At 38.6% G+C, this 72089-nt stretch overlaps 1 protein-coding gene and 1 long non-coding RNA gene across 2 annotated transcripts; one reads left to right on the forward strand and one right to left on the reverse strand.

Moving 5' to 3' along the window:
- Positions 1–3197: 3197 nt before the first annotated feature.
- Positions 3198–4180, reverse strand: LOC144333431 (uncharacterized). Its single transcript, XR_013402070.1, has 2 exons — positions 4074–4180; positions 3198–3988 (listed from the first exon to the last, which is right to left on the reverse strand). It is a non-coding gene; the product is annotated as an uncharacterized LOC144333431 (long non-coding RNA).
- On the forward strand, positions 3712–39620 carry NUP35 (nucleoporin 35). Its single transcript, NM_001266251.1, has 9 exons — positions 3712–3779; positions 7569–7739; positions 9763–9890; positions 12914–12971; positions 29908–30049; positions 35839–35908; positions 36661–36789; positions 37864–38028; positions 39288–39620. The coding sequence occupies exons 1-9, from the start codon at positions 3740–3742 to the stop codon at positions 39363–39365; spliced, it is 981 nt and encodes a 326-aa protein (NP_001253180.1). The 5' UTR covers positions 3712–3739; the 3' UTR covers positions 39366–39620.
- The last annotated feature ends 32469 nt before the right edge of the window (positions 39621–72089 follow it).

Genomic DNA, 72089 nt, shown 5'->3' on the forward strand with positions numbered 1-72089 from the left:
TGTTTCTATTTTACAAACAACAAAATCTAGAAATCAAATACAAATCCAAGTATATAGGTTTTAGTGAGAGAGTTGGGCTCTGAATTGAGGTCCGTCTGACTCTAAATTCCGCTAACACACTATAAATTTAATTTTGAGTTTCTAAGAGATGAACAGAAAAAGGGACAAAAGATGAGCTTGCTTTTGAGGTTTGATGTATGGTAGGTTGTCCAGCAAGCATCTGGAAAAGTGGCATTTGACTTTAGAGATGTTGGGCATAGATTATTAACAATTATTTGAACAGGGTGACAATGATAAGGATTCCAAGGAAGACCACTAAGAGTTGAAAAAGAAAGGAGAGAGCAAAGGCTTGAACAACAATAATATTCCCAGGTTAGAAAAAAATGGGATCAATTATTGAAAAACAAGAAAAGGAGTAAAGTTATGAGAAATAGGAAGTGTAGCATCACCAAAAATAAAGAAAACACTTGTACTTAGGAAAAGATTGTCAAAGCTGTTGGATACTGCAGATGTCAAGGAGGCAGGTCTAATTTGCCAATTAGAAAAAAAAAAATAGTTGGGGTCAGTAGTTTTATTTCAGAAGAGCATTACACAGGAGCCAATCTGTAATTAATTAAAAATCAAAATAGTAAAGATAGGGAAACAGATAATTTACTAAAATCTATAGACATTTCTTTTGAGATCATGAAAAAATGAAATGAGAGCGAAATTAGCACATGGTAGGTAGGTGGAAGAGCAAGGCCTAGGGAGGGTTTCAATAGTGGGCTTCTTTATAGCTTGGTAAGGAAAAGAGCCCATCGAAAGGGTAAAATATTGAAATGCAGGTAAAGAAAGGAAAATAAATTTATTAATGGAAAAAAGTTTTTAATTAAAAAAATAAACAAAATAGGGCCGGGTACAGTGGCTCATGCCTGTAATCCCAGCTCTTTGGGAGAGTGAGGCGAGTGGATCATGAGGTCAGGAGATCGAGACCATCCTGGACAACATGGTGAAACCCTGTCTTTACCAAAAAAAAAAAAAAAAAAAAAAAAAAAAAAAATTAGTCGGGTGTGGTGGCAGGCGCCTGTAGTCCCAGCTACTCCGGAGGCTGAGGCAGGGGAATCGCTTGAACCCAGGAGGTGGAGGTTGCAGTGAGCTGAGATTGCAACACTGCACTACAGCCTGGTGACAGAGCAAGACTACATCTCAATAAATAAATAAATAAATAAACAAATAAACAAAATAGCAGTAACACCTGTAATCAACCACAAAAATTGTATAAAATAAGTTAAAGGCCATTCCTCCAATTTACAAACCTTTTACTACTTTATTTCTACTGTTAATAGTTTGGTGCAAATCTTTTTCTTTTTCTGAGACAGTGTCGCCATGCTGGAGTACAGTGGCACGGTCTTGGCTCACTGCAACCTCCACCTCCTGGGTTCAAGCGATTCTCCTGCTTCAGCCTCCCAAGCAGCTGGGATTACAGGCATGCATCACCATGCCTGGCTAATTTTTGTATTTTTAGTAGAGATGGGGTTTCACCATGTTGGCCAGGCTGGTCTTGAACTCCTGATCTTGTGATCTGCCCGTCTTGGCCTCCCAAAGTGCTAGGATTACAGGTGTGAGCCACAGAGCCTGGCCAGTGCAAATCTTTTTCAACATCTGCCTTTATTTAAAGAAGCATCACTCTTTTCTCTCTCTCTCTCTCTCTTTCTCTGTATCTGTTCCTAAATAAACCTGTTATTAAATAAAAATAAAATGGTGCCACATATGTATGCATATATATTTATGTTTTCAAATTACTTTTTTTCATTGTATCTATCACAGAGATCTTTCTAGGTTAATATTTACACTCATATCAAATCCATCTAATTTATTTTAGCCGGTGTATAGTGTTCTTTTGCTTGGCTAGATCATAATTTTTATAGAAATTTCTTTTTTAAAAATTTATTTTTTATTTTGTAGCGAAGTGGGTTCTTACTATGTCTCAAACTCCTGGGCTCAAGCGATCCACCCCTCAGCCTCCCAAAGTGCTGGGATTGCAGGTGTGAGCCACCACATCTAGCCTCAATGTGTGTAGAAATTTCTTCATTGATGAACTTTTCTTGGTAGCTTAATTCTAAAAAGTGGATTGCTCCGTGTAGTGGGCTAACTAGTCCCCAAAGATATCCATACACTAAGCTTTAGAACCTGTGAATGTTACCTTATATGGCAAAAGATATTTTGAAGATGTGATTATTAACTTAATCACCTCTACTGGATATTGAAATAGTAAGATTATCCTGGATCACCTGGGTGAGTCCTAAATGTAATCACAAGGCTATGTGATGGCAGAAGCTGAACAAAGCAGTGTCAGACAGACCAAAGATGCTTCATCTTTGGCTTTGAAAAGGCAGGAAGGTGACAAAAGCTAGGAAATATAAGTAGCTTCTAGAAGCTTGAAAAAGCAAGGTAATAGATTCTCCCCTGGAGCCTCCAGAAGAAAATAGTCCTTCTTATTGATTTTAGCCCCATAATACTCATTTTGGATTTCTGGCCTCCAGAATTATAAGAGATACATTTGTGCTGATTTAGGTTACCGAGCCTGTGGTACTCCAATATGACTTTATCTGAACTTTATTACATCTGCAAAGACCCAATTTCCAAATAAGGTCATATTCATAAGTATGAGGGTTAGGACATGAACATAAATTTTTGGGGGACACAATTAAATTCACACACCCATTTTCAAAAAGTCAATTCGATCTGTGAGTGGTTTTAAAATTTGATTTCTGGGAACCTACCATTTAATTCTGGAATTGTTACTGCCTCATTCCAAAGACAAAATTCTTACTGGATTTGAGATTTTGGAAGTCGTAGAAGAAATAGCTGAGCATGGGTGGATATTTTGGAAATAATCCTCATGGTATGGAGCTGAGAACACCCCAGTTATACATATGTAGCACATTATTGTATAAAGTTAGTAACTGAGCAAAACTAAACAACATATTTTTACACACACATATGCAGAATATGTATATGTGATCTACGTATGACTATGCCCTAAAGAAAAGCAGCAAAGTGAGGGGAGATGGATGGCAGGGATGGCACAGGCAGGAGCACGAAAGATTCCGCGGTGTGGAGGGTTCGTGGGTGCGTATAATTATCCTCCATTATCTACATGTGTACTTATGCGTTCGTTAGCTATATTTTTGTATGTATTAATATGCAACAAAACATCGTATGAGTTATGCTTTAATGTAAAATTGTCTACATAACACAAAATTTAAAAGAAATGGCATACAGATAGTAGAAAACATATTTTGAGAAAAAAGCGTCATGCACTAAGTCCAGAAATTTACATTGGAAAGAGGCACCAATTGTTTTCATCAAGCTGACTTTCCCAGGTGTTACTCGGAAAAGCTGACCGGTGATAGGGCACTGGGTCAACTCACGCTAATTATGAAACCGTGAGTAAAATAATCTGTGCTTCTATGTAACTCAAGTGCCAACAAATCAGGAAGCTCACAGAGGGACGAAAAGCATTCCCAGAACCACACGCTGGTTCGCCACCTTCCCGGTGGAAAAACCCTTTTTTCGGAAATTCTTAGCGCAAAAACTTTGCCCTATTCCAAAATGGCTCCGGCGCCCACAACTTAAGCACAGCGCAGGTCCGGAAGTTACGCAACCCCAAGAGCTAGCACGCCCTCACCCATAGGGAGCGTTTCCGCCATTTTTGAAAATTGGTAAGGTCCTGGTTTTAAGTGTAGTTGCCGACGCAATGGCAGCCTTTGCCGTGGAACCTCAGGGGCCCGCGTTAGGTGAGTGAAATACTGCTTTTCCTTGTTGGCACTGCCATCCCTGCTTTGGGCCTGGAGGCGGGCAAGACTGAAGGGCAGTCGTCAGGCTCTCGTCTGCTGGTTTCAGTCGCGGAGAGGGAACCATTGGGTGCCCCCAAGTTCCTAGTCAGTCCCCTACTCAACGCATCGCCTCCATACTGCTACAGAGGTGGCGCCGGGAAGCTGTGGGCCTGGGAGGGTGAAGGAAAGGCCGTCGGACGGTGACTGAGCTGTGTTTGTGCCCCCACACGCCAGCTACGCCAGACTGGCCCATACCTTAACCTCCTTCTGATACCCGAGACGCGCTGCTAGTTGCTGGATTCCCCGGTTCCCCGGAAGCCTCCCTGGAAGGAACTGACCGCGGTACACGTGGGTGGGCGGTGCCCTGAAGTGTGTGGGTGCAGTCCACTGCTGCTTGATCACCTGTGCTTCTAGTTCCTGTTTTGACTCCTCCTCTCTCCCGGGCTTTGCAAAAGGAATCTTGTTATTAATGGAAGCTTGAATCGTGCAACGTTTAATCAACCAGGTGGTTGGTAATCATTGAGATATTGGCCTTAATAGCAAGCTAGGAGTTCGCACGATATTTCCCGCCTTTATTTGGGGAAAGTGACTCTTAAGTATTGTAGGAGGTATTTTTCTCTAATAGGTCACGATCTGAATTTTTTAAAGATTCACTCCCATTATTTATTGCGGAGCCTCATTGAAATATGTCGTATTTGAAAAAAATCTACCAATGTAATAGCACGCGGATTCCTTTTTTTTTTCCTGCTGAGTTTTGCGACTTGTGAGAACCGTCGAAAATTTTAGAACGGAAAATAAACCGTCTTACTGTCATAGAGACTTACCTGAAAGTTAGGTTATAACTTTCTGAGCTTGGAAAAGAGAGCAAGTGATATATATATATATATATATATATATATAGTGTAGAAAGAGTCTTTTTAGATTTGAAGGGTATATAATGCTTGCCATGTTTGGTGTAAAATAAGTTCCTTTTGAGAATAGAGTAACTTGAACTGCTTTAGTATGTCATAAAAAAACTAAATGCATAATGTCAATCTGCATTAAAATTTATGTACAAATGTCGTCTTGGTATTTATTTTTAATATATTTTAGAGATCAGAAAGCTCTTCATTTCCAGTTCCAAATTTTTCTATTGAACAAAAACATTTTGGAGTGCATATTTATTGGGGTTACAAATGTGAGTAAACCAATCCCTGTATATTGCCTTGCCAGAAATCTGACATTAGCCAGTATTAATGTGCAAGTTCACATTTTGCAGATATTCCAGGTGCCCACTGGTGTAGTAAAACTAAGGGTTGACTTCAACAAACTGTACTAGCTGAGTACGAATCTTTTAGGAGCACAGAATATGAAATGGAATTGAGGACATGCAGCATTTTTTCCTTAAGTTTGCTTTAAGTGAAATTTAGTCTGAAGGGTGGTTAGTGACAGTCCTGATTAAGAGCCCCTTGTGCCCTCCTTGCTGTCTGGTGCTTTCTTTTTTCTTTTCGTTCCTTCTTCCCTCTCTCCCTCCTCCCTCCCTCTCTTCCTCTTTTTTGACACAGGGTCTCGCCCTGTCCCCCGGGCTGGGCTGGAGTGCAGTTGTGCAATCTCAGCCCACTGCAACTTCCGCCTCCGCCTCCGGGCTCAAACAATCCTCCCACCTCAGCCTCCCAGTGGCGTGTGCCGCCACTCCCAGCTACTTTTTGTATTTTTGGTGGAGGCAAGGTTTCGCCCTTTTGTCCAGACTGGTCTGGAACTGAGCTTAAGCGATCCGCCCCCCTCGGCCTCCCAAAATCCTGGGATTACAGGCTTGAGGCTTCTACTGTGTCTATATGTATCCAGATATATCACAACTTTTCTTAAGCCAATTCTTACTTTATTTTGCTATATATTTTTTTTTATTTTAGGGAGGGGAGTGAATGTAGTGGATGTTACCAAAAACTTTGCATTTAATATGGTATTCTAAATATCTGTTAGGAATATGCCTTTGTTTAGACTTTTGGTTTGAATTTAGTGGATATTCTTAGGAAATATTTCTGTAGTGCCATGTAACATAGTAACTAGCACTTTTTAAAGTAATTACAATGTAATTAGAGTTTTTTACACCTTGTTTTAGCATCTGCTTTATCCATTTATTGAATTTTTTTTTTTTTTGTCTTTTATACACTTGTATTGTTAATATCTAGGCCTAGTGTAATGGGAAATAAGAGGAAGAGTAAAGAGTTGGCAGCTTTTAGATATCAAGAAACAGATTTTTAAGGCTGTCTGGAAGTTAAGTAATAGTTAATAAAAAACATACAAATAACATAGCAAACATTTGACCCTTCTGGGTGCCATGAGTCACACTCAGGCTTGTCAGCTAGTTGAAAATTATTTTCATAAGCAGAGATTGCAAATTCTACATTTATACTTTCACTACTCAGTTTTTGCTATTATGAAATACTTGTAGAAAATAATAATTCGTATTTACTGAGCACTTAACTGTGTATCAGGTACCAGGTCAAGCTGTACTTGCTATAATTCTAACAAAAGCTCTGTTTCCGTTTTGCTGAAAGACCTTGAACGCACATCTTTGACTCCATAGCCCGTCGTTTTCCTTATTCTGCTATTTTGCTATGAAAATAGAATTATATAGCTCACTCATCTTCATAAGGGAAATAATATCTATAGATTGTGAGGATTTTGTATCAACAATTATGAGAGGTTTCAGTTCTCTAAGTTGGCTTTATATTAGGGGAATATTTAGAGATGATTCTTTAATTTTTTTTTTTTTTTTTTTTTTATAAAAAGGATGAGCTCTCACTGTGTTTCCCAGGCTGGTCTTGAATTCCTGAGCTCAAGTGATCCTCCTGCCTTGGCCTCCCAAAGTGCTAGGATTTCAGGCTTGAGTCAACACGCCCAGCTGTGATTATTCTTGACTTAAACTAATTATTAAGAAAAAAGTTACAAAAACAAGTTTTCAATTCTTTTCAACATGTTTCTGAGTTAGGGTGCTAGTTATCACTGTTATTTTGTAAGTGCTCTAATATATGCATGGTTACAGTTTTATCACAATAATGATGCACTTTTTATGGGGAAGAAAAAGAAACAATTTAGCAAGCTAAATGCGTTGTGTTTGATATTCTAAGACTTTGTATAAGTAGTGCAGCCTGTCCTTGTTTTCGGTTGTTACATAGTCCAAACTGATTCGGAAATGGAAAGAAGTTATTAGTGTGATTTTTAAATCCCTGAAATAATGTAAACAAAAATAGCTGTCACAGATTAATATTGTGCTGCCAGGCATGGTGGCTTCATGCTTTTAATCTCAGCACTTTGGGAGGCCAAGGCTGGTGGATCACCTGAGCTCAGGAGCTCCAGACCAGCCTGGGCAGCATGGTGAAACCCCATTTCTACAAAAAAAATACAAAAATTAGCTGGGCGTGGTAGTGCAGGCCTGTAGACTCAGCTACTGAGAGGCTGAGGAGGGAGGATCGCTTGAGTCTAGGAGGTAGAGGTTGCAGTGAACTGAGATTGCGCCACTGCAGTCCAGCCTGGTGACAGAGCGAGAGTCTGACTCTCAAAAAAAAAAAAAAAAAAAAAAAGTGAATACAAGATAACTTTACAAATTTCTAGAAATAATTTTTGTTGGCTTTTAAAATAATAACTTCAACTATAGTTCTATTATATCTAAAAGTTTTGATTAAACTTTCAAAATTATGGTAGATTCTTGCATGTATTTGTCAGATATTGTAACAGAAAAGTCTTTAATTTATGTTTTGATTCATGTAGGATCTGAACCAATGATGCTGGGTTCACCCACATCTCCAAAGCCAGGAGTTAATGCCCAGTTCTTACCTGGATTTTTAATGGGGGATTTGCCAGCTCCGGTGACTCCCCAACCTCGATCAATTAGTGGCCCTTCGGTAGGAGTAATGGAAATGAGATCACCTTTACTTGCAGGTAGGTGAATTGCTTAAAATAATTTTATAGACGTGCTGCATACAGGGATGTCCAATCTTTTGGCTTCCCTGGACCACATGGGAAGAAGAATTGACTTGGGCCACACATAAAATACAGTAACTCTAACAATAGCTGATGAGCTACAAAAAAAAAAAAAAAAAAAAATTGCAAAAAAAAAGTCATAATGTTTTAAGAAAGTTTAGCAATTTGTGTTGGGCCACATTCAAGGCCATCCTGGGCTTCATGTGGTATTCAAGCCACGGGTGGGACAAGCTTATGCTAGAATTTTAAAAAGTGTAATGGTGCAGCATTCACCCTCGTCAATACGTTCATTAATTTAAAAAAAATTAAGCAATGTGTCTATTATAAAGCAAAGCTTTTATTTTAAGGCTCTTGGAATAGAGATGTAAGCAGTATAAGCTATAATTTCTAGAGCCACTAAAATGTATTCTACGTTTAAAATTATTCATACGTCTAAAATTTATTCATTCTAAGATGCCATTGAATTGGCTTTTAAGTACCACTAGCAAAAATAACCCTAAATATGACATAATGCTAAGATGGCATTTTTTGTAAAATTTCTGTTTTGGAGATGTCAGAGTGTGGTGGGGGGAGAGTGCCTCATAGAGTTGATGAAATACCATCATTTAGCTTCAACTGAATTAATTTAAAGTAATTCATCTTAAGATACAAGCATAGGAAATGATTGGTCAAAAGAAATGTAACTTGAAGATGTAGATGTGAATTCTGCCTTTAGTCTTAGTGAATTGAGATTGTCACATATAGCATGTTTGAGGAAAGGACTGACTTTGCAAACTAGGGGGAGGTTTTATACACAGAATTTGTGATTGTCAGGGCAAAGTATTGTAAATGCAGCCTGTATTTATTGCAGAACTCCTTTAGCAAAGAAATATTTTAAAAAATGACTTCAAAGTTTTAACTGACTAGTGAGAATTAGCTACGGAAGTGGTTGAATTCTAATTGTGAGCTAATATCCTTTAGTAGTTGTTCAAATGAAAACTCTTTTTACCTTAATTGCCCTTTAAAGTATTTTTGCTTTAAAATGGTTTATTATTATTTAGGATTTATCCAGGAGAATTATAAATTATATTTGAAATAATTCATTTAACATTAAACATTAAATTTCAAATGTGTTTTATTATGGTAGCCAACATATATTGATTGCTTATGAGCCTGGCAGTATGCTAATCCTTATTTTGTCAATTTTAAAGGGTAGGTAACAGTATCCCCATTTTTAAAAAGAGGAAACTGAGGCTAAATGCAACACATAATTTGCTGAAGCTCACTTGCTAGTGAGAGAGCGCTATAAACCTCAGGTTAGTCTTATTCCATAGACTGTGCTCTAAATAGCTCAAGCTATACTGTCCAAGCTTAGACATTAGTCTTACCAATGGCCTGGGCTGCATCACTCTTTGGCATTGCATGTTCTCTGATCGAAAAAGACATCTTTATGTCACAGAAGTTGTTCCTTTTATTACGTCTTTATTATGTACTTAAATATATTTCTACTGTGAGAAACATGAATGGGATGTACTTAATCTAGATAGACTCTACATTAGGGAATTATATTTATTCAGGAATCTACAGACTGGAGTTGTTTAGTACCTACTTTTAAGTGAGAAATGGGATCAAGTTTTGTATTTAAATGTTAAGCATTTTGTAGAGAGAGCAAAAGTTACATGTGTTTTCTGAAAACTAAGATTTTCATTAACTACTTACTCTGAATCCTTTTGTTCAAAGTGCAGTCTGTGGATTAGCAGCATTGGCATCACCTGGGAGCTTGTTAGAACTGTATAATCTCAGGCATCACCCTACACCTTCTGAATCAGAGTCTGAATTTTAACAAGGTTCCCAAGTGACTCTTCAGCTTATTAAAGTTTGAAAAGAACTAGGAGACAAGATTTTAAGTCAATATTTCAAAAATATAAAATTTTAAAAATCTTACCAAAAAGATAGAAGAATCCTTTCTTTTCTCACCTTTTTTTTTTTTTGTACACTGTAGGTGGGTCACCACCACAACCAGTTTTACCAGCTCATAAAGATAAAAGTGGCGCTCCACCAGTTAGAAGTATATATGATGACATTTCTAGCCCAGGACTTGGATCAACACCTTTAACTTCAAGAAGACAGGTAATATAAATACCATTTTGATCCACAGTGAACAACATCATGGTTTTATGTGACTGTTCAGTGAGAGTCAATACTTTGAAATGTTTCCCTGAGGTCTATTTTAATGTAACTGTGTTGCACAGAATAAGCATTAAACACATTTATCGTACAATCTACTTAAATTGTTGATGATGAACTGTACTTAACAGCGTAGAACTCTAGATTTTCTCTCATAGATAATTCTCAGGTTTTTATAGGTATGCCTTATCCACCTGCTCATACCTCCAATCTACTTAATATACATGTAGAATGTGATTATGGTTTAAATCTTTCTGATTGTTTAAGAAGTTTAATATTTAAAAATTATGTGAAAGAATAAATGAAAATTTAGAGTTTCATCTAGATCTAGGGCACTTGTCAGCTGAGAAGTAGTATAGACTTCTCTTTATTTTCTTCTGTTTTTTAAGGTCCCAACAGGGTCCTGCTCTGTTGCCCAGGCTAGAGTGCAGTGATGCAGTCATAACTCTGCAGCCTTGAACTCCTGGGTTCAAACAATCCTTCTGCCTCAACTGTCCTATTGGGATATAGGCACGTGCTGCTATGCCTGGCTAATTGTGTTATTTTTTGTAGAGATGAGGTCTTGCTGGCTTCAAGTGATCCTTGCACCTTGACCTCTCAAAGCGCTAGATTATAAGTGTGAGCCACTGTGCCTGGCCAACTTTTCTTTTAAGTGGAAAATTTAGTAGCTTCATAGACACAAGTGTTGTTTCCTATTATTATTGTGCTTAGTAGGACAATCATAAACAAAGTTTATCAGTTAAGTTGATAAGTTCTTTATATAAACATATGTCTGCTGTTTGCTTTAGATATATGTTTTATGCTTTTCCCTGAATTGTATTTCGTGAAGTTAAGAGTTCAAGAATATTAGAAAGCTTTTTTCAGTAGATTTGTGCTATTTATAGGCTTGATATATCTGGCATACTAGGCTTACTTGTCAAGTAAAGCAAAATTCATTCACTGTGGTAAACAGATTACTGTTTCTTCCCAGCACTTCTAGACCTGCCTTCGTGTCTAACAGGAGCCACTAGCTAAGTGTGGCTATTGATACTAGAGATATAACTAGTCTCACTTGAGATATACTTTAAGTATAAAATACACACCAGAGTTTGAAGACTTAGAAAGAATGTAAGGTATCTTATTTTTTATGTTGATTACATATTGAAATGAGAATGTTTTGGATGTGTTGGGCTAAATAAACCATTACTAAATTTCACCTGTTTGTACTTTTTAAATGTACCTACTAGAAATGGTAAAATTACATGTATGGCATTTGTTGTTCCTAATGGACAGATATTCTGGTCTGGGATGGTTTTCTAAAGGTTGGTAAGTAAAGCTTATGTTTAGTTTGGTATGAAGGCTGGGCATGTTGGTGCACACCTGTAATCCCAGCACTTTGGGAGGCTGAGGTGGGCGGATTGCTTGATTTTTATGTATTTTTATCATTTTTATTATTATTATTTTTTGAGACAGGGTCTTGCTGTATCACCCAGACTAGATTGCAGTGGAATGCTCATGCCCCACTGTAGCCTTGACCTCCTGGGCTCAAGTGATCCTCCCACCTCTGCTCTTTACCTCTGTAAAGCAGGGACTACACACGTGCACCACCATGCCTGGCTAATTTTTGTATTTTTTGTAGAGATGGGATTTGTCCTGTTGCCCAGGCTGGTCTTGAACTCCTGAGCTCAAGTAATCCACCTTCCTTGGCCTCCCAAAGTGCTGGGATTACAAGTGTGAGCCCCTGTGCTGGGCTTTGGGCAGATCACTTGAGCCCATGAGTTTGAGATCAGCCTGGGCTACATGGCGAAACTCTGTGTCTACTAAACATACAAAAAAAAAAAAAAAAAAATTGACTGGGTGTGGTGGTGTGTACCTATAGTCCCAGCTACTCAGAAAGCTGAGGTGGGATGATTACTTGAGCCTGGGAAGCTCAGGCTACAATGGGCTGTGATTGTGTTACTGCACTCAACCTGCGTGACAGAGTGAGACCCTGTCTCAAAAATAAATAAAATAATAAAAATTTAAAAATTGTTTGTTACAAGAACCACTGGCTTCTAAATTTGTGCAAGTTTTCGTTACTTCTCTGATGATATAGGCAAAGGCTTGCAGATACTGCTGTATTCAAAATGCTTGAAAGACTCATGGGTCATAATTTATAGAGAATGTTTTTGATTTGAAAGTTGGTAAGAATATCATTGCTAGATTAGAGCCCAAATTAGTTATGCCCCCTGGAATTTGCTCAACCTTTTTCTAATCATGAAAGAATTGGCATTAATAATTGAAGAATACATTTTATATCTCTCCCAACATTCTCTCAGCATTTAGTTCTGGTTGCTAGATGAAGCTATTTGAGATTTCCTTAGTTTAATTAGAATCTGTTTTTAAAAATACTGAGTTCTAGGTAGAGTCTGTTCTCATTTATTGTTTGAATATCGTCTTTGTTTTAGAAGGATTTTTAACTGTTTTAATCCTTAATTATATTTAAAGGGACTAAAATGGATAATTTACCAGTTTTGGAACGTTCTACTGGTAGTGGTAGGGATATGCTGTCTATTATTGTTTAGACTGATTTGAATCTAGAGTATTTCATGGTTTCTAAGTATCTGTTGAAAATCATATTCTGTCATCCTTCTGTTTTTCTGTATGAACTTGGTCATTTTAAAAATTACCATTATCTCTGTTATTTCAAATATTGCACTTTAGAAACTAAAAACAGATAGTTACCATGTCACCTTTTATAGAAGATAATGTCTTTTTTTTTTTTAAACATGACTTTTCTTATTTTAACAAATACTAAGGGGTCTAGTATATTTTAGGTTAATACTGTTTAACTTACGGAAAAAAAGAGTGCCTTTGTACTTTGATCTAATTAGAGGCATCTCTAGCACCTGGTAAAAGTTCAGTTATCTGTTGAATGAAGCCTTTTAACGCTTACTGTATTTGTGTTTTGCATTTTTACCATAACACTTTCTTCTGTTTTTGCGTAGCCAAACATTTCAGTAATGCAGAGTCCTCTTGTTGGAGTTACATCTACCCCTGGAACAGGTAAGTGATTTTTTCTTTCTTTCTTTTTTTTTTTAAGACAGGGTCTGGCTCTGCTACCCATGCTGGAGTACAGTGGTGTAATCATGGAGTAAACAACTCTAACACCAAAGATTTCTCTGTTCGTCGAATGAAGATATGTTTGTTGGTAATTGCCAAAATTCTTTGTTTTATATTTCAAACCTGGGGATTTTCCGAAATCTCTATAACTTCTTTCAGGAAGGAAATACTTTGTATATTGATTATTTTCTGAATCAAATCACCCCAAAGGCATGATGGGTGAATATTCAGAATGTCTTTTTAAGAAATTGTATACTTAATAGATGTTTGAAGTGTCTCCTTAGTTATTAAAATTTGTCAACAAAAAAGCCGTTGCAATTGGGATGAAAAGGAATAGTTAAGACACTGAATAATAAAGGTGTTTTGAGAGATGTTAATGCATAGTTATAAATCTAAATGCTGTTGAATAGAAGCAACCACTGATTATATACCTAGTTTTTCTTTAAGATTAATGGCTTTTTAATCATCATCATTATCCTTAGCACAGTTCTTCATATATAGTCATATGTGTATAATCCCATCAAATGTTTATTCGGCAAATATTTGAGCACCTAACTGTACTCTGGGAAATAGTAGACGAAATAGATACTCCCGGCCTTTATGGAACTTACATTTCTTTGCAGAATTTACATTTATAAACAAAACAAGTAAATTATAAAATTTGTTAGAAGGTATTGCATTTTGTGGAGGAAAAAGATTAAGCAGCAAAGTGGGGAAAGGGGTGGAGACTTAGAGATTTAAATAGGGTAATGTATTAGTTTTCTATTGCTGCCATAACAAACTACTGCAAACATAAAAGTGGCTTAAACAATACAAATTCATTATCTTTCATTTCTGGAGGTCAGAAGTTTGAAATGGGTCTTGGTGGGCTAAAATCTAGACATTGGTAGGGCTGTGTTCATTTATGGAGGTTCTAGACAATAATCTTTTTTTTTTTTTTTTTTTTTTGAGATGGAGTCTTGCTCTGTCACCCAGGTTAGAGTGCAGTGGCACGATCTCGGCTCACTGCAACCTCTGCCTCCTGGGTTCAAGCGATTCTCCTGCCTCAGCTTCCTGAGTAGCTGGGATTATAGGCACCCACCACTGTTCCCGCTAATTTTTTTTTTTTTTTTTTTTTTTGTATTTTTAGTAGAGATGGGGTTTCACCATATTGGCTAGGCTGGTCTCGAACTCCTGACCTTGTGATCCACCTGCCTCGGCCTCCCAAAGTGCTGGGATGACAGGCCTGAGCCACCGCATCTGGCCAGCAATAATCTATTTTCTTGCCTTTTCCATTTCTGGAGGCTGCTTATGTTTCTTGTTTGTGGTTCCCTTCCTCCCTCTTCATAGTCAGCAACTTTGTAACTCTGACCGTTCTTCTGTAGTCACATCATCCTCTCTCTTTTAAAGACCCCTGTGAATACATTGGGCCCTTCTAGGTAATGTAGTATAATCTTCGTATTTTAAGGTCAGTTGATTAGCAGCCTTAATTTCACCTGCAACCTTAATTCCCCTTTGCCATGTAATGTAACATTCACAGGTTCCAGGGATTAGATCATGGACATCATTTGGGGACCTACCCAGATTATTCCACCTACCACTGATAGTTACAGGACAAGTAAACTTTACTCAAAAGTCTGTAAGTGAGGGAAGTAGGGAATAGTATTCTAGATGGAGGTAACAGCAGACACAAGGGTCCTGAGGTGGGAGTGTGTCTGGGGTGTTCAAGGAAGAATAAGGGGACAGTATGACTGAAATGGAGTAAGTGAGGGGGAGAATAGTAGAAAATGAGGTCAGAGAGGAGAGGTAATGGGGGCAGATGTATTACAGGGCCTTGTAGGTTATTGTCACAATTGGTCTTTACCCAGAAAAGGTGGAAGACAATAAGGATGAGACTGTTGCTGGATACAACTAGTTTGGGAGTAAAAATTAGCCTAGAAGCAAGGAGACAAGTTAGGAGGCTACTTGTAGCAATCTAGGTGAGAGATGATAGTGATAGAAAAAGAAGGCAGGCAAGAAGGAAAAGAATACAGTAACAGAAAGATGGAACATTAGAAACAATAGCAAGACAGTAGATTTTAAACTAGGAAATCAGGCATGTGCCTGTAGTTCCAGCTACTCAGAAGGTTGAGGCAGGAGGATTGCTGGAGCCCAGGAATTCGAGGTTGCAGTGAGCTGATTTTGTCACTGCACTCCAGCCTGGGTGACAGAGCAAGACCCTATCTAAAAAAAAAAGTAAATAAAATTAAAAAAAAAAAAAAAGCAAAACTAACCAAATTAACAATTATGTAAAATGTATTAAACACTCTGGTTAAGGCAGATGTTGTCAGAATAAATAACAAAGGAACACCCAATACGAATTGGATCCTTTGAATCCTGCAAGTCTGAATTTCTTCAGGCAGTCTGTGAGCACTCATTGGCCATGTCTTTAAAGTCTACATTTCTAGTAACAGGTTGTTCAAGGAAACTTAGTCATTTTCTATCACGATGCTCAGAATTCTTCCAGCCTCTACCGACTGCCTGATTTCTAAATCCGTTTCCACTTTTTTAGCTGTGTGTTAACAGCAGCACCTGACTTGTCCCAACAATCTGTACTAGTTTGCTGTAGTTGCCATAAGAAGTTACTACAAACTTAGTAGTTTAAAACAACACATGTATTATCTTCTAGTTTCTAGAGATCAGATATCTGGGTCGTTGCTTAGAGCTCAGGTGTCAACAGGGCTGTGTTTCTCTCTGGAGGCTTTGGGTGTGAATCTGTTTCCAGGCTCTTTCAGGTTGTTGGCAGAATTTAGTTCCGTGTGGTTATAGGAATGAATGAGGTCCCTCTCCTTGCTGACTGTTACCTTAAAGTTCTTAACTTCTAGAGGCTGCCCTCACTCCTTGGCTCATGGCTCTCCATCTTCCATCTTCAGATATCAAACATCTAGAATGTCACCCTAATCTTTTCAGCTACATAACTGAGGTTGAATGTCTAGGAAAATTAGTTCTGAACAGCCTTAAGCTGATCAAACTGTAACAAATAGGTGGATGATGATGCTTTGTTACACACAGAAATAGTGACTATTCAGTTATTTGAGTCATGCCACGTACCACTGGTTCACGTCTGTAATCCTGAGGCAAGCGGATCACTTGAGTCCAGGAGTTTTGAGACCAGCCCGGGCAACATAGTGAGATGCCTGTCTGTACAAAAAAATTAAAAAATAAGCCTGGCATGGTGGCACACACCTGTAGTCCCAACTACCTCGGAGGCTGGGGTTAAGAAGATCACTTGAGCCTGGGAAGTCGAGGCTGTAGTGAGCAGTGATCACACCGCTGCATTCCAACCAGGGTGATAAGAGTGAGACCTTGTTTCAAATAAATAAAATAATTGAGTCAGTAAGTGATCCCAGGGACATTGAAAATCCAAAAACAGGGCTGGGTGTGGCATGATGGCACATGCCTATAATTCCAGTACTATGGGAGGTCAAGGTGGGAAGACTGTTTGACCCTGGGAGTTTAAGGCTGCAGGCAGCTATGATTGCACCACTGCACTCCAGCCTGGGTGACAGTGAGACCTCAAAAAAAAAAAAAAGCAAAAACACATAATGTTAAGTAATGTTTTACATTTTAGCGTCTCTCTTAGTTGACTGAAAAGTGTACATTTTAATTTTCTTAACTGTTGTCAAGTGGAAAAGCACAGGATTAATGTTAATATCTTTTTGTTAACTTATTTTTTTTCTAATATAGTGACTTCTGTGAGGTTTTGTAACTGTGGAAACTATATGTGAAAATACAAGAGCTGTGATAGGAAAAATAGCTATCATGAATTGGCCACTGGGAGCCACTGCTGCTTCTACTTTGAGTTTAAGGAATTTGCATATAGAAAGTCTTAATAGGACATAAGTTAACAAGAATATTTTTGAAAAGATGACAAGGTGTGGAGACCTATCATCCATGGCCAATGATAGGCAAGAAATAGGAAAAGGGAATTGATAAGAAAATTGAGGGGAAAACCTAGAATTTTTCATTTAGAGCTTTTTTTTTTTTTTTTTTTTTTTTTTAGCTCCTGTATTTACTGTTAAGTGCAGTTTTTTTGGATGATTAGTAAATCTTAGCCTTCTGAGATTGGCAACTTTTATAAAGAGATGTCATGGGATGTAATGGCATGACTGCCATTTTATGCTTAGGGTTTTTTTGCATCCAATAAGGAGGTTGGTGGGTTTTTATTTTTTTTTGTTAAACATTCTGTAACTGATGTTAAGATCTTTTTTAGAATATTATTTCTGGTGCAGGAAAACATTGGTCATAAGTCAAAATAGGAAATCTGGATTAAAGAATATAAGAAACTCTTAGTCATGGTGTATTACTGCCCCGGTAAAGAACATTGAATGTGTTTGCTCTGCTTGCTCCATCCTCATCCCTCAATATTTTTTTCTGCCGCTGTTGAAGTTTTCTTCTGCTTTTCTTCTTTCTTTATATTTTTTATTTATTTTTTTCTTGAGAAGTTCTTTCACTTATATATTAGCTCTCTTCCAAAATGGTGGGTCACTAGTTAATTAACTAGAATCATTATTTGTGTTAGCATATTGTTAAGGGGTTAAGTGTGATATTAAGTGATAATAGCATTTTATGGCTGCTTTTGTTGATGGAAGGACCTCAGAGTTTTGATAGTGTTTCTGGAAGTGGGGGCCAAAAGTGACTCTTTGTTTTCTGGTTTGGGTTAGGTACTCCTAACATGTGCTCCTTTTAAAGTTCTCTCTGCTTGGCTCTCTTCTGTCTTTATTACTTGATTATGAACTCCTTCAGGACAGAGACTTCCTGTGTCTTCAGTGTTTACCCATCTCAGAGCTGGGTGCAAAGGGCCTAACATTAATCCTGTGCTTTTCCACTTGACATCATTAAGAAAATTAAAACGTATGCTTTTCAGTCAACTAATAGAGCTGCTAAAATGTAAAACATTACTTAACGTTATGTTTTTGCATTTCTTTATTTTTTTTGAGAAAAGATCTCGCTGTCACCCAGGCTGGAGTGCAGTGGTGCAATCATAGGTCCCTGCAGCCTTTAACTCCCAGGCTCAAGCAGTCCTCCCACCTTGACCTCCCATAGTACTGGAATTTTAGGCGTGTGCCACCATGCCATACCCAGCCCTTTGTACATGTTTGTTGACTGAATATATTGATGGATATAAGCTGTAGAGAGTCGAATGGTGGCCTCCATACAATATGTCCACATCCTAATCACTGGAACCTGTGACTGTTAACTTATATATGATTGCATTAAGGATTTTCAGAGGGGAGACTCTGAAGGAGAGTGTAAAGAGTTAGGGAGGGAAGGGGAGGGAATCCTGGATTGCCTGGATGGCTCCTAAACCCAGTCACAAGGGTCCTTGTAGGTACGAGGTGGAAAGAAATTTGAAACAGAAGAGGAAGAGAAACATAGAGGAGAGAGAAGGTGATGTTCATAAGGGGGCAGAGGTTAGAGTGTTGTTTCCAAAGCATGCCGTAAGTCACCAGAAGATGGAGGAAGCAAGCAGTGGATCCTTCCTTAGAGTCTCCAGCAGGCATGCCACCTTGCCAACAACATAATTTGGGACTTCGGGCCTCCAGAACTTGTGAGAGAATAAATTTCTGTTTTAATCTATCCAGTTTGTGGTAATTTGTTACAGCAGCCACAGGTAACTAATATATGTAAATATTGTTTCAAGACAATGACGTTCCAACACCAGTATCTACTACCAAATAAGAGGATTGGAGTATTTGCATCCAACTTGGCAAGGCATTTTTCTTTAATAATACCAAATAAACACTATCCTTATTCTAGACTATGTAGGTTCTTATTGCTGCTGAACCATATTATCACAAATTAATGGCTTAAAACAACACGAATGTATTGTGTTACAGTTGGGGAGATCAGAAGTCTGAAGTAGGCCTCAGTGGACTAAAATCAAGATGTTAGCAGGACTGCATTCCTTTCTGGAGGCTCTAGAGGATAATTTTTTTTTTCTTTTCCAACTTCTGGAGGCTGCCCACATTCTTTGACTTGTGTCCCCCTACCATCTTCAGAGCCAGCAGTGTTTCTACATCATTCTTTTCCTTTCCTCTTCCCTCTTTAAGACCTTGTTGGTTATATTGGGCCTTTTTGGATAATCTAGGATAATCTTATTTTTGATAGTCACCAAAATTTTATTTACTCTCATGTCAGATTAGGCTACCATTGAGTGGTTTCTAGTTACGGTGGTGGCAATATTTATGTTTTAGTCAAAATAATAAATTCAGATAGTTTTAGAAAATTAAATAGAGCTTACTGTAATCCCAGCACTTTGGGAGGCCAAGGTGGGTGGATCACCTGAGGTCAGGAGTTGAAGATCAGCTTGGCCAACATGGTGAAACCCCATCTCTACTAAAACTACAAAAAATTAGCCAGGCATGGTGGTGGGTGCCTGTAATCCCAGCCACTCAGGAGGCTGAGGCAGGAGAATCGCTTGAACTGGGGAGGTGGAAGTGGCAGTGAACCAAGATTGCACCACTGAACTCCAGCCTGGGCAACAAGAGCAAAACTCTATCTCAAAAAAAAGAAAAAAAAAAAAAAAGAAAATTAAATAGAACTTAAATACTTATAACAAAATGCAATAATCTTTAACCTTATTTTGAACTAGCCAGTCCAGATCTTAGAGCTGTTCTTTTTGGAATTTACTTTCATGTCCAAATGAGATGCTAGATTAGTTTACTCTTGCTGTTATAACAAATTACCACAAATGTAGTGACTTAAAACACTTTATGTTCATTCTCTTAGAGTTTTGGAAGTCAGAAATCCAAAATCAGTTTCACTGGGCTAAAGTCAAGGTGTTGATAGGATTACCTCTGGAGATTCTATGGACAATCAGCTTCCTTGTTTTTTTTAAGCATCTAGTTGGATTCTTGTTTATGCCTTTTTCCTCCATCTTCAAAGCATGTCATTCCAATCCCTGCTTCCATAATCACATAATCTTCTCCGAAGTAAAATCTCCTTCTACTTCCCTCTTGTAAGGATACTTGTGGTTACATATAGGGCCCACCTGGATAATCTCCCCATCTTGGGATCTGTAATCGCATCTGCAAGATCCCTTTTGCCACATAGATAGCATTCGCAGATTTCAGGGATTAGGATTTTGTTATCTTGGAGGGTTATTATTTAGCCAGCCACATATCATCATATTGCTAATTCTTAATTTTCAGTTTTTAATTTTGCTGTATTTCTCTTAAAGTAATTGAAGATACTGTATTTTCCCCTCATATTATCTGAATATAGTTATATCTAATTTTATTCCTTTGTCAGTGTTTGTATTGTGACTATGTAAATACTGCTCAGTGCTGAACCAATTAATATTGTTCTTTCTGTAAAACTCTTGATTCTCCAATAGCTAATAATTGTATTTTTTTTCTATGTGCCATTTGTTCCCTTTATTTTAAGCAAACATTCTGTTGCTATGGTATACACCTATTTTAGTACACTCATTTTTCAAGCACATTTTTCTTTGTTTTAAACTGAGAATTTCTCTCTCTTAGCCTCTGTCTTGATTTCTTGTTTTGGCATGGTGTATGACTGTCATCCTAGGACTTGCAAGTTTCTAGCATCGAGTTCTTTTTCCTAGAAAGCATCCCTTCCTCTTTATGTCCTGGTTTTGGTGAAGAATATATTTGAGTAGCTTTCTAAAAAAGCTTGCTTAGGAAGTAAAAATCTAAGACCTCATGTCAGAAATGCTTTATTTTCAGTCTTCACACTTGACTGATAGCGTAGGTTGGTAGGTTGGAATTTTGGAGGCATCATTCCATTGTCTTCTGCCTTCCAGTGTTCTGTGGAAGCCATTTGTGGTGATGATTCCTGAGTATTTCTGTGTGACCTGTTTTCCAAAATTTATGGTATCTCTATGGTTGGTATTCTCAGTTTCACAAATGTGACTAGGTGTAGAGCTTTTTAAATTGTTTTTCTGGGGAATTGATGGATCCTTGGCATCAAGAAGCTTATATTCTTCAGTTCTGAGAAACTTCCCTGTATTATTTGCTTGACAATTGCTTTCTCTCTGCTTTCTGTGTTCCCTTTTTTGGAATTATTTCTGTTTGTGTGTTGCATTACTGCAGAGATTTCTAATTATTTCTTCCCTTTTATGTTATCATTTATATCTGTATGCTACTTTCTGAGAGATTTTCTCAAATGGTGTGTGTGTGTGTGTGTGTGTGTGTTTTGGCTTTTTTTTTTTGTTTTGAGATGGAGTTGCCCAGGCTGGAGTGCAGTGATGCAATCTCTGCTCACTGCAACCTGCCTCCCAGGTTCAAGTGATTCTCCTCCTCAGCTTCCCAAGTAGCTGGGACTACAGATGGTGCGCCACCATTCCGGGCTGATTTTTTGTATTTTTAGTAGAGACAGGGTTTCACCATGTTGGCCAGGCTGGTCTCGAACTCCTGACCTCAAGTGATCCACCTTCATCAGCCTCCCAAAGTGCTGGGACTACAGGTGTGAGCCACTGTGCCCCACCATCTCAATCAGTTTTTTATTTTCTCTGTCATTTTAATTCCGGGAACATTTTTGTTGTTATTCTTTGAATATACTTAGAAATACAGCATTCTGTTCTTTCATAGGTAAAATGTCCTAGCAGTGAGGTTAATAGCAGTCTTTTTTATTCCTGCTCTTACTGTCTCGTCTCTTCTAGTTATTGGTTGTTTTTTTTTTTTTTTTTAACCCCTCTGTCATTGCTGGTGAGCAAATATTTATCAAATGAGGCACTAGAAAGCTACTTGGAATAACTGTGTGTATAGGGTTCAGTATTGGCAGCAGGGTAGAATTGATGGAGAGAAGCTGTTTTGTATCTTACTGGGCTTCACCTTTAAGTGTTCACAAAGAAGAATCTTTTAATAGCCTTATTGCCTAAGCTGGTGTTCTGAATCTAGGCAGGGGCAAGTCTCCTTTTCAGTGTGCAGATTTTCACTTAATCTCATTACAGTTGTCTTCTGCTGTCAGACTCATTGAGTTTTGAGCTGTTTAGGTTCCTTTTCTCCAGAGACAAACTCTTTGGTCTTTGAGGGTGGATTGGGAAAGTGACAGTTATCTGGCTGCCTGGGATAAGGAGAGGCCTGGCCTCTAAGCCCTTATTATATACTTTACACTAGTTTTCCTTAAGTTCAGCCAGGAGTTTTCCACAGTATCATTGTCCCCAAAACCTGATACGTTTTTAGAGTGTCTGTCATTAGGTGTTTGCAAGGGATTACAAGTGAATACAGGGTTCAGTTCACTATGCTTGATTGAACATTATACCCACTGTTCAGTACGCTTTTTGGGTACAATGTGTGTGCCATACTACAAAGTCTGATTAAATAGTCCTTATAAGATTATCCTTACTTCAGATACTAGCTGTTCAGTTTGAAACGATCACTTTAGACCAACTGTCTATAAAGTAAGAGATTCCCAAGGCTGCTTGTAATGTTTGGTAGTTTACTAGAAAGACTCACAGCCCCACTGAAAGTGCTGTACTCGTGGTTACAGTTTTATTACAGCAAAAAGAAACAAAGTAGAGCCAGCCAAAGGAAGAGACATAGGGCGAAGTTGGAAAGGGTTCCAAATGTGAAGGGAGATGTGTTATCCTCCCATTGTCAATGTATAGCAATATACATGGAGTACTACCAACGAGGGAAGCTCACTGGAGCGTCTATGTTCACAGTTTTTATTGGAGTTTCATTACGTGGGCATGATTGAATTATCAATCAAATGGTTGAGTTGAATCTCCAGTCTTCCTCCTCTCATTGAGCAGAGACCAAATCCCTTAGTACACTTTGTGCTACTTTGTTTCATGCTAAGAAGTTAACACTGCCAGAAACCTCTTTTTTTCTAAGTTTCATTTGGCTTATATCTGTTTAAAATTTACTTATCTTTTAATCTCTTTTGTTTTCATTTAGGTTAGTGGTCTATTTTGAAATAATTGAATCTTTCTTTAATTGAAGACATTGTCATAAAGGGTAATAAGGTCTTTTGCCCTCTGCTTTAATCCAGTTTTAGGAAGAATGTTTGGATAGTGATTTACTCAGGGAGACACATTACACTCTGATTTGATGTGGTTTGATAGGCATACTTTATTTTCATCTTATAAAGCATGGCGTGTGGGCACCAGAAGTCTGATTGAAAGGAAGTAAAATCAGTGGAGCAATTAAACATTAACTAGGTGGGGGGCAATTATGCTAAAGTTATGTAAATAGTTTTAGATTATGTATAAGTAATTATGTTACTCAGAGTAGTTGACAGGGCAAAAATTAGATTGCTTATTCGTTTGAGACTTATTTTTGATTTTATTTTTAAAGGTTGTAATGGTTGTCATAATTTGAACCTTCATTTAATTTCTTGCTTGAAGGTTATTACATGATGTAGCATAACTAAATTTTATCTTAATGGTAATACATATAGACCATAGAAAATTTGGATTGGCTTCAGATTAAATGCCTTTTACTGTCTTTGGTTTGTTAATGCAATCTTTGTAGTAACTAAAATTAGTTAAGAGTATCTTTTGTATAAATATATGCTTTTGCTTACTTAGTAAAGCAATAGTTGGTAACTTAGTTGATAAGCAGATTCTTAAAAATATATCTCTTGTCAAAGTGGGATGTTTCATTTTAAATTAGCCTTATTCTAGAAATATATTGAATAGGTTGAGTATCCCTTATCAGAACTGCTTTGGACCAGAAGAGTTTCAGATTTTGGAATATTTGCATTATACTTATCAGTTGAGCGTTGAAAATCTGAAATTTCCTTTGAGTGTTATGCTCGTGCTCCAAAAGTTACAGGTTTTGGAACATTTTGGATTTTGTATTTACAGATTTTGGATACTCAGCCTATACCTATTAAATGCTTCTGTGGCGATGAGGGAAATAAATTGTTAAATGTATTATAGGATGATGTACTTTAGTATTCCTGCACATCTACCCCGTACATTTGTACAAATAAAAAAAAAACTGTCCCGTATAGTTGAAGATTACCTGAAAGAAAATTTTTAAAAAGGTTTAACAAATATTACTTAGTTATTATGTTTATAATGAACCTGTAACACAAGACTTAGGTGTTACTCCAAAAATAAAATGCGACAATAGACAAGAACTTAAAAATGTTAACTGTTGTTAGTAATATATAACTTCAATTACAGCACAAATGTTAATTTATAAAGTCAAATCTAAAAGACTTCTAGGAATGATGTCCATGTCTTGCCTCCAAATGATATCAAAACAAAACTACAGCCTGGACAGGATCAAAAGAGTTGTCAAGTAAAAGCTATAATGCAATAATATCATTCTAACTGAAGAGAAAAAAATATAATCACTTAAGAATTTCAAAAGTCTGCTGGGCATGGTAGCTCACGCTTGTAATTCCAGCACTTTGGGAGACCAAGGCGGGCAGATCACCTGACGTGAGGAGTTTGAGACCAGCCTGGCCAACCTGGTGAAACCTCGTCTCTACTAAAAATACAAAAATTAACTGGCTGTGGTGGCGCACACCTGTAATCCCAGCTACTCCAGAAGCAGAGACAGGAGAAACCCTTGAACCCAGGAGGCGGAGGTTGCAGTGGGCTATGATTGCACCACTACACTCCAGCCTGGGCAACAGAGCAAGACTCTGTCGCAAAAAAAAAAGTGTTTCAAAAATCTTACCTCTTTAGGGTTGCTAAACAATTTGAGTTCCTAGACTGCTTTGAATTCAAAGTTAGAAACTAGAACTAATCTAATTTAACCTATTAATGTAAACTTTCCTGTAGGAAAAATATGTTTCAGATCACCTCACATCTATTAAGCTTATTAAATAATCTATTTTATCCAGAACGCTATTCTATACCTTACTAGACAACAAGATGTTCAAATAGTAGTGCTATTTTGAGTTCTACAAATCTCCAAACCGCTTTCTGCTGGGGCTGCACTAATTTACACTCCCACCAACAGCATATAAGGGTTCCCTCTGCAGCCTCACCAACATTCTTACATTCTTTTTTTTTTTTTTTTTTTTTTTTTGAGACGGAGTCTCGCTTTGTCGCCCAAACTGGCGTGCGGTGGCCGGATCTCAGCTCACTGCAAGCTCCGCCTTTCAGGTTCACGCCATTCTCCTGCCTCAGCCTCCTGAGTAGCTGGGACTACAGGCACCCGCCACCTCGCCCGGCTAGTTTTTTTTTTTTGTATTTTTTAGTAGAGACGGGGTTTCACCGTGTTAGCCAGGATGGTCTCGGTCTCCTGACCTTGTGATCCGCCCGTCTCAGCCTCCCAAAGTGCTGGGATTACAGGCTTGAGCCACCACGCCCGGCCTACGTTCTTATTTTTTGATTTTTTTTTTTTTTTTTTTTTGAGATGGAATCTCACTGTCACCCAGGCTGGAGTGAAGTGGCACGATCTCGGCTCACTGCAACCTCTGCTCCCTGGGTTCGAGTGATTTTCTTGTCTCAGTTTCCCAAGTAGCTGGGACTACAGGCGCCCGCCACCATGCCCAGCTAGTTTTTGTGTTTTTAGTAGAGATGGGGTTTCGCCATGTTGGCCAGGCTTGTCTCGAACTCTTGACCTCAGGCAATCCAAATGACTTGGCCTCCCAAAGTGCTAGGATTACAGGTGTGAGCCACTGGGCTTGGCCTATTTTTTGACTTTTTAATAGTAACCATTTTGATTGGTGTGAGATAGTATCACATTGTGGTTTTGATTTGCAGTCTCTCTGATTAGTGACATTGAACATTTTTTTATGTTTGTTGGTCACCTGCATATCTTCTTCTGAGAAATGCCTGCTCATGTCCTTTGCCCATTTTTTAATGTGTTTTTTTCTTGTTAATTTAAGTTCCTTACAGATTCCTTTGTTGGATGCATACTTTGAACATATTTTCTCCTATTCTGTAGGTTGTTTATTCTTTTGATAGTTTCTTTTGTGTGCAGAAAGTCATTAGTTTAATGAGGTCCAACTTGTCAATCTTTGTTTTTGTCGTATTTGCTTTTGCAATATTAGTTATAAAGTCTTTGCCTAGGCCAATGATGCTGCTGGCTTTGTTCTTTTTGCTTAGGATTGCTTTGGCTATTTGGGCTCTTCTTGCTTCTCTGTGAATTTTAGAGTAGTTTTTTATAATTCTGTGAAAAATGATGTTGGTTATTTGATTGAAAATGTGTTGAATTCCTTTGGGCAATATGGTCATTTTAATGATATTGATTCTTCTAATCTATGAGCATGGAATGTTGTTCCATTTGTGTCATCTGTGATTTCTTTCATCAGTGCTTTGGAGTTCTCCTTGTAGAGATTTTTCACCTCCTGGGGTAGATGTATTCCTAAGTATTTTAATTTTTTTTTTTGTATGTGGCTATTGTAAATGGGATTACATTTTTGATTTAGTTCGCAGCTTGAATGTTATTGCCATATATAAATGCTACTGATTTTTGTGAATACTTTTTAAAGCACTTGCTTATGAGTGAGCATATGTGATGTTTGTCTTTCTGTGCCTGTGTTGTTTCACTTAAGATACTGACTTCCAATTCCATCCATGTTGCTACAAAATTGATTCCTTTCTTTTTAATGGCTGAATAATATTCCATTGTGTATGTATACCACATTTTCTTTATTCACTCACCCATTGATGGACCCTTAGTTGATTCCATATCTTTGCTATTGTGAATAGTGCTGTGATAAACTTACAAGTCCAGCGGTCTTTTTGGTATATTATTTCTTTTCCTTTGGTTAGATACCCAATAAGAGAGATTGTTGGATTGAATGGTAGTTCTATTTTTAGTTCTTTGAGAAATCTCCATATGGCTTTCTATAGAGGTTGTACTAATTTCTGTTCTCACTATCAGTGTATGAGTTTTTTCTCTGCATCCTTGCCAGCATCTCTTTGTTTTTTTTGTTTGACAATAGCCATTCTGACTAGGGTAAGATGATAATGTAGTTTTGAATTGCATTTCTCTGATGATTAGTGATGTTGAGCATTTTTTCATATACCTCTTAGCCATTTGTATTTTTGAAAAATGTCTATTCATGTTCTTTACCCACTTCTTTAATAAGTTATTTTTATCAAATATACATATACATTTTTTTTGAGATGGGGGGTCTTACTCTGTCATTTAGGTTGGAGTGCAGTGGCGCAATTTTGGCTCACTGCAACCTCCATGTCCCAGGCTCAAGTGATCCTTCCATCTCAGCGTCTCAAATAGCTGGGACCACAGGCGCACACCACTACGCCCAGCTAATTTTTTGTATTTTTAGTAGAGATAGGATTTCACCATGTTGCCCAAGCTGATCTCGAGCTCCTAAGCTCAAGCAATCCTCCTGCCTTGGCCTCCCAAAGCGCTGGGATTACAGCCATGAGCCATGGTGCAAAGTCAAGCTTTTTATCACAGTAGCTTTTCCCCCCACTTTCTATAGATAGTCTTTTTGGTTTCTTGAGAACATTGAGAAATCCAGGTGACTGTAAACACTTTGGAATGAGTTAGGATGGTTTTCAGCTCATTTGGGAATTAAGGATAAATGACAAGCCAGGAGATATATACAATAGTTAGAATGTGTTAAGTAGCCTCCATGTGTTAAGGAGCGTGACTCATGTGCATTGACCTGTAGAACAGTGGTTCTCAAACGTCTTAGTTTTATAGTTTTTACCTTGTTTATACTCTTAACAGTTAAAGAGCTTTCGTTTATATAGCTTATAGCTATCAATATTTACTGCATTCAAAATTAAAACAGAAAATTTTAAAACTTAACTATTAACTGATTTAAAAATAATAAAGTTATTTCATATAAACAACCCTTTTTGAAGTGAACAGTAACTATTTTCTAAAGATAAAAAAAATTTTGTGGAAAGAGTGACATTGTTTTTGTTTTAAAAATCTTTTTAGTGTCTGGCTTAATAAAATACCTCTGAATTCTCATGAATCTGCTTCTCTGTTCAACCTGAGTCCGTTGAATCACATAATCACATGAAGTTGCCTCTGGAAAACTCCATTGTACACTCATAAGAGACTGAGAAAAAGACAAATGAAACTTCATGTTTTTGTGAAAATAATTTTGAGTTGGCTGATCTCATGAGAGGGTCTTGGGGGAGCCAAGGGTCTCCAGACCACGCTTGTAGTACCGCCATAAGAAATAAACATGTTAACTAGATTACTGCCTCAGAGCTCATGCTTTGGATTCCTATTGCCTGGATTGGAATTCCAACTTCCCTACTGTTATTTAATATTATCATTTTCCTAATTTGTTAAATGGACTAATTGGACCGATTTTATAGGATTGTTAGGATTAAATGTAATTACACTCGTAAAGTATAATAATCACTTAATAAAATGCTACCTATTTTTTTTTTTTTTTTGAGACAGAGTCTCTCTATCACCCAGGCTGGAACACAGTGACGCTATCTCAGCTCACTGCAGCCTCCGCCTCCTGGGTTCAAGCGATTCTCCTGCCTCAGCCTCGCGAGGAGCTGGGATTACAGGCATGTGCCACCACACCTGGCTAATTTTTGTATTTTTTAGTAGAGATGGGGTTTTACCATGTTAACCAAGCCAGTCACGAACTCCTGACGTCATGATCTGCTCGCCTAGGCCTCCCAAAGTGTTGGGATGACAGGCGTGAGCCACTGGCCTGGCCCTTAAAATGCTACCTTTTACTATCAAAGTTTTAGTCTCGTTATGTCATGCTTGCTCAGAATTTTCTGTTGGTTTCCTACCTCACTTAGAGCTTTGGCTTTTACAGTGGCTTTATAAGGTTTTTCTTCATGATCTGGCATATTGCTGCCTCTCTGCTTTCATATCCTTGTTCTCATCTCACATCCCCCCCACTCACTGTGCAAATAGTGGCCTTCTTGTGTTCATCTAAAACCAGTCATGTCTTTCCTCAGGGCCTTGGTTTTATTATTTTCTCCACAGAATGTTCACTTCTTCAAATATTGTTTTGCTTCCCTTGTCCTTCAGGTTTTTGCTTTAACGCACCTGAGTGAAATCCTTTTTCATTTAACCCATCCACACAAATTGGCCCTGTCTCCCTTCTCTGCTTTATTTTTTTTTTCCCTATAGTATTTTTAGTTTTGTAGCACACTAAGTATTTACTTATATGTCTCTCTTTCTCTAGAATGTAGGCTCCAGTAGGGATGGATTTTTTGTTTTTATTTGTCTAATGTGTTTACTGCTATACCTTCAATACCTAGGTTGATGCTTGGTGCATATTTAAGTGCTGACAAAATATTTTGTGAATGAATAAATCATGATTGCTACTGTGAAGATGAAAGGGAAATAGTCTCTGTTTCTCACAAATGTATAACCTTAATTGGACAGTGCTTCTGAGATAAAATGAAATTGTAAAGTGTTTGTTTAGCATGGCATGTTGGATACATGGAAGTACTCATTAATTGCTGGCTGTTACTGAAGAATAAGAAATAAAAGGATAAGACATTTTAAGTAGAAATGACCTGAATAAAAGGAAATTGCATTCACATTTTAAGGGGTAGGGTAGATATTGTTTAGTGCATACGGGCAAAGTAAGATTGCAACTGTATAGCCAAGGCTGAGGCATTCAGATTTTGTTCTGTGGGTAATACATTTTTACATGTTCTTAAGGCAGAGGTGCTGTGATAAAAGTGGTAGGTTTGGAAGATGAAACCAGCAGAAGTCTTTGAGATTGCCTGGGATATCCTTCTGGTGCCGGCTTAACCAGACATGCTTAATAAAGCATTTAGATAATTTATCATACATAATAAAACATTTGCAAAATTATAAACTATGCCCAATTATTACTTCCTCTAATTGTGTGGTAGTATGAAATTGCTATTTGACCACAGTTGTATGTTTTGAACTATTTATGTAATTGCCAACTTTATTAGACTTTATCATTTAAAACTAAGATTTTTGATTTAGAATCAATCAAGGTGTTTATACTGGTAACTAACTTGCTAAATATCTTAATACAGGCCAAAGTATGTTTAGTCCAGCAAGTATCGGTCAGCCACGAAAGACGACATTATCTCCTGCCCAGTTGGATCCTTTTTATACTCAAGGAGATTCTTTGACTTCAGAAGATCACCTCGATGACTCTTGGGTGACTGTGTTTGGGTAAGGTTTTTAGATCATTTGCCTTTTAAAAACCCCACCGAATATAATCAAACATACAGAAAAATGGAAAGAAGCGCATAGCAAACACCCATATTACTACTGCCTAGATTCTATGGTTAACAGTTTGCTACATTTGCTTTATCTATCATTCATCCATCTATCAATTCATTCTTTTTGTTGGTACATTTCATGATAAGTTGTAGACAACAATACATATTACCCTGACACTTGAGCATGCATGTCATTAACTAGAGTTTGATATTTGTTTGTAGTTTTTTTAATCATTTGTCTGTTTATTTCTTCCCAGCTTATTTTCTCTTAAGCATATTTGCTAGATGGAATACAGTTGTCCCTTTAGACTTAGGGACTTCCTCCCCTTTTTCTAGTGACTAGTTCTCTATATCTAGTGGAATTCACCAGTTTTGAACTAACAGAATGAACATTTACACACACACACACACACACACATCACAGGGTTGATACTTTCTAGTCACAAAGTATTGAATATTAATAGAAACAGAGTATGACGCTCCTCGTTACATTTTTGAATAGATTTTTAGGTCCAAAATATACTTTAAAATACCTTTCTTTAAAATTTTTATTTCCGTAGGTTTTTGGGGAACAGGTGGTATTTGGTTACATGAGTAAGTCCTTTACATGATTTGTGAGACTTTGGTGCACCCATCTCCTGAGCAGTATACACTGACCCCAGTTTATAGTCTTTTATCCCTCAGCCTCTTCCCGCCATTTTCCCGAGTCCCCAAAGTCCATTTCATCATTCTTATGCCTTTGCATCCTTATAGCTTAGCTCCCACTTATGAGTGAGAACGTACGATGTTTGCTTTTTCCATTCCCGAGTTACTTCACTTAGAATAAGTGAGTTACTTCACTTAGAATAATAGTCTCCAGTTCCATCCAGGTTGCTGCAAATGCCATTAATTAATTCCTTTTTATGGCTGAGTAGTATTCCATTGTGTGTGTGTGTGTGTGTGTGTGTGTGTGTGTGTATGTATATCACTGTAAAACACCTTAGAGATCATATTGTACAATGTTTTATTTTACAGGTGAGGAAACTGAGGTGTAGACAGCTTAAGTGATTTATTCAGCAGTTTATATCTAGTTATTATTAGCAAAGCTCCAGCAAAAACTTAGGTCTTTTGATATTCAAGCTAATATTTATACTGTACAATATAAGGTTTGTTTCTGAAAGTATGATTTGCCATACTGTATTAGTCCATTTTCATGCTGATAAAGACATACCCTAGACTGGAAAGAAAAAGAGGTTTAATTGGACTTATGTTTCCATGGCTGGAGAGTCCTCAGAATCATGGTGGGAGGTGAAGGACATTCTTACATGGCGGTGTCAAGAGAAAATGAGGAAGAAGCAAAAGTGGAAGCACCTGCTAAACCCATCAGATCTCGTGAGAATTATTCACTATCATGAGAATAGCACAGGAAAGATTGGCCCCCATGAATCAATTACCTCTCCCTGGATTCCTCCCACAATACATGGGAATTCTGGGAGATATAATTTGAGTTGAGATTTGGGTGGAGACACAGCCAAACCATTTCATTTCATCCCTGGCCCCTCTAAATCTCATGTCCTCACATTTCAAAACCAATCATGGCTTCCCGATACATCCCCCAAAGTCTTAACTCATTTCAGCATTAACCCAAAAGTCCACAGTCCCAAGTCTCATCTGAGCTAAGGCAAGTCCCTTCCACCTATGAGCCTGTAAAATCAAAAGCAAGCTGGTTACTTCCTGGATACAATGGGAGTTTAGGAATTGGGTAAATACAGCCATTCCAAATGGGAGAAATTGGCCAAAACAAAGGGGTTGTAGGCCCCATGCAAGTTAAAAATCCAGCGGGGCAGTCAAATTTTAAAGCTCCAAAATGATCTCCTTTGACTTCCTGGTCACGCTGATGCAAGAGGTGGGTTTCCATGGTCTTAGGCAGCTCCACCCCTATGACTTTGCAGGGTACAGGCTCCCTCCCGGCTGCTTTCCCATGCTGGCACTGAGTGTGTGGGTTTTCCAGGCACACAGTGCAAACTGTCAGTGGATCTACCATTCTGGGGTCTGGAGGATGGTGGCCCTTTTCTCACAGCCCCACTAGGCAGTGCCCCAGTAGGGACCTTGTGTGGGAGCTTTGACCCCACAATTCCCTTCCACACTGCCCTAGCAGAGGTTCTCCATGAGGGCCCCACCCCTGCAGCACAGTTTTGCCTGGGCATCCAGGTATTTCCATACATCTTCTGAAATCTAGGTGAAGGTTCCCAAACCTCAATTCTTGATTCTGTGCACCCACAGACTCAACACCATGTGGAAGCTGCCAAGGTTTAGGGCTTCCACCCTCTGAGCCACAGCCCAGGCTCTACATTGGCCCCTTTCAGCCATGGCTGGAGAGGCTGGGACACAGGGCACCAAGTCCCTAGGCTGCACACAGCACAGGGATCCTGGGCCCGGACCACGAAACCGCTTTTTCCTCCTGGGCCTCCAGGCCTGTGATGGGTTTAGCTGTCTTGAAGGGCTCTGACATGCCCTAGAGACATTTTCCCCATGCTCTTGGGCCTTAACATTAGGCTTCTTTATACTTATGTAGATTTCTACAGCTGGCTTGAATTTCTCCTCAGAAAATGAGTTTTCCTTTTCTCCTGCCTTGTTGGGCTGCAAATTTTCTGAACTTTTATGCTGTTTCCCTTTAAAATGGAATGCTTTTAAAAGCACCCAAATCACCTTTTGAATGCTTTGCTGCTTAGAAATTTCTTCCGCCAGATACCTTAAATCATCTCTCTCAAGTTCAAAGCTCCACAAATCTCTAGGGCAGGGGCAAAATGCCATCAGTCTCTTTGCTAAAACATAGCAAGAGTCACCTTTGCTCCAGTCCCCAACAAGTTCCTCATCTCCATCTGAGACCACCTCAGCATGGACCTTATTGTTCATATCAGTATCAGCATTTTTGTAAAAGCCGTTCAACAAGTCTCTAGGAGGTTCCAAACTTCCCACATTTTCCTGTCTTCTTCTGAGCTCTCCAGACTGTTCCAACCTCTGCCTATTACCCAGTGCCAACGTCGCTTCACATTTTTGGGTATCTTTTCAGCAATGCCCTACTCTACTGGTAGCAATTACTGTGTTAGTCCATTTTTATGCTGCTGATAAAGACATACTTGAGACAGGGAAGAAAAAGAGGTTTCATTGGACTTACGGTTCCACATGGCTGGGGAGGCCTCAGAATCATGGCGGGAGGCAACTTACATGGTGATGTCAAGAGGAAATGAAGAAGCAAAAACAGAAGCCCCAGATAAACCCATCAGATCTTGAGACTTACTTACTATCATGAGAACAGTATGGGAAAGACCGGCCCTCCCAATTCAGTTACCTCCCCCGGGTCCGTCCCACAGCACATGGGAATTCTGGGAGGTGCAATTCAAGTTGAGATTTGGGTGGAGACACAGCTGAACTGTATCACATGCTGATACTGGAATGTATCTATCTATTATATTTTTTTGGGGGATTAAAAAACATAAAAGTAACACTTGAGCTCCTTGAAGGAAGAAAGGTGCACAATAAATGTTTAGTGTATTCAATTTATTTAAAATTAAAAAGTTCAAAAGGTATGTGAAAATGAACAATGAAGTCTTCCCTTTTGCTTTTCTCCCCAGCTAGTTTTCCTCCTCTTTAAGGCAATGATTGCCACCTGTTTTTTGTGTATGTTTCCAGAGAGATTTTCTGTGTTATTGATTTCTATTTAGGTAAAAAGCAGGGTCATTGCATTTTGTTGTTCTCTAGAAAGCCCATACTCAGTCCTATATCCATAGCAATTGGGCTGGCGTGTTTTTTTTTTTCTTCTTCTTCTTTTACATTTTTATATTCTCTCATAAAATGGCTTTTTGCTTTGTTTTGTTTTTGTTTTTGATTTTTTTTTTTTTTGAGACAGTCTCTGTCATCTAGGCTGGAGTGCAGTGGCTTGATCATAGCTCACTGCAGTCTCCAATTCCTGGCCTCAAGCAATCCTTCTGCCTCAGCCTTATGAGTAGTTGGGATAACAGTAATGAGCCAGCTTGGCTGCATGTTTTTGAAAATAGATACGCACTCTTAAATCTGTTTTTCAGGCTCAATAGTAGTGGTTTAACTTTTAAGATTTCCAGTAATTAGATAAATTACTTGAAGCACTCCTAGTATGTTTTCAAATTTCAGATATTAACTTTCCCAGCTATTTATTTTTTTACTTTCAGGTTTTAACAACCCTCTGTGACTTTAATTTCAAGAACTGAAGCATTCTCCTTTAAGGGATAAAGTATTTTATTTTGATCATTTATGGGGAAGTACCTCTGAAAGATGCACTATATATGTTCTTTCTTTGGTAGTTTAACTTTTTCCTACTGACTTAGGGTTATGAAATATCATTCATTGTTTTGGGTGATTCTACTGTAGAGTATTAGAATGTAAGTTTCTACTCAAAGTGGTCCAAGAGTTTAGAATTATGTTTTATTTCTTAAGTACTTCCCTCACTTGCAGCCGTTCTTCCTTCTTTTCATTTTTGTTTTATCTCCGCCCTGTAGGCACCCAACCTATTTGTTGTTTTTCTTTGTGGTTAGAAATTTCATGTCCATATTTTATACAAATGAATTTTCAGTTCTGATTGCATGAATATGTTACTCATACAGATTTAATTAATTAATTAATTTATTTTGAGAAAAGGTCTTACTCTGTCACTCTGGCTGGAGTGCAGTGGCATGATCTCAGCTCACTGCCACCTTTCCCTCCCAGGTTCAAGCGATTCTTCCGCCTCAGCCTCCTGAGTAGCTGGGACTACAGGTGCCGCCACCATGCCCAGCTAATTTTTAGTAGAGGCGGGGTTTCATCAGGTTGGCCAGGCTGGTCTCGAACTCCTTACCTCAAGTGATCCACCTGCCTCGGCCTCCGAAAGTGCTGGTATTATAGGCGTGAGTCGTCGTGCCCGGCCTCACATAGATTTTTAATGTGTTTGGTTTCTGATTTATTTTTGAGACTCAGATTTTTTTTTTTTTTTGTCTTTAGGGTTCTAATTCAGTCTTCAGATAACTGAAGTTAGAGGTTAGAGAGCCTCCAGATAGCCATTTCTATTCTGTTGGTAGTGGTTATTGTTCTCAAATTGAAAATAGCTTTATTGTTAGGACTATAAAATAATAATGTGTCATTGTAAAATATTCAAACCATACAGAACTTTATAAAGAAGAAAGTAAAAATTACTTAGAATTTTCTCATGCAGAGATATGGCTAATCAAATTTTGGTAACTGTCCTTTTAAGTGATTCTATACCATAGATATTGATGCTGAATTTTATCTTTGTTATAAGACTTAATTTCAGAATTTTTAAGTGATGCTCAATGTATAATGATTTGCTTATAATTTAAAATTCTTTATCTTTTCGTAACTGTAGTATACTTAAATGTATTACATATTAACGTACATATATTGAAATAAATCATATATAGAACTGCAACTTTATAGTTTTTTTCTAAGACCTGGATAATGACAATGAGAGTAGCATTTTTAGAGATTTCAGAGGTAGAATTTGAGGGTGGAGAAGAATGGCAGAATAAGACTAACTTTAAGGTATTTGCTTTTGAGTGACTGGTCGTTGACAGAATTAGCCCATATCAAGGAAAACAGGATGATCAGCGCTCTCCTGTTAACGTTCTAGACAGCTGGGGGGAATGTATCTTGAAACATTATCTTGTAGTAATTTGCATTCACATTGATAGTAGAAGCTGACTGTTTTCTTTGGACAACTGTTTTTTTCAGGTTTCCTCAAGCATCTGCGTCCTACATATTATTACAATTTGCACAGTATGGGAATATCTTAAAACATGTGGTAAGGCTTACTTTTTTTTCAGTTCAGAGTTTTGACTAAAGAGGGGTAAATTGTGAATTGAGAGAAACTTTGCTTCTGAATTTTGTGGATTTTTTTTTTTAAACTTAATTTTTTTTTAAAGTTTTGATATCGTATATCCTTTGAAATCTGGAAGGCTGGAAGTTGCATAGTTTTTGATAAAAAGAGATAAAATGAGTTTGAAAATCCACCTCTTCTCACCCCCTTCCTTAAACAGTTTACAGTCTTAAAAAAGATAGATTATACCAAGTATTATATTACTGTTTTCCAATTTGAGCTTCTTTTATTGGGGATAAAGGAAGTAGGAGGTTCCTGAGCTTTTAGAGTTTTTAGAGCTTTATAGTTCTAAAATTTAAAAAATTATCTTACCTTGTGCTACAAGTTATAAGTAACAAATCTTTTTTTGTTACTAGAGATTGACTTAATTAACTCCTATACAAAATCAAATTGAGTAGTTTTAAATAATTTTATGGCAAGTGTTGCTATGATCTCTTTACAATAAACATATTTTGAGAAGTATTTTACTTTCAGAGAATATGTACATATTGATTGTAGAGAATTGAGAGATTGTTGAAGCTGTTTTAAATATGATTTTTGTTGAACTTCACAGCTTTTTACAAGGCATCAAATATGAAATGGAAGTAAATTTATCTTCACGTTTCTATTTTGTAGTAGAATTCATTAGATGTAGATTTTATATATTTTCTATTTTAAGAGAATTTCATTCTGTGCAGATGTCTAATACAGGAAATTGGATGCATATTCGTTACCAATCTAAACTGCAGGCTCGGAAAGCCTTAAGCAAAGATGGGAGGATTTTTGGAGAATCCATCATGATTGGTGTAAAACCATGTATTGACAAAGTAAGTTATTGGTGATGTAAGGAAAGTAGCTTAATCTGTATGAAGAACACAAGACCAAGGATTGAAATTGATGGTTGTGTCATTTGGTTTCACTGTGTCTCTTTTTCGTAGTTTGTAACATGTGATGATACTTACAGTACTCTTTGTGGTAAGCCGAAGGTATTTAATCATAGACTTTAGAATTTAGAGATAATCTGTCCTCACTTCTTCATTTTTCAGATAAAGAAACCGAGAGAACTTAAGTAACTTGTCCAGAGTTGTTACAGATGAGGCCTAGATTTTAGGTCTCTTGACTACTAATTCATTCTCTTTCTTGTGCAAAGCGATACCAGATTCTTTAAAGTACTTAAATGGAATGGTACTATTTCAGAATGAATTAGTTCGTATGAATGTTAACTGATAGTTAACTTTTAAATGCCAAAGGTTTTTGTTTCAAAATATTTCTATTTCAAACTATTTTAAAATTATTCTATATATACTCATTAAATAGTACAGAGTACAATTTAAACTGTTCTTTGTGGCTTGTTAAATCATTGTGAACATTCTTTAAGTATATGTAAACTTGTACTACATTCCAGGCATTGTGCTTGGTGCCAGTATACACACATTAATGAACAAAGCAAGACGTGGTTCCTATTCTTAGAATCTGTTATAGCAGTGTAGTTAGATAGTTATAATACTGTGTTGTAACAAATGTTTGCAGAGGCCAGAGAATATTTGGGGTTACTGAGCATTAAAAATCTTTGGATTTTGATTCTTTTCCAGGTTTCCCTAAGAACTTTTTTTGTCCTTGATGATTTTTCATAGTGTTTTAGGAAATTCTTATTTTTGTGGTCTATAGTTGTATTGAGATTGTTTGAGGTCACTGAAGTGAGATTTCTGGCTGAGCATTCAATCTCATGCTACCTAAGGAGCAAATGTTTTCTCAAGCTTAAAATTATTTGGAAGTTTAATTAGAGCAAATAAAGTATTTCATCCTTATCTTTTAATTAAATTTTCTTTCTAAGTAGACTGTAATACTGGATGATATGTATTACTTTTATAAACAAAGGAGTTGTTTCTTTGTTTCTCTAGAGTGTTATGGAAAGCAGTGACAGATGTGCTTTATCATCTCCATCTTTAGCCTTTACACCACCAATCAAAACTCTAGGTACACCAACACAACCTGGAAGTACTCCTAGGATTTCTACCATGAGACCTCTTGCTACAGCATACAAAGCCTCTACTAGTGATTATCAGGTATTTTAAGGATTAGATAAAAAAAAGATGTACCTTAGCGGCTGAGTGCATAGCATGCTTAACTTTTTCATTGTATTGATTTGTATGCTATTAAATGTTTCTTGATGAGGCTATTACCTTGATGAAACCTTTACACTTTAAAAATTTTCTTTTTTAAAGTTAGCATCTTGGCCAATTGGAAAGTTATCATGAATTAAAGAACAATTTATTTGCCATTCCTTAAAATTTTTTGAGAGTTGTTTTAGCTTTTTCTAAGTTATATTTGCATACATACAAAATGTATCCCATGTACATCTTTGACATGAGGGCGCATTAAAGCACTATTAAATTGGTGACTAAATTGATGGTATCCAAAGTGCAGAACCTTAGGTTGGAGTAGCTTTGGTTATTGAAATGAAGACATTGACCAACTCCCATTCAGACAGAAAAAAATTTCTCATTTCAAAAAAGCTTAAAGAAGTTAATTATGTTCTTCGAAGAATGGTAGAAGTATTATGACCTCATTCAGTATATTATTGTCTCCTACTGAGTAGCCAAGTGTTTGAACTTAACCAGCTGCAGAAACAGGTCCTGCAAACACAGTACATGAAACACTTGTGCTTTAGTAGGGCAGATAGTGGTAGTTCAGTTTTTTGACTTCCTCTGAAATTTGGAGATCATTCTAGAACTGTTTCTTTAGTTTCTGTTACTGTTATTTTAAATTTCCCATTTTTTGCAGCTTTTGTTTTATTTAGTTTTCTTTCTTTTGTTTTGAGATGGAATCTCACTCTGTTGCCCAGGCTGGAGTGCAGTGGTGTGATCCCAGCTCACTGCAACCTCTGCCTCCTGGGTTCAGTTGATTCTTCTACCTCAGCCTCCTGAGTAGATTACAGGCACGTGCCACTACGCCCAGCTAATTTTTTGTATTTTTAGTAGAGATGGGGCCATGTTGGCCATAGTGGTCTTGAACTCCTGACCTCGAGTGATCTGCCCACCTTGACCTCCCAAAGTGCTGGGATTACAGACATGAGCCACTGCACACAGCTATTAAATTTTCTAATTTAAGAAACAGATATTATTTGCTTTTCCAAAGAAATGAAATTTTGGCATTCTTAAAAGCATAAGGATATTCTAAGTCCATATATTAATTTTAAAAATATACAATTCAGTGCTATACATGCATTTTGGTGTTTCTCTTTTAAATGAGCAATTCTAGAATTGACTATGACACTGAAGTAACAATAACCTAACAGCTTTGTGTGTGTATGTGTTTTTAATAGGTTATTTCTGACAGACAAACGCCAAAAAAAGATGAAAGTCTTGTATCCAAAGCAATGGAGTACATGTTTGGCTGGTAGTAGAAGACCAAGGAGGAGGTTGCTACACTAAAACCGAGTTAGCAGAGTGCTGCTGGTTCCTTCGGTTAGTTATATAACCGTTCCTGCAATATTGGATAGCTGTCTCATACTTCTTTTAGAAAGAAGCCTTTTTCATTAAGGATACAGCCTTTTTGTAGCTCGCACTTTAAAAGATGCTTGAGATACATTTTAAAGAAAACTAAAAATCCCTGTGAATAGGATTTTGTGCTTTCTGTAACAGTGCATGCTTCAGCACCGAAAACTCAGCATTGATTATTGTAAATTAAATAACAAATTGTGGTGAGACTTCTTAGTCTTCATGAGAACGTGGGGGTGAATTTCATGAAGGGGAACTGTAGTTATTTCTACTGACACAAAGATTATAATTAGCAATTTGAATTATGGTCTTTTAATTTAGATAGTATTTAATATTTTAATTATCCTTGTTTGTATATGTCCTGTCACAGAATGTCCTCTTGATGTATTCTAAAACGAGCATTCTTTTTAAAAACTTACTACTAAAGTTTCTTGATAATAAACCTTGTCAATGATATGTGTATTAGTCTGTTTGCATTGCTATAAAGGAATACCTGAGGCTGGGTAATTTATTAAAAATAAAAGAGGTTTATTTGGCTCAGGGTTTATTTGACTTGTAGCTGTACAAGAAGCGTGATGCTTTACTCATGGAGGAAACTGAAGGACAGTGAGCATATCACATGGTGAAAGAGAGGAAGAGAGCAGGAAGAAGGAGGTTCTAGACACTTTTCAATAACCAGATCACACATGAACTCATTACTGCAGGGAGGGCAGCACGCCATTCATGAGGCATCTGCCCCCATGATCTAAACATCTCACTCTAGTCCCCACTTCCAACATCGGGGATCATATTTCAACATGAGATTTGGTGGGGACGGATATCCAAATGATATCAATATGTATTGAACATTTTTTGAAAGGGCAGTTTATTATAAAAAGCTTTAAGTATTTTTTGAAAGAGAAAATATGTTATGAACCACTATATACCAGCTTTAATTACCATTAAATTTTGCCATACTTGTTTCTTTTCTTCCCCTTTTATTTTGTTTAAAGCACATCTCAGATAAAATGTTATTTTACTCTAAATACTTGAGGATATATCAAAAAATATTTCTACATGGAATTACAATGTCAGTATCCCACTGGACATAATTAATCTCTTTTTTTTGAGATAGAGTCTTGCTCTATCACCCAGACTGGAGTGCAGTGGTGCAATCTTGGCTTACTGAAGCTTCTACCTCCTGGGCTCAAGTGATTTTTGTGCCTTAGCTTCCCAATTAGTTAGGACTACAGGCGTGCGCCACCATGCCTGGCTAATTTTTGTATTTTTAGTAGAGACGGGATTTCGCCATGTTGACCAGGTTGATATGGAACTCCTGAACTCAAGTGATCCGCCTGCCACGACCTCCCAAAGTACTGGGAAGTATTACTAAGTAATACTGAGGAATGTACTGGCATGAATGAAAATGCATTTATAAAGTATATTTTCATCTGAAAACTTTTACATTGAAGTCTTTTTCTTCCAATTTAGGATTATATTTATATCCTATTTCATTATGTGTAGAACTCAATTATTCAATTTAGAACTGGCTACTAAATTCCATTTTACACTGCATTTGTATTTGAATTAATACACATTTTATTAAAAGGGTTGTTGATTGAAGGGAGTGTTTTATTTATTTGCATAGGCCTTCATGGAGTGTGAAGTTTGCTTTTGGGCCAAAAATACTTGTTTGCTATATTTTGTTATTTCTCCCAGTATCATATCCTACCCATCTTTGTATCTATTATTTAGTTTAAAAGATCCAGGAAAATTTCAGAAAGCAAGCTGTCTTATTTTTGAACACTATATAAAAACAACAAAAGTGGAATATCTGTGATGTTAGGAAAGTTACCCTGAACTAAGCCTCCTTTTAAAACCTCAGAGAAGCTGACTTCAAACAAAAATAAATGATATGAAACTATAGTCAATGCAAGGTTGTTAAAGAGTATAAGGAAAAAAATAACATCCCTGTAGACATTGAAAGCACACCAGAAAGGCATGCCCATAAAATGAATAAAAGCTATAGAGTATACTTAAAATTGAGTTTTAAGATGTTTAGAAAATGATACAAGATATGAGAAAACAAAAATAAAATTGAAGAACTTGGGGAAATAGTAGTAATAGAGGAAAAAATCACCATAAATTAAGACTAGAATAAATGACAACTGATGAACAACAGATAATACCGTAAGAGAAATGAAAAATAAAAATGGAGGACTTTTAGAAATCAGAAAGAAAAGAGATAAAAAGGATTAGTAGGGATATGACAAACTTTAGAGACAGAAAAGAAAAAATGCAACATACAGAACAAAATCAAATGACTACTTTGAAAAAAACCCTGCCTACCTGAGATTATACCAGAACAACCAATGGCAATATACAAACTGGGTTTGACTAGACAAAAACAGCAACTGACTTACAAGAGCAAGAGTTAAAACAGCAGCACTATGTCAGGAGGAAAAAGAATAGCCCCTTTAAGATATCTGTAGAAAGAAAATGTGAGTGAAAGATTTTGTATCTACCAAAACTGATTAAGTATAAAAATAGCTCCTCAGACACTATCAACGTGCAAGAGTTCAGGGAACGTGTTTCCCTTGAGTGTGTCCTGAGGAATAGACTAGAAAATGCACCTTCAGCAAGCTAAATTCCTAGAAAGATGACAAAGTCTGGTGAGCATTTAATTTTATGTTACATCATGAGCAAAGTGCTGACCAGGTTTATTGCTTGAAGCTCAGGCCACTAGGGAGCTTTTCCCTTATCTGTGCCTTTCAAGTCTACTCAGGCTAATATGGCAGGAGTCAGTCTTTGGTTTACAGTAAAATACCAAGCTGATTTATCTGTGAATCAAGCCCGGGGTTTTTTCCTCCTCTGTCACCTGATAATGGTGAACCCCAACGAAGCCATGAGCTGAGGGAAAGGTGCTGGTGTCTTGGAGGTAAGTTACATGGGCCACCTTTTCATGAAAGTTGGAGCCTTGGGAACTGCTTGGGCACCATCCTGAATGTACCATGAGTTATTACTATGCTGGTCTATTCTTAGGGTTTGGTGGATCTGACAATACCCAGCTTGTGATGGATAGCTCTGGTCACATAGTTGATGTGCTCTGATGTGAGGAGCTACTCTTTAAATAGTGACTAGTTATCTGCTGCGGAAAGACTGACTCAACTCCAGAAACCTAAAGGTCTGTGTTACAACTTATGCAACCAGGGCTTGCCGGAGACTCTATGTAGCATCCTTGTCTACCAGGAATGTCTCTGGCATCATGGTATTTGCCAGGTCCTATGGCCTAAATGTCAAGTTATTTGTACTATAAGCCTGAACTTGCTCCCAAACGCCCTCACTCTGGGCCCCTTTAAAATCTAAGCCACATAAGAAATGGGTCAAAGGAGTTTTCCTGTCTACAATTTGTGTTGCTAAAATCCAGAAGCCTATAAAGTGCTGTATCTCTTTTTAATGGTAGGAGGATCAAGGTGAAATAATTTATCCATTAGTGAGGGGCAGTCCTAGCATGCTCCAGACCAGTGAACCCCTCATAACTTTACCAATGTGGTTGTCCTCTGAATTTTTGTGGTTTATCTCTAACCTTTTGGGATGCATGTGACTTAGGGCATCCAGAGTACTTCCAGTTATTAATTTTTTTTTAATGGAGTTTTGCTTTTGTTGTGTGGGCTGGAGTGCAATGGCAGGATCTTGGCTCACTGCAGCCTCTGCCTCCCAGGTTCAAGTGATTCTCTGAGTAGCTGGGATTACAGGCACCCACCACTATGCACAGCTAATTTTTGTATTTTTAGTAGAGACAGGGTTTCCCATGTTGGCCAGGCTGGTCTTCAATTCCTGACTTCAGATGATCCACCCGCCTCAGCCTCCTAAAGTGCTGGGATTATAGGCATGAGCCATTGGGCACGGCCAGTTATTTCTTTAAAAAAATACTTTTTCTTGTGGTACAATACATACTACATAAAAATTACCATCTTAACTTTTTTTTTTTTTTTTGGAGACAGGGTCTCTCACCTGGGCTGGAGTGCAGTGGTGGAAACACAGCTCACTGCAGCCTCAACCTCCTGGGCTAAAGTGATCCTCCTACCTCAGCCTCCTGAGTAGCTGGGACTACAGGCATATACCACCATTTCTGGCTAATTTGTATTTTTTAGTAGAGTTTGCCACGTTGCCCAGGCTGGTGTTGAACTCCTGGGCTCAAGCTATCTGCCTACCTCAGCCTCCCAAAGTGCTGGGTTGCCGGTGAGAGCTACCGTGCCCATCTCATCTTAAAACAGTTTTTAAGAGATGTTCAGTGATATTAAATACATTCATAAAATGCAACCATCATCACTATCCATTGCCATAATTCTTTTAATCTTGCAAAAATGAAAGTATCCATTAAATAATACCCCTCCCCTTCTCCCAGGTCCTAGCAACTGCTATTATTTCTAGCTCCAAAATTTTGACTATGCTTTCTCATATAAATGGCATCTTGCAGTATTTGTATTTTTGTGACTTGCTTATTTCATTTAGCATGATATCTTCAAGATTGATATATGTTGTAGCATATGTCAGAATTTCCTTTTTAAGGCTGAATAATATTCTCTCATGTATATTACCATATTTGATCATCCATTTTTTGATTTGTTGTAGGGTACACAACAACTAGAACAGAGGGTAAGAACACAGATACATTAATGTCTAAGATCACATAGATATGTAGTAACAGCAATAGGATAAAAACTTTTTTTTTTTTAGAATGCAGTTTTGTTCAACTGTAACATTTTAAGATTTAGGTATTTAGTTTCTATTTTGGGTCCAGGAGTACATATGCAGTATTGTTACATATGTTAATCGTGTGTTACAGGGATTATTTTGTCACTTACATAATAAGCATGGTACGTGATAGGTAGTTTTTCAGTCCTCTCCCTTCTCCCACCATCCAACTTCTGTTGTTCCCTTCTTTGTGTCCTTGTGTAGTCAATGTTTAGCTTCCACATTGAGTACACATGGAATGAGAACATGCAGTATTTGGTTTTCTGTTCCTGTGTTAGATTGCTTAGTATAATGACCTGCCTCTCCATCCATGTTGCTGCAAGGGACATGATTTTGTTCTTTTTTATGGCTGTGTAGTATTCCATGGAGTATATGTAGCATATTTTCTTTATCCAGTCTATTACTGTTGTTGGGTATTTACGTTGATTCCATGTCTTTGCTGTTGTGAATAGTGCTGTGATGAAGATACGTGTGCATGTATTTTTATAGTAGGATGATTTATGTTCCTCTGGGTATATACCCAACAATGAGGTTTCTGGGTTGAATGGTAATTCTGTTTTCAGTTCTCTGAGGAATTGCCACACTGCTTTCCACAATGGCTGAACCAATTTACCTTCCTCCCATCAGTGTATAAGTGTTCTCTCTTCTCTGCAACCTTGCCAACATTTTTCTTGACTTTTAATAGCCATTCTGACTGGTGTGAGATGATATCTCATTGTGGTTTTGATTTGAATTTCTGTGACTAGTGATGTTGAACATTTTTTCATATGCTTGTTGGCTATATATATGTCTTCTTTTGAAAGGTATCTGTTCATATCCTTTGCTGACTTTTTAATGGGGTTATTTTTGCTTGTTAATTTAAGTTCCATATAGATTCTGGATATTAGACATTTGTGGGATGTATAGTTGGCAAATATTTTCTTTAATTCCGTAGGTTGTCTGTTTAGTCTGTGTAATGGTTAATACTGAGGGTCAACTTGATTGAATTGAGGGATACAAAGTATTAATCCTGGGTGTGTCTGTGAGTGTGTTGCCAAAAGAGATTAACATTTGAGTCAGTTGACTGGGAAAGGTAGATCCACCTTAATCTGGTGGGCATAATCTAATCAGCTGCCAGCAAATACAAAGCAGGCAGAAAAACATGAAAAGAGAGAGATGGGCCTAGCCTCGCAGCCTACATCTTTCTCCCGTGCTGGATGCTTCCTGCCCTCGAACATCGGACTCCGTTTTTCAGTTTTGGGACTCACTGGCTCTCCTTGCTCCTCAGCTTGCAGACAGCCTATTGTGGGACCTTGTGATCTTGTAAGTTAATACTTAATATACTCATATATATATGTATATATATCTGTATATAGCTGTATTTCTAGGTATTTTATAACTTTTGTGGCTATTGTGAATGGTATTGCATTCTTTATTAGGCTTTTGGCTTGGACGGTCTTGGTGTTTAGAAATGCTACTGATTTTTATATCCTGAAACTTTGCTGAAGTTGTGTATCAGATTTAGGAGCTTGTGGGCAGAGCTTATGGAGTTTTTTAGGTATAGAGTCATATTGTCTGCAAACAGAGATAGACTGACTTTCTCTCTACTTGGATGCTTTTTATTTCTTTCCCTTGACTGAGTGCTCTAGCCAGGGCTTCCAGTACTACATTGAATAGGAGTGGTGAGAGTGGGCATCCTTATCATGATATGGTTCTGAAGGGAAATGCTTTCAGCTTTTGCCCATTGAGTATGATGTTGGCTGTAGGTTTGTCATAGATGGCTCTTATTATTTTGAGGTGCTTTCCTTCAATGACTAGTTTGTTGGGAGTTTTTGACGTGAAGGGATGTTGAATTTTATTGAAAGCCTTTTCTGCATCTATTGAAATGGTTTTTGTGCTTAGTTCTGGTTTATGTGGTGAATCATATTTACTGATTTGTATATGTTGAAGCAACCCTGTGTCCCAGGGATAAACCCTGCTTGATTTTTATAGATTACCTTTTTACTATGCTGCTGGTTTTAGTTTGATAGTATTTTGTTGAGGATTTTTGCATCTATGCTCATCAAGGATATTGACCTGAAGTTTAGTTTTATTTTCTTTCCTTTTCCCTTTCCTTTTCCCTTTTCCCTTTTTCCCCTTTCCCCTTTCTTTTCCCAGTCTCACTCTGTTGCCCAGGCTGGAGTGCAGTGTCACGATCTCAGCTCACTGCAACCTCCGCCTCCCGGGTTCATTCAATTCAAGCGATTCTTCTGCATCAGCTTCCAGAGTAGCTGGGATTACAGGCGCACACCACCACACCCGGCTAATTTTTGTATTTTTAGTAGAGACAGGGTTTCACCATGTGGCCAGGCTGGTCTCGAACTCCTGACCTCAGGTGATCTGCCCACCTCAGCCTCCCACAGTGCTAGGTTTACAGACTTGCGCCACTGGGCCCAGCCAACTTCTCCTTCTTAACACTTCTTTAGCTATGTGCTAGAGATTCTGATATGTTGTTTTATTCAAAGAATTTCTTTATTTCTATCTTAATTTCCTGTTTAAACAAAGGTTATTCAGGAGCAGGTTGTTTAATTTCCATTTAATTACATGATTCTGAGTGATTTTCTTAGTTTTCATTTCCATTTTTATTGTGTTGTGGTCCAAGACTGTATTTGGTATGATTTCAATTTTTTTTGAATTTGGTAAGGATTGTTTTATGACTGATTATGTGGTTGATTTTAGAGTGTGTGCCACGTGCAGATGAGAATATATGTTCTGTTGTTTTGGGGTAGAGAGTTCTGTTAGGCCCCTGGGTCAAATGTTGAGTTCATGTCCCAAATATCTTTGTTAGTTTTCTGCCTCGATGATCTGTCTAATATTGTCAGTGGGGTGTTGAAGTCTCCCACTATTATTGTGTGGTTATCTAGGTCTCTGTGTTGGTCTCTAAGAACTTGCTTTATGAATTTGGGTGCTCCTGTGTTGGGTGCATATATTAATATATTAGGATAGTTTGGTCTTCTTGTGGAACACTTTACCATTGTGTAATGCCCTTCTTTATCTTTTCTGATCATTGTTGGTCGCAAGTCTGTTTTGTCTGAAATTGGAATAGCAACCCCTGCTTTTTTCTGTTTGCTGTTTGTTTGTAGTTTTGTCTGGGTTATTTTGGAGAAGCAATCTCAAGTTCTGAGATTCTTTCCTCATCTTGGTCAATTCTGCTGTTAATACTTGTGGTTATATTATAAAATTCTTGAAGTGAATTTTTGAGCTCTGTCAATTCAGTAGTTCTTTCTACTGAAAAGTAGAAAGGATCATTTTGTCTTTTATTAACTTTATCATTTTATTGTAGTCCTTAGATTCCTTGGATTGGGTTTCAGCTTTCTCCTGAAATTTGATGATCTTCATTCCTATTCATGTTCTAAATTCTATTTCTGACATTAAGCCATTTAAGCTTGGTTAAGAACCATTGCTGGGGAACTAGTGTGGTTGGAGATGAGAAGACATTCTGGATTTTTGAGTTACCAGAGTTTTTGTGTTGGTTTTTTCTCATCTGTGTGGGCTGATGTTCCTTCAATCTTTGAAGTTGCTGTCTTTTGAATGTTTTTTTCCCCCCTCTTTTACCTTCTTTGATGCCCTTTGTGGTTTCATAAGGTGAGTTCAGTCAACTGGCCTTAATTCTAGTCTGCTCCTGGGTCTTGGAGGATTCCCCCCTCAATTACTGTCTCTGTGCCTGCTTTTCTTCTCTTTTCCTTTTCTCTTCTCTTCTCTTCTCTTCTCTTCTCTTCTCTTCTCTTCTCTTCTCTTCTCTTCTCTTCTCTTCTCTTCCCTTCTCTTCTGTTTAAGGCATAGTCTTGTTCTGTTGCCCAGGCTGGAGTACAGTGGTACAATCTTGACTCACTGCAACCTCTGCCTCCCAGATTCAAGTGATTCTCCTGCCTTGGCCTCCTGAGTAGCTGGGACTACAGGTGCCTGCCACCATGCCTGACTAATTTTTGTATTTTTAGCAGCGACAGGGTTTCATCATGTTGGCCAGGCTGGTCTCGAACCTGTGGCTTCAAGTAATACGCCTGCCTTAGCCTCCCAAAGTGCTGGGATTACAGGCATGAGCCACTGCACCTGGCCCCTGCTTTTCTTTTGTTGGGTGTTCTTGTCCATGGAGCTCCCTCAGGCAGGTTTCACAGTTGTAGACAAGCCATATACTTGCTGGGTCAGCCATAATCTGCTCTCCGAGTGCTTCCTGGGGGGCCACAGGGTTGTGCCTGCCCAGGCATAAGCAGGACCCCTGGACTAGAAGCTTTAATGGGTATGGCCCTTCTTAAGAGAGTGGATGGAGTTGCCTGCCCTGCCATCCAGGCATTTCCAGGGCAACAGGAGGCTGTGCCCCTCAGCAAATTCAGGCAGAGGTAGGACCTCTGGACTGGAAGCTCTAGCAGGTGTGGTTCTCCTGGAGTCACCCACCCTGCCCTCTGGGTATTTTCCAGGACAACAGGGTGCTACAATCAGACAGAAGTGGGACAGCTAGGCTGGAAGCTCTAGCAGGCATTGCTTGCCTGGCTGCCAGCTGCAGGGGTGAGTGGGGTCATCCACCCTGTTATTCAGGTGTTTCCTGGGACAACAGGAGGCTGTGCCCACCAGCTAAGTCTACACAGAAGGGGACCACTGGGCTGGAATCTGTAGCAGGTATTGCCTACCTGGCTTCTAGTAGTGGGGTTGGGTGGGGTCACTCACCCTGTTATTCAGGTGCTTCCTGGGCAATAGGGGGCTGCAAACTCTGGCTGAGTTCACACGGAAGTGCGACCCCTGAGCTGGAAGCTCTGGCAAGCACTGCCCACCAGGCTACCAGTAGTAGGGGTGAGTGGGGTGGGTGGGGTGAGTGGGGTCACCCACCCTGCTGTCTGGGTGTTTCCAGGACAAGAGGCTGCAGCCACTGGCTGAGTCCAGGCAGAAGTGGTTCTGCAGGGCTGGAGGCCGGCACCAAGCCTTGTCCAGCGAGGGGGTGTGCAGTAATGTTACTGCTCCCAGGCACCATGACTACAGCGTCTATTGGGTCTGTGGCACCAGTGCTGGTCTGCTCTGGGGCTCAAGGCTTGTCGAGGTCCCCTTGGACTTGAGTGTTGCCCCTACAAAATGTCCCGGTGTCTCTCCACCTCAGTCCTCAAAGCACAGTGGGGGAGGTGCAGGGGAGCCAGGAGGATTCTCCTGTTTCCAGTCTTGCACAGGTCCCTGTGGAGAGTGTGTGTCCCCCAGGGGGCTCTCGCTTATTGATCTTTTTCTGTGTTGAGGAGATTCTCCTGCCTCCACCCTAAGCCCAGACAGGCTGGTGCCCAGCTTCGCTCCTCTCTGCTCTCTCTGCCCCCCTGCTGCCTTGATGCATCCTGATGTGGTTTCTCAGATGATTGGCCTGCAGGGTCAGTGTTCACTAGCCCTTTTGTTTCCTCTCCATGAGAATGGCATGCATGAGCTGCTTCTAGTCTTCCATCTTGACCCAACCCCCAAGGTTATTTGATTTTTAAACCACTTAAACTTAGGTGAACTGGATAAATATTTTACATGAATCTCCTGGGTTCCAATCACAGCTCCTTAATTAACTACTAATTAAAGAATATTTGAAAAGATTGTATTTTAAAAACATAAAGCCAAATAAAATATTTCTTTTTGGTCATATAAAAAAAGTATACTTAAAACTTTACAACGTGCAAAGGATGATCTCAGTGTAAATTACTGGACACATTTGTTAACTGAATATTTAAATAGTATCAAAGTGCTGACTTCTTCATGTATTTTGTTTGTGCTAGCACTTATTGTCTAGGCTGAGGCACAGGGACATTCTTGGGACAAAAAAGCGTCTCTGACTCAGAAGACACATATGCATCCTTTAGCTCCAAGATCTCCATGTTTTGCCAACTGGGAGAAACATCAGGGCAATGTGTGCTGGGATAGAGGCAAAGACACAGTGAAGGGACTCCAAACTTTTTTCTTTCTTTTTTATTGAGACGGAAGCTTGCTCTGTCACCCAGGCTGGAGTGCAGTGGCACAATCTCGTCTCACTGCAGCCTCTGCCTCCTGGGTTCCAGTGATTGTCCTACCTCAGTCTCCCAGGCAGCTGGGATTACAGGCACATGCCACTACGCCTGGCTAAGTTTTGTATTTTTAGTAAAGACGGGGTTTCACCATGCTGGCCAGGCTGGTCTCAGGAGGGTTGGTGAAGAAGGTTTGTCTGGAGCCTTTGGGTCATGTCTTAAGTTATCAGGTTATTTCTTGGCTCATCAGTGGAAGATATTTTATAAATTTAAACCATCTATCTCTTCCTGGTTGGTTTTTTTTTTCATATGTAGTAAAGTCTTGCAGCAGGTTTTAAAGCACAATTTCAAGTGGCATTTAAATAGATTGTCTTTTTTTTTTGTATATGTGATGGTGTTTCACTCTTGTTGCCCAGGCTGGAGTGCAATGGCACAATCTCGGCTCACTGCAACCTCTGCCTCCCGGGTTCAAGTGATTGTCCTGCATCCACCTCCTGGGTAGCTGGGATTACGGGTGCCTGCCACCACGCCCAGCTAGTTTTTTGTATTTTTAGTAGAGATGGGGTTTTACCATGTTGGCCAGGCTGATCTTGAACTCCTGACCTCAGGTGATCCACCCGCCTTGGCCTCCCAAAGTGCTAGGATTACAGGCGTGAGCCACTGGGCCTGGGCGATTGTCTATTATTGAAAACAGCTTTCATGTACTCAATACTTTAAAAACATATCTAACTCAAACTTCAGATGTACCTCCATCTTGTGGTGACTTGTCAGAAGTGTTCAACATGAAAAAGTTTTACAGTAAAAATTTTTTTCCTTTTTTTTTTTTTTTTGTTTTTTTATACTTTTAAGTTTTGGGCTACATATGCAGTACCTGCAGGTTTGTTACATAGGTATACATGTGCCATGGTGGTTTGCTGCACCCATCAATCCGTCATCTAGGTTTTAAGCCCCGCATGCATTAGGTGTTTGTCCTCATGCTCTCCCTCCCCTTGTCCCCCTACTGACAGGCCCCAGTATATGATGTTCTCCTCCCTGTGTCCATGTGTTCTCATTGTTCAACTCCTACTTATGAGTGAGAACATGCAGTGTTTGTTTTTCTGTTCTTGTGTTAGTTTGCTGAGAATGATGGTTTCCAACTTCATCCATGTCCCTGCAAAGACATGAACTCATTCTTTTTTGTAGCTGCATAGTATTCCGAGGTATATATATGCCACTTTTTCTTTACCCAGTCTATCATTGATGGACATTTGGATTGGTTCCAAGTCTTTGCTATTGTAAATAATGCTGCAGTAAACATAAGTGTGCATGTGTCTTTATAGTAGAATGATTTATAATCCTCTGGGTATGTACCCAGTAATGGAATTGCTGGGTCAAATGGTATTTTCTAGTTCTAGATTCTTGAGGAATTGCCACACTCTCTTCCACAATGGTTGAACTAATTTACACTCCCACCAATGGTGTAAAAGTGTACCTATATCTCCACATCCTCTCCAGCATCTGTTGTTTCCTGACATTTTCATGATTGCCATTCTAACTGGCATGAGATGGTGTCTCGTTGTGATTTTGATTTGCATTTCTCTAATGACCAGTGATGATGAGCCTTTTTTTCATATGTTTGTTGGCCGCATAAATGTCTTCTTTTGAGAAGTGTCTATTCATATCCTTTGCCCACTTTTTGATGGGGTTTGTTTTTTTTCTTGTAAATCTGATTAAGTTTCTTGGCGATTCTGGATATTAGACCTTTGTCAGATGGATAGATGGAAAAAATTTTTTCTCATTCTGCAGGTTGCCTGTTCACTCTGATGTTAGTTTCTTTTGCTGTCCAGAAGCTCTTCAGTTTAATTACATCCCATTTGTCAATTTTGGCTTTTGTTGCCATTGCTTTTGGTGTTTTATGCATGAAGTCTTTGCCCATGCCTGTGTCCTGAATGGTATTGCCTAGGTTTTCTTCTAGGCTTTTTATGGTTTTAGGTTTTACGCTTATGTCTTTAATCCATCTTGAGTTAATTTTTGTATAAGGTGTAAGGAAGGGGATCCAGTTTCAGTTTTTTCATATGGCTAGCCAGTTTTCCCAACACCATTTATTAAATAGGGAATCCTTTCCATATTGCTTGTTTTTGTCAAGTTTGTCAAAGATCAGTTGGTTGTAGATGTGTGGCATTATTTCTGAGGCCTCTGTTCTGTTCCATTGGTCTATATATCTGTTTTGGTACCAGTACCATGCTGTTTTTGTTACTATAGCCTTGTAGTATAGTTTGAAGTCAAGTAGTGTGATGCCTCAAGTTTTGTTACTTTTTGCTTAGGATTGTCTTGGCTGTATGGGCTCTTTGTTTGTTTCCATATGAAATTTAAATTAGTTTTTTTCTAAATCTGTGCAGAAAGCCAATGGTAGCTTGATGGATATAGCACTGAATCTGTAAATTACTTTGGGCAGTATGGCCATTTTCATGATATTAATTCTTCCTATCCATGAGCATGGAATGTTTTTCCGTTTGCTTGTGTCCTCTCTTATTTCCTTGAGCAGTGGTTTGTAGTTTTCCTTGAAGAGGTCCTTCACATGCCTTGTAAGTTGTATTCCTAGGTATTTTATTTTCTTTGTAGCAATTGTGAGTGGGAGTTCACTCATGATTTGGCTGTTTGTCTATTATTGGTGTATAGGAATGCTTGTGATTTTTGCACATTGATTTTGTATCCTGAGACTTTGCTGAAGTTGCTTATCAGCTTAAGGAGTTTTTTGACTGAGATGATGGGGTTTTCTAAATATGCAATCATGTCATCTGCAAACTGAGACAATTTGACTTCCTCTCTTCCTATTTGAATACACTTTATTTATTTATCTTGCCTGATTGCCCTGGCCAGAACTTCCAATACTATGTTGAATAGGAGTGGTGAGAGAGGGCATCCTTGTCTCATGCCAGTTTCCAAAGGGAATGCTTCCAGCTTTTGCCTATTCAGTATGATATTGGCTATGGGTTTGTCATAAATAGCTCTTATTATTTTGAGATATGTTCCATGGATACCTAGTTTATTGAGTGTTTTTAGTATGATGGGGTGTTGAATTTTATTGAAGGCCTTTTCTGCATTTATTGAGATAGTCATGTAGTTTTTGTCATTGGTTCTGTTTGTGTGATGGATTACGTTTATTGATTTGCATATATTGAACCAGCCTTGCATCCCAGAGATGAAGCTGACTTGATCATGGTGGATAAGCTTTTTGATGTGTTGCTGGATTCAGTTTGCCGTATTTTATTGAGGATTCTCACATTGATGTTCATCAGGGATATTGGCCTGAAATTCTCTTTTTTTGTTGTGTCTCTGCCAGGTTTTGGTATCAGGATGATGCTGGCCTCATAAAATGAGTTGAGGAGGAGTCCTTGTTTTTCTGTTGTTTGGAATAGTTTCAGAAGGAATGGGACCAGCTCCTCTTTGTCCCTCTGGTAGAATTCAGCTGTGAATCTGTCTGGTCCTGGACTTTTTTTGGTTGGTAGGCTATTAATTACTGCCTCAATTTCAGAACTTGTTATTGGTCTATTCAGAGATTCGACTTCTTTCTCGTTTAGGCTTAGGGGGGTGTATGTGTCCAGGAATTTATCCATTTCTTCTAGATTTTCTAGTTTATTTGCATAGAGGTGATGGTAGCTTGTATTTATGTGGCATCAGTGGTGATATCCCTTTTATCATTTTTTTATTGTGTCTATTTGATTCTTCTCTCTTTTCTTCATTGTTAGGCTGGCTAGCTGTGTATCTACTTTGTTAATCTTTTCAAAAAACCAGCTCCTGGATTCACTGAATTTTTGAAGGATTTTTCATGTCTCTATCTCCTTCAGTTCTGCTTTGATCTTAGTTATTTCTTGTCTTCTGCTAGCTTTTGAATTTGTTTGCTCTTGCTTCTCTAGCTCTTTTAATTGTGAAGTTAGGATGTCAGTTTTAGATCTTTTCTGCTTTCTGATGTGGGCATTTAGTGCTATAAATTTTCCTCTAACCACTGCTTTAGCTGTGTTAGAGATTCTGGTACATTATGTCTTTGTTCTCATTGGTTTCAAATAATTTCTTTATTTCTGCCTTAATTTTGTTATTTACCCAGTAGTTATTAAGGAGCAGGTTGTTCAGTTTCCATGTAGTTGTGCGTTTTTGAGTGAGTTTCTTAATCCTGGGTTCTAATTTGATTGCACCAGTTTTTCCTTTCCATATTTAGTGCTTCCTTCAAGAGCTCTTATAAGGCAGGCCTGGTGGTGACAAAAGTCTCTCAGCATTTGCTTGTCTGTAAAGAATTTTATTTCTCCTTTGCTTATGAAGCTTAGTTTGGCTGGATATGAAATTCTGGTTTGAGAATTCTTTTCTAACAATGTTGAATATTGGCCCCACTCTTTTCAGGCTTCTAGGGTTTCTGCAGAGGGATCCACTGTTAGTCTGATGGGCTTCCCTTTGTAGGTAACCTGACCTTTCTCTCTGGCTGCCCTTAACATTTTCTCCTTTGTTTCAACCTTGGAGAATCTGACAATTATGTGTCTTGGGGTTGCTCTTCGTGAGGAGTATCTTAGTGGTGTTCTCTGTATTTCCTAAATTTGAATGTTGGCCTGTCTTGCTTGGTTGGGGAAGTTCTCCTGGATAATATCTTGAAGTGTGTTTTTTAACTTGGTTCCATTCTCTCTGTCACTTTCAGGTCCACCTGTCAATCATAGGTTTGGTCTTTTCTCATAGTCCCATATTTCTTGGAGTCTTCATTCATTCCTTTTCATTCTTTTTTCTCTAGTCTTATCTTCACACTTTATTTAGTTGATCTTCAATTTCTGATATCCTTTCTTTCACTTGATTGATTCCACTATTGATACTTGTGTATGCTTCACGAAGTTCTCCTGCTGTGGTTTTCAGCTCCATCAGGTCATTTATGTTCTTCTCTAAACTGCTTATTCTAGTTAGAAATTCCTCTAACCTCTTTTCAAGGATTTTAGCTTCCTTGCATTGGGTTAGAACATGCTCCTTTAGCTCAGAGGAGTTTATTATTACCCACCTTCTGAAGCCTACTTCTGCCAGTTCATCAAACTCACTCTCTGTCCAGTTTTGTGCCCTTGCTGGAGAGGGGTTGTGATCATTTGGAAGATAAGACACATTCTGGTTTTTGGAATTTTCAGCATTTTGCCCTGGTTTTTCCTCATCTTCGTGGATTTATCTACCTTTGGTCTTTGATGTTGATGACCTTTGGATGCGGTTTTTGTGTGGGTGTCCTTTTTGTTGATGTTACTGCTTTCTGTTTGTTGGTTTTCCTTTTAACAGTTGGTCCCCTCTTCTGCAGGTCTGCTGGAGTTTGCTGGGGGTCCACTCCAGATCTTGTTTGCCTGGATATTACCAGCAGAGGCTGCAGAACGGCAAAGATTGCTGCCTGATTCTTCCTCTGTAAGCTTCATCCTAGTGGGCATCCCCCTGATGCCAGCCAGACCTCTCCTGTATGAGGTGTCTGTTGACCTCTGCTGGGAGGTGTCTCCCAGTCAGGAGGCATGGCGGTCAGGGACCCACTTGAGGAGGCAGTCTGTCCCTTAGCAGAGCTGGAGTGCTGTGCTGGGAGATCCGCTGCTCACTTCAGAGTCAGCGGGTGGGAACGTTTCAGTGCTGAAGCTGTGCCCACAGCCTGCCTCTTCTCCCAGGTGCTCTGTCCCAGGGAGATGGGAGTTTTATCTATAAGTCCTTGACTGGGGCTGCTGCTGGCTTTCTTTCAGAGATGCCCTGCCTAGTGAGGAGGAATCTAAAGAGGAAGTCTGGCCACAGCCACTTTTCTGTGCTGGGGTGAATTCCACACAGTTCGAACTTCCCGGTTGCTTCCTTAACACTGTGTGGGGAAAACCGCCTATGCAAACCTCAGTAATGGCAGACTCCCCAACCCCCACCAAGCTCAAGTGTCCCAGCTCAACTTCAGACTGCTGTGCTGGCAGCGACAATCTCAAGCCAGTGGTTCTTAACTTGCTTGGTTCCAGCAAGCTAAGAGTGGGAGTGGGACCTGCCGAGTGAGACCACTTGGCTCTCTGGCTTCAGCCCCCTTTACAGGGGTGTGAACGATTCTGTCTCGCTAGGGTTTCAGGTGCCACTGGGGTATGAAAAATAAACTCCTGCAGCTAGCTCAGTGTCTGCCCAAACAGGCACCCAGTTTTGTGCTTGAAACCCAGGGCCCTGGTGGTGTAGACACACAAGGTAATCTTCTGGTCTGCAGTTTGTAAAAACTGTAGGAAAACTGTAGTATCTGGGCTGGATAGCACAGTCCCTTGACTAGGTGAGGGAGGTCCCTGGACCCTTACACTTCCCAGGTGAGGTGTTGCCCCACCCTGCTTCTGCTCGCCCTCCATGGGCTGCACCCACTGTTTAACCAGTCCCAGTGAGACGAACTGGGTACCTCAGTTGGAAATGCAGAAATCACCCGCCTTCTGTGTTGATGTCGCTGGGAGCTGCAGACGGGAGCTGTTGCTCTTCAGCCATCTTGCCCAGGAACTCCTAGAGTAAAATTTAAATACAAAAGCTGGAAAATCTGACATAAAAATCAGTTGCTGTATTTAAGATTTTAGGAAGATTGACAACTTTTCCTTTACATTTTTTTTCCTTTCCACCTTTCTTAAGGCTTGGTTTTAGTCCTATTATACATACTTACTTTTATCAGAAAGGATCAGAAATGTTTTTTGAGTGTAATGAACAGGCATAAATACTTTTACAAAATATTTTTCTTAAAACATTTTTCTAAGAATACTTTTTCTTTTTCAAAGTTATTGATTGATTGATTGATTGGAGACAGAGTCTTGCTCTGTTGCCCAGGCTGGAGTGCAGTGGCGGGATCTCGGCTCACTGCAAGCTCCACCTCCTGAGTTCACGCCATTCTCCTGCCTCAGCTTCCCGAGTAGCTGGTACTACAGGCACCTGCCACCACACCTGGCTAATTTTTTTTTTTTGTATTTTTGGTAGAGACGGGGTTTCACCGTGTTAGGCAGGATGATCTCGATCTCCTGAGCTCGTGATCTGCCCACCTCGGCCTTCCAAAGTGCTGGGATTACAGGCTTGAGCCACCGCACCTGGCCTTCAAACTTTTTTTTTAAAAGCCAGAATAAAAAGAATATTGGATTTTGGCATGGATTTATGTCATTGATTTAAAAATTGGAAATGAGTAAGAATAAGAGGATATAATTCAGTGTTTCAAGCAGCTCTACTGCAGTCTATAGGAGCTGCGAGAACAGCATAGGTTGTATATAACTCATTCCATCAGTCAATACTTGGAGAACTGCATTCAACAACCAATTCAAGTATTATAATATTTATTGAGCTCCTAATATGTGCAAGGCCTTGGGATACATCAGAGGAAGAAAGATAGTTACCCGCTCTTGCAGAGCTAACATTCTAGCAGAAAGAAACAGTAGGAAATGATTCTAGTAAATAAGGTATAGAGTAAGTTAAAGAGCAATAGGTGCTATGGGGAGAAAAGATAAGAAATGCTGGAGTATTAAAACAGGGCACTCATGGTAGGCTTTATTGAAAAGATGAGATTTGAGCAAAGATTTAAAGGGGATGAGGTTGTTAGCAGAATGGACTCTGGGGAAGAACATTCTAGGCAGAGTGAACATTAAGAACAAAGGCAGGAGTTTGCCTGGTGTGTTCAAGGAACAGCATGGAGGAGGCTAGAGTTCAGTGAGCAAGGGGACTAGTAGTAGGAAAAGAGATTAGAGGTAGTGGGAGCTTAGGTTGCATGGGATCTGCTAGACCTTTATAAAGACTGGCTTTTACTCTTTGCGGTAGGCAGAATAAAGATGTCAGCATTCTAATTCTCAGTACTTGTGAATATTGAGAACTAAAAATGAAATCCTAAGCCCCCCAGTTTACTGAACGAACCCGCTCTTGGCCAAGAGAACCACAGAGAAACCTTAAAAACTGAGTTCCTGGCCATGATGGGATGGGAGGTAGGACATTCTTCATTATGCCACCTTCCTTTTGCAGTTTAGACACAACTGACCAGCATTAATAAAATAGAGATCATAAGATTAGTGGAATGGACTCTGTGGCAATAAGATACCAAAATGATAACACCTACGGCCATACTAGGCAAGGGTTAAATCATGCACCCCTACATTTAAAAAATAAGCCATGTTCTAACTGCCACAAGGTTTTTCTTTTTCTCTAGCAGCTAAACAAGCACTGGCCTGGAGATAAGCAAGATGAAACAATTGCATCTCATCCATTGCTAGACACTGACTAACCCCCTATTCCACAAGCCATAACTACAGCTTCGACTGGACAACAGACTGATTTCAGTAACTTTCTCTTGATAAGATGTCACCTGCCATGGACTGGTTCTGGCTGATTTATAGAGGCACTGAATGCCTTCATGCCCCTGCTTTACCTTTTGATGTACGGGCCTAATTGTAATACATTTAAATGTTAAGTCTTCATCCTAAAATGAACATGGGTTGTAGGTAACATAATGTTTATTCAGTAAACCCCCTTTGTGCATCTAGCTACTCCTGCAAGCTGTTGAATATGTATGTTTAGACCACCCTTTCAGCATAAAGCTCCTGCCCTAATCCCTCCTCCTTCGAAGTGCCCGCCTCTGAGTTTGACCAGAGGCTGCTTCTTAGCTTGCAGGTTGTAACTTCCAGAAGAAATAAACTCTCCTTTTAAAATTTATAAATTGTGTGATTCTTAAGTTGTCAATGTGTTACATACATCACATGGCAAAGGGGACTGCGTGGATGTGATTAAGAGTCTAGACCTCAAGATGGGGAGAGTATCATAGATTATTCAGGTGGGTCCAATCTAATCATTCACATTAGCTTTTAAACATGATACCTCCTAACTTCCCTGTCAGAGATAGAGCCTCTAGAATCTGAGAATAGCCCTCAGCTGACAGCCAGTAAGAGAATGGAGACATCAGTCCTACAACTGCAAGAAACTGCATCCTGCCAATAATCTGAATGAGCAAGAAACGGAGTCTCTCCTAGAGCCTCCCAAAAGGAATGCAGCCCTGCTGAGTTCTTGACTTTGGCTTTGTGAGACTTTAAGCAGAGACTCATCTGAGTTGACCTGACTCTGACCTATGGGAACTGTAAAATAATAAATCTGCATTTTTTTAAGCAACTAAATTTGTGGTGATTTGTAACGGTGGTCATAGAAAACTAATATGCTCTGAGTGAAACATTGGATGCTTCTGAGTAGAGGAGTAATCATGATATGACTAATGTCTTTTGTCATGTAAATTTCCATGACCTGTTAATGGTTATCACAATCTCTCATTAAGGTTAAAATCCTTTCAGCTTTAGTAGTAGAGCTGAGTAATTTATATCCTGGATACCAGACACTGAATTTTGACAGTTCAAAAAGCCTTTTATACTAGATTTCAGCATTAATATGTATGTATTTTTTCCAGGAAATCCAGATTAATATGATCTGGAACAATTAAATAAATTTAAAGTTATTTAATTCATTTATGGAAAAATGACATTTTTTTTGGTAGCAAAGCCAAGCCTAAATTTTCTCTAAAGCCAGTCCTAACCCTCCATTTACCTTTTTTCTTTTTTCATCTTTCTTCCCACAAACTAAGTCCTTGTTAAAACTAACGTTGCTGAAAATTTAGTGAAGAATAAAAAGATACTGTCTCTAAGCCCATGTTTCAGTATTTTAAAAAAATATGGGTATAGGCCGGGCGCGGTGGCTCACGCCTGTAATCCCAGCACTTTGGGAGGCCGAGACGGGCGGATCACGAGGTCAGGAGATCGAGACCATCCTGGCTAACACGGTGAAACCCCGTCTCTACTAAAAAATACAAAAAACTAGCCGGGCGAGGTGGCGGGCGCCTGTAGTCCCAGTTACTCGGGAGGCTGAGGCAGGAGAATGGCGTGAACCCCGGAGGCGGAGCTTGCAGTGAGCTGAGATCCGGCCACCGCACTCCAGCCTGGGTGACAGAGCGAGACTCCGTTTCAAAAAAAAAAAAAAAAATATGGGTATGTTTTTCACAGCATTCCAATTTGGCTGCCTCAAGCAGTAACAGCACATGAGATTTATTAATTGATCATCAGTAAATAACTGTCTTCTAAATTTGTATGAAATAGTGGCTCAATAAGACCTACCTCCGGCCAGGCGCGGTGGCTCAAGCCTGTAATCCCAGCACTTTGGGAGGCCGAGGTGGGCGGATCACGAGGTCAGGAGATCAAGACCATCCTGGCTAACACAGTGAAACCCTGTCTCTACTAAAAATACAAGAAAAAATTAGCCAGGCGTGGTGGCGGGCGCCTGTAGTCCCAGCTACTCGGGAGGCTGAGTCAGGAGAATGGCGTGAACCCAGGGGACGGAGCTTGCAGTGAGCCGAGATCGCGCCACTGCACTCCAGCCTGGGGCACAGAGCAAGACTCCGTCTCAAAAACAAAAACAAAAACAAAAAAAACCCTACCTCCATCCGAGGCAATCAATTTCAGCTTGGGACAATAGAACTGCTCCAATCAGTGATGGTTAAATTATAGCTGTAGGAGAATATGACAAAGGAAAACTTTTGGGCCAACATGTAGAAAGATCAGAAATAGGATTTAGCAGTCACTTACAGAACGTTCTTAAAAAGAGGTTTCCTCAAGCCGGCTGTATTCAGTATAGTATGTATATTGATGGAAGCTAATCCTCTATTGTGCTTTTGTGTTTCAAAATAAGTTGACCTTACGGTATACTAGAAGACCACTAGCTTCAAAAATCACTCTTCAGTGATAGAACTATAATATATAAGCATTCTTAAGGAAAAACTCCCATTCCTCTGGTCTTTGTGCTAAAATGTTAGCTACAATAGATATGCTGCTTCCACTATCCTTTCTAAACTGGAAAAGCTGAAGTCTTCTCAGGAGAAATGTCTAGTCAAGCCCTTGGCCCATTTTTTTTTGTTGTTGTTATTGGCTTATTAGTTTTTTTGCTTTGATCTGTATTAATTCCTTGTACATTCTGGGTATTAGCCACTTATCAGATATATTGTTTTCATATTTTCTCCCATTCTGTAGGTTGCCTTTTCACTCTGTCAATGTTTCTTTTGCTGTGCAGAAGATTTTTAGTTTGATATAGTCCTACTTATTTATTTTGCTTTTGGGGTCATATCCATAAAATCACAACCAAGACCAAAGTCAAGGAGTCCTGATCCTATGTTTTCTTCTAGGAGTTTTATAGTTTCAGGTCTTAGGTTTAAGTCTTTAATCCATTTTGAGTTGATTTTGTATATAGTGTAAGATAAGGGTTCAATTTTATTCTTGTACGTGTGAATATTCAGTTTTCCTCACAACATTTGTTGAAAAAGACTATTATTGTTCCAACATGTATTCTTTGCATCCTTGCCAAAGGTCAGTGACCATATATGTGTAGGTTTACTTTGGGGTTTTCTATTTTTCCATTAGTCTATATGGCTGTCTTTATGCCAGTACCATGTACCATACTGTTTTGATTACTGTAGCTTCATAAAATATTTTGAAATCAGGAAATGTGATGCCCCTAGCTTTGTTCTTTGTCAGGATTGATTTGGTTCATAATCTTTTGTTCTATGTGAAGTATATAACCTTTTTCTATTTCTGTAAAACATGTCTTTGAAATTTTGAAGGTATTGCATTGAATATGTCAATTGCTTTGAGTAGTATAGACATCTGAACAATAGTAAGTCTTCCAATTCAGCAACACAAGATGTATGTACATTTGTTGTCTCTTGTTTAATTTCTTTAAGAATGTTTTGTAGTTTTCAGTATATAAATCTTTTACCTCTTTTTTTCCTAGATTTATTCCTATTTCAAAGTATTTTATTCTTTTCAGTACTTTTGTAAATGGGATTGCTTTCATAATTTCCTTTTCAGGTAGTTTGCTGTTAATGTATAGAAAGGCGACTTATTTTTGTATGTTGGTTTTGTATCCTGCAACTTAACTGAATTCATTTATTATTTAAAATATATATTTTTAAGTGTTTGTGATTTTCTATCTTTTTTATTTTAGAGATAGGATCTTGTTCTCTCACCTGAGCTGGAGTACAGTGGTGCAATCATAAGCTCACTGAAACCTTGAACTCTTGAGCTCAAGTGATCCTCCTGCCTCAACCTTTCAAGCAGCTGGGACCACAGGTATGTGCCACCATATCTGGCTAATTAAAAAATTTTTCTTTTGTAGAGGCAAGGTCTCACTATGTTGACAAGGCTGATTTTGAACTCTTAAACTCAAGTGATCCTTCCACCTTGGCCTCCCAAGTGCTGAGATTATAGATGTGAACCACTGTGCCCAGCCTGGGGTTTTCTATATAAGATCATGTTAGCAAACAGGGATATTTTTACTTCTTTCCAATTCAGATGCCTTTTATATTTCGTTTTGTTTTTGAATTGCTTTATCTAGGACTTTTAGTATTATCTTAAATAGAAGTGGTGAGAGTGGACTTTCTTGTTTTGTTCCTGATTTTAGAGGAAAAGCTTTCATTTTTTTCACAGTTGTGTATGATGTTAGCTGTGGGCTTTTCATGTACTGCCTTTATTGTGTTTAGGCATTTTTCTTTTATTTCTAGTTTGTTAAGAGTGTGTCTCTGAAACAGTGTTGAACTTAGTTAAATGCTTTTTCTGCATCTTTTGAGATGATCATATGATACAAATATTTTATTCTGTTGATGTGGTATATCATACTAATTGATTTTCATGTGTTGAGACCCTGTGTTTCTTCTAGTAGCTTTAAAATTGAAGTCTCATATGTTTTTAGTTGATTTTTATATATGGTGTGAGATAAGGGTCCAATTTCATTCCTCTGCTTGTGGTTATGCAGTTTCCCCAACACTACTTGTTGAAGAGACTATCCTTTTCCATTATGTGTTCTTGGTCCTTTTGTCAAAAATCAGCTGATTGTTAATGTATTCCTAAGTTCTTTTTTTGATGCTCTTATAAATGGGATTGTTTTCCTGATTTCTTTTTCAGATAGTTCACTGTTAGTGTATAGAAATGCTACTGATGTTTGTATGTTGAATTTGTAATGTGCAACTTTACTGAACTTATCAGTTCTAGCAGTTTATTGGTGAAATCTTTAGGGATTTCTTAATATTAAATCATGTCATCAGCAGAGATGATTTCCCTCCTTTCCTGTATGGATGCCTTTTATTTCTTTTCCTTGCCTAATTGCTCTGGCTAGGACTTCCAGTACTTCGTTGAATAGAAGTTATGAGAATAGGTTTCCTTGTTTTGTGTCTGATCTTGGAGGAAAAACTTTCAACTTTTCGCTATTTAGTATGATGTTAGCAGTGGGCTTATTATATATGGCCTTTATTATGTTGAGGTATAGTCCTTCCATACCTTTTGTTTTTTGTGAGAGTTTTCAATATTAATGAATGTTGAACTTTGTCAAATGCTTTTTTTTTTGTATGTATTGAAATGATCATGTGGTTTTTGTGCTTCATTCTGTTGATTTGATGTATCACATTTATTTGCATATGTTGAACCATCCTTGCATCCCTGATAGGATTTCCACTTAATAATACTGAATGATCTTTTTTATGCACTTTTGAGGATTTTTGTGTCTGTTCATCAGGGATATTAGTGTATAGTTTTCTTTGCTGTGTCTTTGATTTGGTGTCAGGTAATGCTGGTCTCATGGAATGAGTTAGGGAGATTCCCTCATCTTCAATTTTTTGAAATAGTTTGAAGAGGATTGGTATTAATTTTTCTTTAATTCAGTAGTGAATCCACCTGGTCCTGGACTTTTCTTTGTTGAGAGACTTTCTATTACTGATTCAATCTTACTACTCATTATTGGTCTGTTTGGGTTTTCTATTTCTTCCTAATTAATGATTGGTAGGTTGTATGCTTCCAGAAATTTATCCATTTTCTTTAGATTTTTCAGTTTGTTAGCATATAGTTATTCTTAATAGTCTAGGATGATCTTCTGTATTTCTGTAGTATGAGTTGTAATGACTCCTTTTTCATTTCTGATTTTGTTTATGTGGATCTACTGTCTTCTTTTTTTGGTTAGTCTAATTAGTGATTTATCAATTTTACTTAACTTTTCCAAAAACAAACTTTTCATTTCACTGATGCTTTGTATTCCTTTTTCAGTCTTCATTTTGTTTAGTTCAGATCTGATCTTTATTATTTCTCTTTTGCTGCTGGCTTCGGGATTGGCTTGTTTCTGCTTTTCTGGTTCCTTGCAGTGCATTGTTATTTTAAAAAAATCTTTCTATTTTTTTTTGGTGTAGGCGTTTATTACTATAAACTTCCCTCTTGGCACTGTTTTTCTGTAAAATACAAGTTTTGGTATGCTATATTCTCTTTTTCAAAAAATTTCTGTTTCAAGAAATTTTAAAATTTTTATCTTAATTTCATCATTGACCCCATTGTTTCTCAGGAGCATGTTGTTTAATTTTCATGAATTTGGATAGCTTCCAAAGTCCCTTTTGGTATTGATTCCAGGTTTTATTCCACTGTGGTCTGAGAAGATACCTAATATGATTTTGACTTTCTAAAATTTGTTGAGGCTTATTTTTTGGCCAAACATATGGTCTGTTCTGGAGAATGTTTCATGTTCTGATTAGAAGAATATTTATTTTGCAGTTGTTGGAAAAAATGTTCTATAAATGTCTTTTCGGTTCATTTTGTCTAAAGTCCAGTTTAAATCCAATGTTAATTTGCTTATTTTCTATCTAAATGGTCTGTCTAATGCTGACAGTCCCCACTATTATTATATTGGAGTCTATCTCTTTAGATCTCATAATATTTTCTTTATGAATCTGGGTGGTGTGTGTGTTTGGTGGCAGCAGGTTGAGTGGACCTGACCTCAGATCCCATGAGGGGTGCTCAGGTGTGCCACTGGTAGTGGACTTGGCTGGGCGTTCCCCAGGGCTTTGGACTGTGTGCTCAGGTACTGGAATTTGGGGGTTGGAGCCAGGCTGGGCTGTGCTTTTAGAGCCCTAAGAGGTGCATATAGATGCTACTAGGGGTGGTATGCAGTGGTGGAATGGACCCCAGACCCCCAGTAGAATGCTCAATTGGAAGACACAGTGGCCGTGCTGTGCCCCTGCTACTGGGGCGGACAGAGTTGCTTTTCCTGGGAGCAGTCTTAGGCAGGCAGCTAGGAGACATGGGCTTGCTAGTGCAGCTGTGGCAGTTGCAGGCAGTGGAATTTGTCCTTGGGGGTGTGTGAGAATGCTTGGCAAACCCTCTGCAGTGGGGTAGGTTTGCTGCTGGTGACTCTCTCCTCACTCCAGTTGTAGGGTAGTATGCAGTCCAGTGTGGGGTAGGCTTAAAGTGGTGCTGTGCTGCCACTGCTTAGGATTCAGGGTTTTGTGGGATCCAGTGTGTGCTCTCTCTGGAGCAGTGCCTTCATGCAGTTTCCAGGGAGCTTCAGGGCTAGTGAATGTTGAGGGGCTCTCCTGAGGCTAGGATTGTAGGGATCCTGTGTTGGGAATGAGGATTGCTGGGGCTGCCTCACTTATGTTTTTCCAACCTTGGGGAGTCTCTCCTGGTTCGTAGCCAATCTCAGTCTCCACCAAGCAGGTTGTCGTGCTTCCCTCTTTTTCCTTGCTTTAGGTGTTTCCTGTCACTTCTCTGTTGAATTCCAGTGTTCTTTCCTGGATGATCTATTTGAAGTGTGACTACTGACTAATTTGGTTCTTCTTAGCGGAGGAGGCAAGTAGATCCTCTAATCAGAAGCCTCTCCCGTTAGGTTGTTTGAGATATTTCTACTATTTTGGCGTAGGTTTTTATTGCTATAAACTTTCCTCCCAGGACTGCTTTTGCTGCATTTTGTAAGCTTTGGTATGTTGTATTTCCATTTTTGCTTGTCTCAAGATATTTTTAAATTCCCTTTTAATTTCTTCTTTGACTCATTGGTAGTTAAGGAGTGTGCTGTTTAATTTTCACATACTTGTGAAGTTTTCCAAGATTCCTCCTGTTATTGTTATCTAGTTTCATGCCATTGTGGCTAGAAAAGATACTTGATATGATTTCAGTCTTTATACATTTGTTAAGACTTGTTCTGTGACCTAACTAATGATCTATCCTAGAGAATGTTCTATGTGGTGATGAGAAGAATATTTATTCTGCAGTGTTGGATAAAATGTTCTGTAAATGTCTGTTAGGTCCATTTGGTATAAATTGTAATTTAAGTCCAATATTTCCTTGTCCATCTCTTTCTTCAGATATTGTAATATTTGCTTTATATATTTAGGTGCTTAATGTTGGATGTATATATATTTATAATTGTTATATCTTCTTGATGAATTGACCCTATAATGATCTTCTTTGTCTGTTTTATAGTTTTGATTTAAAGTCTATTTTGTCCACATTTTCTTTTGGTTTTTATTTGTGTGAAATATCTTTTTTCCATCCCTTTAGTTTCAGTCTTTGTGAGTCCTTAAAGGTGAAGTGAGTCACTTGTAGCCAACATAGAGATGAGTCTTGTTTTTTTATTCCTTTAGCCACTCTGTGTCTTTTGATTGGAGAATTTAATCCATATACATTCAAAGTAATTATTCATAGGTAAGGACTTACTATCGCCATTTTGTTAATTGTTTTCTAGTTAATTTGTAGATCCTTTGTTTCTCTCTTCCTCTCTTGCTGTCATCCTTTGCGGTTTGATAATTTTCTGTAGTGGTATTATTACAAGTTAGACAGGCATGAGTGGGGCGGAAGAGGGCTCTCCCCCACCCACTAGGAATGTCAGGTGATGACTTGACTGACAGTGATCACACTGACTCTCGAAAAATGATAATTTGGCAGCTGGCACTAGGAACAGACAATCTCCTAATGGTCCACAAGCTGTTAACATTAAAATGTTAATTGAATGCAGACACCAGGGAGAAGCAAAAAGGGCTTCCAATAAAATCTCAGGTATTGGGCTAGTGAGCCTGGGCACATGCATTAAGAGACAAAATGGCAGAGTATGACCTTCCGGGGCACTCCACTGGAAAAGGGAAGAAAGCCTCAGATGAGCATGTGTACAACTTCCTGAACACACCGTGCATGCACACTTCCCAAGCATAGGGAGGGCACTGTACATGCAGGCCGCCCACCCTATGGGAAGAATCAAGGAAAAAGGTTGCAAGACGCCGGACGTGGGCCAGCCTATAAACTCCTAGGATCAAGGTCAAACGCTGCATTTGACCTTCTCAGTGCCTGCTTGGGTCTCTTCGAAGTGTACTTTCCTTTATTTCCTGCTCTAAAGCTTTTTAATAAACTTCCACTGCTGTTCTGAAACTTGCGTCAGTCTCTTTTTCTTTTTTCTTTTTTGAGATGGAGTCTTGCTCTGTTGCCTAGGCTGGAGTGCAGTGGCATGGTCTCAGCTCACTGCAACTTCTACCTCCTGGGTGCAAGTGATTCTCCTGCTTCAGCCTCCTGAGTAGCTGGGATTACAGGCACGCACCACCATGCCCAGCTAATTTTTGTATTTTTTTTTTTTTTTTTTTAAGTAGAGATGGGGTTTCACCATGTTGGCCAGGCTGTTCTCAAACTCCTGACTTCATGATCAACCCACCCCAGACTCCCAAAGTCCTGGGATCACAGGTGTGAGCCACCGTGCCCGGCCCTCAGTCTCTTTTTCTGTCTTATGCCCCTCATTCGAATTCTTTCCTGAGAAGGCAAGAATCGAGGCTGCTTCAGACCTGCACAGATTTTGCCACCAGTAACTAGGATAAAGATATCCACACTGGTAACAGTGTGGTTTGAATTCTTTATTTTTATCCTTTGTATATCTACTATAGGTTTTTGCTTTGTAGTTACCATTAGGCTTACACAAAACATTTTGTGCTAATAACAGGCTGTTTTAAGCTGATAATGACTTAACTTTGATCACTTGCACAAACTCGACTCTTTTACTCCCCACTCTCAGTTTGTTTTGTTGACATGTTTTGTATATTTTATGGTTTGTGTCCCTTGACAAATTATTGTAGCTATAGTTGTTTTTAATAGATTTGTCTTTTTTTTTTTTTAAAGAAAGGCAGGAGGATCACTTGAGGCCAGGATGAAGAAAGCCTACTTAATATAGCAAGACCCTGTCTCTACAAAAAATAAAATAAAAAAAATTAGGCATGGTGGCACGTGCCTATAGTCACAGCTACTGGGAAGTCTGAGGCAGAGGATGGCTTGAACCCAGGAGTTCAAGGCTGCAGTGAGCCATAATCACACCACTGCACTCCAGCCTGAGTGACAGAGTGAGATCCTGTCAACAACAACAAAACATAAAGAAAAAGTAAGAAATAGTCTTAGGTGAAGGAATGAAAAGATAATGTCTTATGAAAAGGGAATGTTAAAATGAAAGCTTCCTAACTTGTTTTAATGTAGCTAGCTCCTGAAAAAGTTAAAAGTCCATCTTGGAAGGATTTTAGAAGTGGTAAATTAGGTCTAGGGTTCATAGGAAAAAGAAAAAAAAATACTGCTTGAAGATGAAGAAAACATGAACAGAATAGCCTATGCAAATAGACTCTAGGAATAACTCTAATGTCTCAGACACCATGGAGAATCTCAGATTTAGGAACTTCTGGTCTGGCTCCTGATTTGAGAAGGTACAAGTTGTATTATAAACTGATTAGGTACAGAAGAGCCCAGAGCATCTGAGTAGGATGGTTCATGAGATACAGCCAAGGAGTAGAAGCAAAAGACTTTCAGACCAACTGGGGTGTGTGATAAATAAAGCTTAATTTTGAAATTTGAGATGCATTTTATTTGGCAGAATTCTTGGTAAGCTGGTCTCTTAAGGAAAGCAATCGTCCTCAGATGCAAAAACCTTATCCTAAGAGCCTGGTAAGAAGGGTAATAATTTGAAAATATACAGAGACTAATGAAGAAAACCTAACAATGCCATAGTGTGATATTTTGGGAGGAGGGAGAAATGTCAAGAGGCATTTTAGGCAACTTTCTATATGATGTGTGCTATATACAACTTAGTCTGGCTGGGCGCTGTGGCTCATGCCTGTAATCCCAGGACTTTGGGAGGCTGAGGCGGGTAGATCACTTGAGGTCAGGAGTTCGAGACCAGCTTGACCAACATGATGAAACCCTATCTCTACTAAAAATACAAAAATTAGCCAGGTGTGGTGGCGGGTGCCTGTAATCCCAGCTACCTGGGAGTCTGAGGCAGGAGAATTGCTTGAACCTGGGAGGCGGAGGTTGCAAGAGCCAAGATTGTACCACCGCCCTCCAGCCAGGGCAACAAAGCTAGACTCCGTCTCAAACAAACAAACAAAAAAACAGCTTAGTCTGTGGTGTACTAGTCAGGAAAACTACAGTAAATATCTGTTTTTCAAGGCTTCTGTATTACCATTTTTTGACAAGGTTGATAAGGAGAAATAGACTGTACAAAAGCCCAAATATGTTTAGATTATGTGTGTATCTTCTCTTCCCTAGGGTTATCCAGTATATTTCCTTTTAAAGGAAACATCTTTCCCTCTAAACACTGAATACACACATCAAAAATTCTCTGAGATGTTGAAAATTATTTCCTCACATTTGGAGATAAGAATATAAAATATTAATTCACTTTTTTAAAAAAGAGTAAATCATTATTTCTTTTACAGTCACCTACTGCATAACATTCCACATCTAACCCCCTTTGTATGGCCGTACTGTATATCTTATTGAGATGAAATGCACTTTTTACACAAACCAAATAATTCTTTTAGTTTTCTAGATAACTGGCATCATAACACTTCTGTTTCTGTTTTTTAAAATTGGGATCTATTTTGTTATTACCCTATATTACTAGTGTAATAAAATAGTATCATTTAATGTTCTCATATCCTTTAATTATAGACTGAGTAGTGTTGGAGGAAAGTCCCTGGGCTTAGTAGAGGGACAAGTTGTGGACTGCTAGACATGGCATATGACAAAGCTCTAAGCAGCCAACTAAATTGTTTGAAGTATAAAAGTGACACACACATCTTCATATTTATTTGGTGACTACAGTAAGTGGCATCTATAATTTTCAAAGACCACATAAAATCAATACCACAGAGGAGAACAAGACTAGTTATAGCCCCGAAAATCCAGCACAGTCCCAAGCCTCCCTTCGTATAACAAATACGTTATTATTTCTCCTTTATGATATTAACATGGAATTCTCAGATAATTTAACCTACCTACATGCAAAAATTTAGGAGAATAAATGCCCTAGTTGTAAAATGAAAAAGGAATAAAAATAAAACAATAAACACATTCCAGTGTGTAAATTCATGAGCACAATTACACTTGAAGACATAATGATGTGTATCTTTTTTTTTTTTTTTTTTTGAGATGGAGTTTCTCTCTTGTTGCCCACACTGGAGTGCAATGGTGCCATCTTGGCTCACCACAACCTCCGCCTTCTGGTTTCAAGCGATTCCCCTGCCTCAGCCTCCCAAGTAGCTGGATTACAGGCATGTGCCACCACACCTGGCTAATTTTGTATTTTTAGTAGAAACGGGGTTTCTCCATATTGGTCAGGCTGATCTCGAACTCCCTACCTCAGGTGATCCGCCTGCCTTGGCCTCCCAAAGTGCTGGGATTACAGGCGTGAGCCACCGTGCCTGGCCAAATGATGTGTATCTATACATAGAAAGCATGTTGAATGCAATAGCTAAGAATGCACATTGTATTGTATTATACATTGAAGGAGCATGATGATGGTGACTTTTTTCCAAAATATTGAGAAACTCTTTGCTAAGTTCTGGGTAAAGCAAATACATTTTTTTCCTTGATTACATGGTACCACATATATGGTTACTGCATAAAGAATGCCAGACATACTTTGTATTTACATGTGAAGTGGAGTTAGGTTCCAGGCCCAAGTAATTATAAATAAGTTTTCACTTGCAGAAATCATGCACATGGCCATTTCATTCTTAAGGGTATAGTCCTAGTGATTGTATTGCAGTATATCTGGCATATCTGGCCCCCATCCTTTAAATGCCACTAGTATTCCTCCCAATTATTTTGACAACTAAAAAAGTTTCCCACTATTTTCACCTTTGTTGAAAATATTGCTCTCCTACTTTTCCTTGATGTTTAACTGTTACAGTGTTAATGGAAAGAATAACACATCTATCACTAGAGCATATGAAGTCCGCAACTAATAGGCTCCTGTTGGCTGTTTTAAGAAAAGCTTTTTTTTTTTTTTTTACTTGTATTGTTAGCTATCTTTAGATCTCTAGATATTGCACCCTCCATATGCAACCAGATTCTAAAAACTTCTGATAAAAAATGCATCTCCTGGAAATGTTTGTGAAAAGGCTTGTAGACAACTAGTCAGTGTGGTAGGCAGAGCAATGGAACCTAAGACTATGTATATGTTATCTTAGCACAAGGGACTTTGCAGGTGTGATCAAACTAAGGATCTTGAGGTGGAGAGATGATTCTGGATTATCTGGATTACAGGCGTGAGCCACCGCCCCTGGCCCTCACGTTCTTTTGATTGTTGTTCTCCTTAACAATTTTTCTCTTCCTTTGACCCTCTGCTTTTCTCATTTTTTTTTCCTCGAAGAAATGATCCATTCTTAGGGGTTTAAACTTTTCTTTTTGTGTTGATGTTTAAATCTTTTATTATTAGTCTCTATTAATATTAATAATAATAATAAATCTATTATTATTAGTCTCATATTCTCACTCACGACTCAGACTTCTAGTACTCCTAATGAACATTTATGTCCATTGGGTGATCCTGCTGCCATCCTAAGCTACACATACTGGGAATAGAACTCAATCATCTTTTCTTTGCAAATTAGTGTCTCTTACCAATTTCTTTCATTCTGTTCATCCAGTCTTCTAGGTTTGAAATTTTGGGGTTGTTTTTAGGATTTTGTATTGCCTTTATTTTCTTAATTAATCAGAGTCCTTCTAGTTCTAGTCTAGAAATATATTTCATATCCACCATTCATGTTCCACTATGATTTTGACTATCTTGCAGTTCCTGATAATTTTATGAATAGATTAATATAATGCTGTTTAATTT

Source organism: Macaca mulatta, chromosome 12, assembly GCF_049350105.2.
Source record: "Macaca mulatta isolate MMU2019108-1 chromosome 12, T2T-MMU8v2.0, whole genome shotgun sequence".
Classification (NCBI taxonomy): Eukaryota; Metazoa; Chordata; class Mammalia; order Primates; family Cercopithecidae; genus Macaca; species Macaca mulatta.

What these genes read in the sequence shown, in the direction of transcription:
- NUP35 (NM_001266251.1), top strand. Translation starts at nt 3,740, where the DNA reads ATGGCAGCCTTTGCCGTGGAACCTCAGGGGCCCGCGTTAG. An exon ending in GGAATATCTTAAAACATGTG is followed by an intron (nt 35,909 to 36,660) that starts GTAAGGCTTACT and finishes CATTCTGTGCAG; the next exon opens with ATGTCTAATACAGGAAATTG. An exon ending in CCTCTACTAGTGATTATCAG is followed by an intron (nt 38,029 to 39,287) that starts GTATTTTAAGGA and finishes TGTTTTTAATAG; the next exon opens with GTTATTTCTGACAGACAAAC.